This window comes from Glycine soja, chromosome 5 (assembly GCF_004193775.1).
Source record: "Glycine soja cultivar W05 chromosome 5, ASM419377v2, whole genome shotgun sequence".
NCBI lineage: Eukaryota > Viridiplantae > Streptophyta > Magnoliopsida > Fabales > Fabaceae > Glycine > Glycine soja.
The window spans coordinates 8,757,394-8,829,482 of record NC_041006.1 but is presented as its reverse complement, the minus strand read 5'-3'; the positions used below and the strand labels follow the sequence as shown (position 1 = coordinate 8,829,482).

At 35.6% G+C, this 72,089-nt stretch overlaps 1 protein-coding gene across 2 annotated transcripts; it reads left to right on the top strand.

The window, feature by feature from the left end:
- Positions 1–47,666: 47,666 nt before the first annotated feature.
- LOC114412283 (cytochrome c1-2, heme protein, mitochondrial) lies at positions 47,667–61,264 on the top strand. Of its 2 annotated transcripts, none has more exons than XM_028376111.1 (8): positions 47,667–47,821; positions 49,001–49,068; positions 53,398–53,615; positions 59,464–59,743; positions 59,826–59,897; positions 60,402–60,518; positions 60,626–60,691; positions 60,774–61,264. In XM_028376111.1, exons 2-8 carry the CDS (start codon positions 49,012–49,014, stop codon positions 60,888–60,890), a joined length of 927 nt encoding a protein of 308 aa, XP_028231912.1. In that variant the 5' UTR covers positions 47,667–47,821; positions 49,001–49,011; the 3' UTR covers positions 60,891–61,264. The 2 variants fall into 2 exon arrangements, with proteins under 2 accessions (XP_028231912.1, XP_028231913.1); XM_028376112.1 differs by having other exon boundaries at positions 47,668–47,821; positions 53,401–53,615.
- Positions 61,265–72,089: the final 10,825 nt, after the last annotated feature.

The window sequence follows — 72,089 nt, the reverse complement described above, 5'->3', positions numbered from 1 at the left end:
ATAAAAGCAGGAAGTTTCACCCTTCAACACTTCCTCATCTCAAGCTTGTAGGATTATGGGGTACCCATCACATGTGGTACTAGGTGGCGGTCGGGCGATGGTGCACAACAAGTTTTTCCACATCCACAATGCGCGCATAAACCCACCATCCCCTGTAGCCCACCTCCAACTGAGCTCACGTACTCCCACGTAGCCCATATCCTCGTTTCTCTCAACACCGGGTCCCCATCAATCCTCCCAAGCTTCCCCAACATCAAAGTAATACAACATTCAAACAGCACAAACTATCACAGCCAAGAAAACAGAGCAAAGGCAGAAAACTCTGCCAAAACACCAACCAAAATCACAGCTTTTCTCACTTAAAGACCCCAGTAACAATTCCTTCGATCCAATTCGTTAACCGTTGGATCGACTCCAAAATTTTACTGGAAGTCTATAGTGTATAAGCCTGCATTTTGACCGTTGGGATATACTAGCAAACATCCAGAACTCGTTCTGCACTAGACTTTCCACAGCCAACCACACACAAGCATTTTCTGCACCAAGCTAAAATCCTGCTGCACCTATTTTGACAGCAAAAATCTGCATAAGTGCAGATTTCGAAAATCACACTTCCCCTCATCCAATCTTGCTCAAATCAAATCCTACAAGTCCCAAATCATGTATCAAACATGTCTAAACCAAAGCCAAGCTTCAAACCACAGCAACACAAAATCTAGGTGTCCAAAACCCCTCAATTCAATGGGTTTTCTAGGTTTGAAAAGTGAAATTTAGAATGAGGTTAATTTGGAGCAAACTCTCACCTCACACAAGTCTATAACATCAATCTAAACTTGTTCAAACTGGATTTACACCTAAATTTCCACCGAATCAAAATTTGACTCCTCAACACCCAATTTTGCCCTAGAAATGGCTCTTGGTTCACTTTGGTCATTTGTTTTTTTTTTTTTTTTTCTAGCTCAGCCTAACCTTTCTCACATGTCCTAAATGACATTTCAAGCTATTATTAACTCACTTTAACCTCCATTTACCACAGAATTCAGACTTAGCCTTCCAACTCTCAAAGTCTCACTCTTTTTCCACTCATAACATCACATTCTCACTTTCTAACCTTGGGTTAGTTCTACCCTTTGTCTCTAACAGATTTCCATCAGCAATTTCAGCATATAAACATCACAAACATCATCACCAAAAACCCTAAAACAGAATGGGTATGTCTAACTCATCCAAACATGGCGATTTTAACAAGCTTTCAGCAAATGCCTTCACAAATAATCATCACACAGCAGAAAACTAACAAAACCACCCATCATATCTCCCAAAACCCCATACCCACGAAATTTAAGAGAGAAAGAAGTCCACCCAAACCTGGATTTTCGAAGTTCCACTCGTAGCCACGCACTTCACGACTCCAAAAATGCTCTCCTTTCACGATTTGGGGCAGAAACGGGCACTAAAGGTTGAAGCTTTGTATGGAGTTTTAATGGAGAATGAGGGAGGAAGAAAAGCAACGTGAGGGAGAGAGAAAGCTGTCTGAAAAAAAAATGAGGGCTGAGTGAAGAGAGAGAAAGGCTTTTTGGTTTTAAATAAAAAGGTTTTCCTCTTTTTCTATTATTTTATTCAAGCTCTGCCACATGTCCCTATTTGATTGGAGCAAAAAGGGCCCACTTTCTCTTTTTGACTGTGACCCATACTCAGTCACAAAAGTGAGAAAAATCTGACCTTTGAAACGCTAAAAATCCTGCCTCGGTTTGCGTGTCATTTCTCTGGTTCCAGTTTCTCGCGTTTCTCTGCGTCCGTCGGGGCCAGTTTTCGAAAGCAAGCAATATATATATCAAAACGCTCAGAATAAAACCCCGAGCGTGGTTCAGAGGTTGGTTTCGTTAAATTCTAAGTCGCACGCAAAACGATGATTTTTAACTAATTAATTAAGAATTAACCCATAACCTCTCAGTTATGGATTTCTCTTCCTTAATTAGTCTAACCCGCGTATCTTGCCCCCCCGCTATTCCTACTTCTACCAAGAACATATAGGCATAGACACTGAATAATATATATATATATAATCATTCAAAATACATCGTTTCCAAAAATTCCGGATAGAAATTTCCAGGATGTTACATGAGGAGCCAGGGGCAATTCATATTAGCATTGATACTATTCAGATTCATCCAAAGAGATCTTCTTACCATAATGGAGTGAAGACCATAGATGAAAGAAACCTGAAGGCGCTTGGTAGTGGTTTTACAATCAATAGCACAATGAATCAATTGGACATTTGACTCCAAAACAGAAAGATGAATCTTATCCTGCTTCCAGAGGATAAGAATTCTGCCAGCATTATGAGAAGCGAAGTTATGGGTGAAGTGCCAGTCACTAAACTTTCTTCTCATGATTTCCTCAACTGAAGCCTTATTCAACTTTGTTTCCAACACAGCCATGACGTTAATTTCCTTGCAGCGAAGGAAGTTCTGCATCGCATGATGCTTCAGAGGCAAATTAAAGCCTCTGATGTTCCAAGAGGCAATGATCATGGATTCGGACGGGAGGAAGCCTCCTCGACCCTAGTTACAGCTTTATGATTTCTTCCTCTTTGGACATCAGCTTGCATATCCTCAATACGGGTTGTCTTTATGAGTGACACTTTTTTACCTTTTTTCTGGTGTTTTGTTTTCACCTGAACAAACCCCTCTTCTATAGGATCATCCAACTCAGTGTTCCCTGTTTCTTTGAGGTCAGAAGAATTCTGAAGGACAGGAACATGATTTGCAACCAGAACATGTTTTCTGTGAGGAGGGACAAACAGATTAGTCTGGATATTCTTTGGATTATCAGAGGGGCCTGCTGTATTGGTATGTGGGGGCATTGCTGAATCACCCACTTGTGGCTGATCCAAGGTGGGGCAGGCTGTGATGAGAACAGACTTATTTGTAGTGAAAGTTTTACAATTAGTGAGGCGGTGCCCAATCATCTTGCAGTGAGTGCAAAAAGAAGGTCTATTTTCATACTCAATCTTTTGCACAAAAGTCTTCCCTGTAGGAAGTCTAAATCGCACTTCATCGATGAGCTCCAAAGAAGCATCAACCTCAACTAAAGCTCTAGCAAAAGAAATAGACCCCTTAGAAGCAGTAAGATGGTCAGATCGAATGGGCGAACCAATCTTGGACAGGATTTTCCCTAAGGCTTGAGGGTTCCAAAGCTCCAGAGGTAGATTTCTGAGTTTAACCCAGACAGGGATCTTGATGAGCTCTTCATTGCCAAAGTTAAAGAATGCTGGCATAACCTTCAGCAGTAGGGGTCTTTGAAATATGAAGTAAGGGCCTGCAGAGAGGACTTGGTTCAGATCGTCCTCAGACTCAAATTTAAACACCAGCCAACCACTTTCATGAGTTGAGTATGAAAACTTGACTCCCCATTTTTGGCAACAATCCAGCAGAGCTTTCTTTCCTGGGAATCGACCAGCCACATAGCCAATAAGGCTATGTCCCCAAGCCTCTTCCAGGGGTTGCAAATCCGTTTCTTCCAACAGCACTTCATCATCAGAGGGTGGAGGGGAGAACTTCATTCCAAAACCTTTGGAAGGACTTCTGTTATCTTTGAATAGATTAACCCAAGGAGTGGGAGCCTTATTGTCATCTAACTGCGGTGATGACTTAGAGCCACAGGAGTGAGATGAATCATCATCAGTGGTTAAATCATTGTCCCCTAAGGTGCAAGAAATCTCTGGGGAAGATTCAGATTCAGCACTGCATTGCGACAAATTATCAAACACTTGGTGTGCGACATCATCAGTTTTTGCAGAACTTGTCCCTGTCTTTTTTACGAGCACCTTGCCTACAAGATTATCCTGTGAAGCAGTATAAGCATTCTGATTTGCTTGGACAACATCCAAGCAACCAGCCAGACCAGAAGTAGCAGATGTTTGGGATTTACCTGAACCTGAGGTAGTACCCTTCACCATAATTTGCTTTGCAGTTGAGTGCGATTGACGACCCTTGTTCTTCCCATCAAGAGCAGTTCAAACTAGCAACTATTTCATAGCCCAAGATGAGAAAAAGTGATAAGGCACGCGATTGGAAAACACAAGGAAAAACTTTAGAGACCGAGGCAGTTAAAACTTCCTAGGATCAAAGAAGGAACCCCCAGCGTTTGTAGAGAGCAAAAACCCACTCCGTCGGTAGCCAAGCCATTGGGCAACACCCAATCCGATAAAATTGGAGTTTGTTTTTTTTTTTATTTCCTGTTAATATGATTTGTGGTGTTGTTTAATGGTCTAGGGTTAATGGCATGAAATAAAACACGATACTCTTTCTCAACTCAAGTGTGTATTGCAAATTTTTTTTTGGAAGACCAATTATTTTGTTTTGATAAAAGTTTTCCTAGTCTCATAACTAAGGATGACTAGCAAACATAACTCTATCAAGGACAAAATGACTCACGAGAAACATGAAAATCAGCTGTCAGAATTGTTAATATTTGGAGTATTGAGAAAACTTCAAAGCCAAGAATTGAAATGCTTTTTATGGATAAAGATGTAAGTTTTTGTTAGGGACTAAGTTCCTAGTATTCGAGGTACCAGAGCCTCCAGCACAAGAGAAAAGGGAATAAGAAGCAGATAAGGAAAATGATTTCAATTCATTGCATACTCTACTTGTTATTTACATTCATATCTATAATCTCCTCCATAACAGAAAATGATTCTAGAATATTAGGCCTAACGAATTTTATTCTTCTTGTCCCCTTGATCAGACAAGTCCAAGTAAGGAATTTCCTCAAACATAGTTATTGAGGTAAGTGGGCTTTCTAATTTGTCTCTTGGTCTTGGTTGCTGCTATCCACACCTCTTTTTCATCTTTTTCACCTCCTGCATGTGTGTGTTTCTGTTTGAGCATTCGTATCATTCTCCGTCCCTTGAAAGACCACCTTGTCCTCAAGGTGGTAATTGTTGCAAAGCTCTTCCCAATTCTCCCACGTAGTGTCATCTGGAGAGAGACCATTCCATTGGACAAGCACCTCCCATGTGCCTTTATCGGGGGCCCGGCGAGTATCCAAAATTACCAGTGGAAAAACCAAAGGCTGATCATTGAGTAATTCAGTAGGCAGAGGTATGCCCTCTCTGTTTTCTGAGGTCCCCTAGAAAGGTTTCAGCTTAGAACAGTGAAACACGGGGTGGATTTGCGCTCTTTCAGGTAATTGCAATTTGTAAGCCACTGGTCCAATGCGTTCTAAGACCTGAAAGGGTCCGTAGAAACGCTTGGCCAATTTGTCGGTAATAGCCTGAGCTCCCTTGGTGGTTACCTCCCGGCGGGGCCGCAGTTTGAGGAGGACCCAATCCCCCACCTGATAGTTAACTTCACGCCTCTTATCATCAGCTCGAGACTTCATTGCATTCTGAGCCTTAAGGAGCTTACTACGAATGGCTTGAAAGGTGGTGTCTCTGTCAATCATCATTTCTTCCACAGCATCGACCCTGGATGACCCCGAGATGTACTCAGCGAAGTTAAAAGGTTTGCGACCAAAGGTTACTTCGAAGGGAGTAGTTCCTGTACTCGCGTTCCACGAAGTGTTGTGAGACCACTCTACCCACGGCAGCAGTTTTCCCCATATACTTGGCCGGCGATGGACAAAAGCTCTCAGATATTGCTCGATCACATGGTTTAAGACCTCTGTTTGACCATCCTTCTAGGGATGGTATGATGAACTCATGCGTAGAAGAGTTCCACTTGCATGAAATAAGTCTAGTCAAACTTTGCTGATAAAAAGAGGGTCACGATCAGAAACTAGGCTCCGAGGGATGCTATGGATTTTCACCACGATGTTGATGAAAATGAAGCAGTCATATGTGCGGTGTGGGAACTCGGGAGCATACCAAGGTGGATCCCTTTTGAAAATTGATCAACAACCACCAAGATCGTGGTGTTACCCTGATATGGAGGTAGTCCGGCAATAAAGTCCAGGGAGAGATCCTCCCAGGGACGACTTGGTACCGGCAATGGACATAAGAGGCCTGCTGCCTTACGTGCTTTGTACTTCGTTACTTGACAATCAACACACTTGGTTACAAACTACTTAACGTCCTCCCTGAGTCCCTGCCATTTGAAGTTCTCCGAGATTCGAGCTAATGTCTTAGTTACCCCAGCGTGACCACCTATTGGCGTTGCATGATATTCCATAAGCAAAGTCGTAATGAGTGGAATTCCCTTAGGCAACCAGATGCGTCCTGCTTTTAGCACCAAATTTTATGAAAGAGAAAATTGAGGATGATCCTGAGGTGCATCTCGAATAGCTTGTCTGAGCGTGGTGTACTCAGAGTTTGCCTCTAATTGTTTGTGAAGCTCCTCCATAAAAGTCAATGTGGGTACAGATAGAATCAGAGACAAAGAAGAATTTGTCTCTGGTAGTCGTGACAGGGCATCCGCGGCTTGGTTATGGCTGTCGGAGCGATAATGAACTTCATAGTCGTACCCCATTAATCTCGCCATATATATATGCTGCTCCGGCGTCTGAATTGTCTGAGTAAGAATCTCCTTTAGACTCCGATGATCTGTGATTATAATGAAATGCTGGCTTAGGAGGTATTGCCTCCATTTCTTCACTGTCGTCGTTATGGCACACAACTCCCTGACATAAGTGGACAACCTGAGCAATTTCGGGCTGAATGACTTACTAAAGAAGGCGATGGGCCTAACGTTTTAAGCCATTGAACCCCCAATATGATATTGGCGCCGGAAATGGGTAGGATGTAAAGATCAAGAGTGAAGGTATGGTCTTGAATGCTCACCAAGACGTCTTCACAGATGCTAACACACTCCAAGTACTGGCCATTTCCTACCATAACACGAAGTGGGGTCGAAATTGTCTGGCATGGTAAGCGCAGGGAGGTGACCACCTGGGGCTGGACGAAATTATGAGTGCTACCGCCGTCCACCAGGACGATAACACGGTGGTCGGAAATAAGGCCCATTAAACGGAGCGCCTCGGGTCCTAAATGGCCCGAAAGGGAATTTAAACTTATTTGGGCCTGGAGCAGGTTTGGGCTATCGGGCGGGCCGCTATTTGGGGTTGGGTCACCCGTGTCTATATTAGACCATGAAGGGTCTTCTTCTTCTGCTATCATGAGAAGAACTCTAGAGGCGCACCTACGGCCTCGATGATACTTCTCATCACAGGTAAAGCAGAGGCCGCGCTCGCGGCGGGAGGAGATTTCCTCCGGAGTGAGGTGTCGCAGTGGAGGTGGAGGGGGCCGAGGGGGTGACGGCAACAGTGGTGGCAAGGGTGCGGCGCGCGCAGGAGCTGGGAGCAATTGCGGTGGAGGTTGTCGAGGAATCGCACGGGAGGAAGAAAGCTTTTCCTCCTGAAGACTTGCAAGGCCAGCAGCTTGCACTAACGTGAGTGGCTGATGAGCCTACATTTCCCTTCGAATCTCGGGTGCGAGGCCAGAGATGAAGCACGCAAGGAGAAACGTAGGGGGCAACCCTATGATTCGATTTGCCAGAGTCTCGAACTCCGACAGGTAATCTGCTACCGTACTTGTCTGTGTTAGTTTAAAAAGCATACCGATTGGATCGTCGTATTGGGACGGCGCAAACCGCGTTTGTAAGGCCTGCAAGAACGCGGCCCATGACGTGAACTGAGCATTGGTTGTCATGTACTGGAACCAAGCCAATGCGCGTCCTTCCATGTAGAAGGATGCAATGGTAAGGCGATCCTTGTCGGGCGTATTGTGGTATTCGAAGTACTGGTTGATCTTAAAGATCCAACCCAGTGGCTCCGTACCATCAAACCGGGGAACTTCTAATTTCATCTTATGTGTGGTTGCAGGGACAGGGGTCTGTGGTGGTGGATTTGGAGAGGTCGAGGAAGGGGATGAAGGTGAAAGGCGATGGAGGATTTCGTCGAGCTTCAGAGACATAGTATGCATGGTCTCGCCTAGTTGAGCAAGGACCTTGGTGAGTTATGGAGAATTGTCAGCCATGGATGAAACGAGAGCACGAATTGTTTGGGACTAAGTTCCTGGTATTCGAGGTACCAGGGCCTCCAGCACAAGAGAAAAGGGAATAAGAAGCAGATAAGGAAAATGATTTCAATTCACTGCATACCCTGCTTGTTATTTACATTCATATTTATAATCTCTTTCATAACAGAAAAGGATTCTAGAATATTAGGCCTAACGAATTTTATTCTTCTTGTCCCCTAGGATCAGACAAGTCCAAGCAAGGAATTTCCTAAAGGATTTCTAGAAGTTGAATTCACACACTCTGCCTCAAACATAGTCATTGAGGTAAGTGGGCTTTCTAATTTGTCTCTTGGTCTTGGTTGTTGCTATTCACACCTCTTTTTCATCTTTTTCACCTCCAGCATGTGTTTCTGTTTGAGCATTCGTATCAGTTTTCTTATTTCAATTGTAAATACATTTTCAATTTGGTGTAGATTTCATTGATAATGTATTTTCTTTGATCCTTTCATGGCCTAGGGGAACTCAAAGAGGGTGACTCTTTGATTGTCCAGAATTTTGAAGTTGAAGGTAATGGTGGCCAATATAGAGCAACAAACCATGCATACTAGTTGGTTTTTGTGAAAGGAACCAAAGTCATGAATTAAAATCTCCCGTATATCCCCAAAAATGTGTATCATTTCACATAGTTTGAGGATATAAAGAATATGAATGCTTGTACTGATATATTAATAGGTAATCGTGATTGAATTACATTTTGTACAGTCTATTTTGTACTATTTTATTTATATTATCATGTTTGTATGATGCAGATGTTATTGGTGAATCAGGTGAAGTTGTCCAATAGACTCTTCAGAGTAATCCAAAGAAAGTTGATTTCAACCTTAAGGATAAAGAATAAATCAATATTCACGTGGTCTGTTATTTTTGTAAATAAATATTTTAAGATGAATCTTTATCATGTATTTGTCTTTATTTTCTTGGCAGGGGCCAGTGGTGGATCTTGGTCCCTTCCCCCTCCCCCATTTTTTTTCAATTACTTGTATACCAATACTTGTTCATAAAAGATTGGCACCCCCAAATTTTTTCAACATAATAACATATAGGGTTTTAAATCCTGCACTCCTATATTTGTATCCTACACCCCAAGCTTCTTTGAAATTACTAAACTACCTTTAATGAGATAACACCTCATTTCTCAACCCTTAACACATCCCTCCTTCAGAAATCATTCTACCCTAACATTGAACTTCGCGAGAGTTCCACAAGCTTCTTGTCTTTCTCTCTGTCGTACTCAGTAATTCTCTTCCACGAGGGAGCAACAAAAGCCTCAACATTTCAGATCATGTACTTTGAAATTTTAATAGCATTTTCCAGCATAGCTATTCCAGAAGCATATTTTATATACTCTGGAATGCCTATTTTGGAAGACAACTTGTGTTCCAGAATGACTATTTCATAAGCAAAAAATGTCTTCAATAATACATGTTCCGGAGTACTAAAAAAATGCTTCCGGATTGCTTGTTTTGGAAACACATATGTTAATCTAGATTGCTTAATCCAGAATGTTAATAGCTTTTACGGAAGAATATTTTATATACTCCGGAATACCCATTACGGGACTCGTTTTATGTTCTGGAATATCCATTTCGTAAGCTTAATTTGTGCTTCCAAAGTGCCTTTTCTGGAATGATGGTTGAATATGTTTTTAAAAGAAAAGGCAGATTGGATAATTATAACTGATTGTTTTGGTCACTTTACAATTTTAGTTTGTATGGATGATGATTACTTCAACAAGATGTCTAATGAAGATGACATGGATATGGATAAGAATGTGGATGATATAGTTAAAAATGAAGATTGTAGCAAATTTTTTACAACTATGGAGGTAATTTTATTGTGTTATTATTATGTAATTTATTTAATTATTGATGTATTTAATGCTTAAAAGGTGAACTTTGACTAAAATATGTTGTATGTTGTTTATGTAGGTTTTTCATATTTGAAATGAGTTATTGAAATGGGCTTGGGAAGTTGCAGTTGAGTTGGGTTTTGTTATTGTCATTTTGAGGTTAGACACAACAAATGGACAACTTGAAAGGAAGCCATTTGTTGTCTTGAGTTGTGAGAAGGGTAGCAAATATAGACAATACAAAAATGATACAAAGACAATCACAGGACTAGAAAATGTGATTCTCCAGGAGGACCACTGAAGAATGGTGAATGATGGGTAGTTAGGGTGTTATATGTGTCTCATAATCAATGATGTTGTTGAGACATTGGTCGACCATTCATATGTTGGTCGACTAACGACTAATGAGAAGATAATGATTGTTGATATGACAAAGAGTATGATGAAGTTTAAAAATATTCTTGACATTGAAAGAGCATAGTGAAAAAAATGTCACAATCATAAGCAAATGTATACTGTCAGAACTACATATCAGAGATCTCAAAAAGGCCCCAAAATAGAAATGCAACATTTAATGAATTTGTTAGAGCATGATATTTATATTCATTGATATGTGATAAATGATGAAGTTGTGTGTGACATTTTTTATGTGGAAGCAATGCCTTCCTAGGTTATTTTGATGATGTCAAAGAATCAAGAGATAATCAAGATTCAAGATTCAAGAATCAAGTTTCAAGAATCAAGATTCAAGAATAATCAAGATCAAGATTCAAGACTCAAGATTCAAGAATCAAGAGAAGACTCAATCAAGATAAGTACTAAAAAACGTTTTCCAAAACATTGAGTAGCACAAGAAGTTTTCACAAAATCATTACCAAAGAGTTTTACTCTCTGATAATCGATTACCAGAAGGTAGTAATCGATTACCAGTGTTTTAAAACGTTAGATATCAAATTTCAAGAGTCACAACTTGTGTTTAAACAGATTTAAATCATTTTAAACTTGTGTAATCGATTGCATAATACTTGTAATCGATTACCAGAGCTTCTAAACGTTTTGATTTTCAAAATTTAAACTGAGGAGTCACATCTGTTGATGTGTAATCGATTACCAGTGACTGATTTCAAAAAATAAATTTCTAAAAGTCACAATTCTTCAAGTGACTTATTTCTGAAGATTTTCTCAAAAGTCACAACTTTTTAAGTGACTAGTTTTTAAAAAAGTCACAATTTTTAAGGTGACTAGTTTTAAAGAAATTGTCAGGAGTCACAAACTTTAACTTGAGTCATTAAGAGATTATAAATATGTGACCATGGCATCAATCTTTAAAATATGAATCTTTCAACATCTTTCAATCAATCTTTCAACAATCTTTCAATATCTTCTTTCATCTCTTTCAACACTTTCAACAGAACTTTCTAATTCATTTCTTTTCATCTTTCTAAAAGTTTTTGTTCAATCCTTTCTCTTTCAAGAAAAGTTCTTTGATCAAAAACTTGTGATATTCATCTTATTCATTCACTTCTCTCTTTGCCAAAAGAATAGAAGGACTAACCGCCTAAATTCTTTTGTGTCTCTCTTCTCCCATACAAAAGATTCAAAGGACTAACCGCCTGAGAATTCTTTTGATTCTTCTCTTTTCCTTAAGCAAAAGATTTCAAAGGACTAATTGCTTGAGATATCTTTTGTTTCCCCTTACAAAGATTCAAAGGACTAACCGCCTGAAAATTCTTTGTCCCAACACATTGGAGGATACATCCTTTGTGGTACAAGTAAAGGATACATTTACTTGGGGATTGTTATACTGAGAACAAGAGATGATACATCTCTTGTGGATCAGTGCAAGTGGAGGGTACATCCACTTGGTTATTTAAAGAGAACAAGGGAGGGTACATCCCTTGTGAATCTCTTGCTTGGGGACTGGATGTAGGCACGGTTTGTGGTCGAACCAGTATAAATCTTGTGTTTGTCTTCTTCTTCCCTACACTCTTTAATTTCTGCTGTGTACTTTTAATTATCGCTTTTACTTTTGGTTAAGTTTCTATTTCTGTTTTTTACTTTATTAACTTAGTAGTAAAAGCCTAATTGAATCTAGTAACATTAAGAAGGATATATTTTTAATCAGGCAAGACACATTAATAATTAATTCAACCCCCCCCCCCTTCTTAATTATTCCGAGGTCACTTGATCCAACATTTTAGACACATCTTGGTGCAGTAAAATTGATGAATGCATTTATCATAGTATTCTTTATGGATAGTACGTATAAAACCAACAGGCATAGGTTACCTTTGCTTGACATTGTTGGTGTTACGTGTATTGGAATGACATTTTCTGCTGCTTTTGTTTACTTGAAAGCTGAACATGAAAATAACTTTGTGTGGGAACTTGAAAGGTGTAGAGGCCTTTTTCACATATTTGATGGATTGCGAAAATTGGTTGTCATAGATAGAGATCTAGCTTTGTTGAATGCAATGAAAATTGTGTTTCCTAAGTCAGATAATTTGTTGTTCCAGTTTCATATTAATGAGAATGTGAAAGCAAGTGCAAACAACATGTAATGCCCATAGAAGCATGGGATCAAGTGATGAAGGCTTGGGTACTGTTATGTATTGTTCTATAGAGTGTGACTATGAAGACAGTTTGACAAAGTTTAAAGTTTTCTATCAACCATGGCATGAGTTTGTTGCGTATGTGAAAGATTTGGTTGATCCTTCTCAAGGAAATATTTGTAAAGGTATGGACAAATAAAGTCATGCACTTAGGGAATACAACAACCAACAAGTTTTTAACTTATTACCCATGATCTATTAAAGTAATGTTTGTTTACAATTTTTATTTTATTGAGATATTTCTAACAAAATTTATCTGTAGGGTTGAGTCTATCCATTTGGCCTTGAAGAGGTTGCTCTAGTCTAGCATGAGAGACTTATGTAAATGTTGGGATACAATGAACAACAAGATTATTATCCAACATAATGAAATTAGATCCTCATTTGAGCATAGCATTCATGTTATCGGTATGGGTGGGTAAGCGGGTCGGCCCGTTCCGCGTAAGGTTCATCTGCGTAAGCCCGCATTGGCAACGGACCGGGCCATCCCACCCTGCATTCTTATACGGACCTAATAAATTGGTCTGTCCCTGCCCCGCGGACCCCGCGGGTCAAATGGGCCTATCTGCGGGCCTAGTTTTAAAAGAATTTAAATTTCAATAAAAATGCAACACAATCAAATTAAGTTCAGCACAAATGTAAATAAAATATCAATAATTAGTCAATTACATCAATAAAATAAATAATGTCTTAACAAAAGAAAATCCAAACAATAAATCTAAAATATGAAACTTAAACATCTCCAACAACAAATGATTCCATATTTGAAGTAGCTTGAGCCTTCTCCATCTCCACATCTTCATATTTTTTTCCTAAACTCAAAACGATAATAAATATTAGAATCAACTCAAGTTAAGTTATTAAAAGACAACAATTATTCCACATTATTTACCTTGTTCATCAAATTCTAGTAACCAATTTTTAGTACATATCAAGGCTTGTGTTCGACGGTCAACAAGTGCACCGGATAGCGCAAGTAGTATAAAACGGTAAGTGAATATCGAGTATCGAACTCTCGAGGAACTTGTTTTACTTGGTAAAGTTGTGGTTCAGTAAATGAGTGTCTTGGGATGAAAGTTTGGTGTGTAGTAAGGAAAAATATGTAAACTAAACTATTCAAAAGAAAATCACGTTAGTAGTGGTGTGTGTAGACTGATAGACAACGTGTTGGTCTTTGTACTGGGTGACTGATGTTATTAAGGATGTTCACTACCGAACAATGTTCATGTGTTCTATGTTGTCTCCTGGACTACTAAACCCCGATGTCTCGTGCATGTTTAGCCTAATCCTAATTAAGCGTCATCCTCAGATGTTTCTTGTTGGACTAAACTTAACCAAAACCGCATTAAGACATAACATAAAAAAAACTAGGTTATCATACCCCGATGTCTAGTTAAAATACGATAAGCTAGCCTTGTCCTATCAGGTTCTAAGGATCAAACCATTTCCCAATGTTGAGTGACCCTAACTAAGCATGCAATTGCATGATCAAGGCAAAGACACACTAGAATTAAGTATTGATAGCACAGTGAACACATAAAACATCATTAGATAGATATACAAATAGTTACATCAAGTACCCCATAGGAAGAACCAACTGAAGATTTAGCTCTCCATAGCAGGGAAACTTCTATTACAACAATGAGAAGGGAAGATGAAAGATAGAAGAAATACAAGTAGTGGGGATGTCTCCTCCACCTCTAGAAACCTCACAATCTCTCAAAATCTCATCCAAAGCTTCGCAAGATGGCTTCCTCGTCAAGCTCAGCTCTCTCTTAGTCTCTCCACAGCTAAAAACTCTCAAAAAACTCAACAACCTCTCCAAAATCGAGATTTCAGCTTTAAATAGGCATTCCTGTCGGTAGGTGCGCGCTTAGCGGAAGATGAGCTCGCTTAGCACACGTAAGTGACTTCTGGCTTAGCGCCAGTCTTCTCTCGCTTAGCCTAAGGGTTAAAGGCGGTGCCCTTAGCGAGTTCACACTCGCTCAGCGCCTCTACACATCTCATCCTTCTTCCAGATTCTTCTGTGTGCTTAGCTGGAGGATGGTGTGCTTAGCGGATGACTCGCCCAGCGAGTTCATAAATTCTCCACTTCACCAATCTTGCCCATTTTGCCTGAAATAATAAGGAATGATCATTAAATACACAAAATTGAGATACTAAGTACCTATTACTTAAATTAACAAAAAGTAATTACAATACTACAAAAAAAAACTATAAATGGGAGAAGTCATATACAATTTACAACATTTTCTTACACAAAAGTTAGTCGTATTTATCGACTAACAAACTCTCCCAAATTTACAGTTTTGCTTGTCCTCAAGCAAATACAGAATAACTCACTGGTCCTCAAGTGACAAACATGCAGTGATTATGTACACAGGTTTGAGATTCACAAAATTTTAATTACATGATAACAAATGAAACAAAAATGCTTTTATCAATTGCTTTTCACAAGGCATGCGGTTTTTTAGAGAAAAGAACATGTTAGTCAACAACACAACTAAATGAAGCTAGGCAGGAGACAGATTTCATGGAAAGATACTTAACCAAATTCTCATGGCCACTATATCACTCACGCACAAGTGTTTAAGCTATTTAGCAATAACAACTAACAAGAGGTCCAATCTTTGTATTTTATCTCATGCCCTAAAGTTAGAAATGCACAAATTGAATCAGAAGAACTTTTATTAGCTTGTAGTGAGGCTGGGCTACAAAAATATTGGTTTTTCTAGGATGCAAACACTTGAGTTCTAAGAGAGCACAAATTCTAGACTAACCCAGTTTGTCTTTTCAAACCACTTAGTCCATTCATTAGCCTTTCACTTGACTTTGTTTTAACAACACACACTTATTTGAATTTCTCTCTTTTTTTTATTTTTTTAACACATAAAACATTTTATTAATTTGCTGTGTGTGCTGATGTTTCTTACCTTTTTAAATTATCCATCAAACAAACTCTCCCAAATTTGGGGAAAAATTGTCTTAACCCAATGTGCTCTCCTAAAACCTAAGCAAGGTAAATGGAGATGACAATTTCAAAGCTTAAGGTTCAATTTGATAATTCCAAATCAGTTCAGAGATGGGTGCAAATGATATTATCATTGATCAACAAGTAAGTTTATTGGTCCAATGGCTTTCAAAACAATAACGACCTTCATCATATCCACATTTATGCAGTTCATTCTAAAATTTAGAGATTGATACAAAAATCATTGCTCTATGCTAGTCGTTCTCTCAACAATTAAGTTCACATTCTCACCAGGTTATGGTTCAAGCTTTTCTTTCTCAATCAATCTGTCCACTGACTAACATTTCTAATTTGTGATCCTACTCTCTTGTTCTTTCTCATCTACATACATGCTCATTCAAAACTTATGATTTCAACACATGCTTCACCCCTTCATACAATCAATTCACAACACCAATTTCACAAAGAAAATAATTATGTTTGCACTGCATACTCAGATAATCAAGTCAAATTGTTCAGTATGCTTCAAAACATGTATACTATTATCTACAATCAAAAGTAAACCAATATCACCACAAAAAAGTGTACTAAAGACATAAGTATAATAATTATAATATTTATCCAAAAAAAAAGAACAGGAATTTAAAAATCCTGTGACTTGTCATCCTGCTGGGTATCCTGATCCTGAGTGCCCTCCTCATCTGTAAAATGTAGCACAGGAGTGGCTGGAGGAGTGGTAGTCAGTCCCAGGACTGGTGTGGCAGGGTCCTCTAGAATCTTCAGTAATGGAGTAGAAGGGTCTACTACCATCTCATGTACTGGTGAAGGGGGGTCTGCTAGCTGTTGAGGAGAAGATTGATCCACCACTGGCGATGGTGGATCTGGTGAAATCTATGGTGACCTCTCTGGAGTAGCAGCCTCCTGCCTTACCTGTGTCCCTTCTGCCTCAAAAACAAATGGCTTAAGGATGTTGGCCTCTGAAGATGCATCTTCTACCTGTTGAGGTACCTGAGCACTGAGAGCTCCACCTTCCCTCATAAAAGAAGGCTGAGTTCCTGGCTAGGCTACCTTCTCCATGAACTGCTCAACTGTCAAGATAGTTCCTGGTGGAGCCACAACTTGCATGCTCTCATTAATAATATATATCCTTGGTAAAGACTCTGAAGCATGGACTCAAAGTGCTAAAAGTCCTGGGTAGATGGGCCTGGAGTAGCTGGTGTAGGAGTAACAGAAATGGAAGGAGCTGGTGGAGTAGAAGAAGAAGGAACATTAGTTGGCCGAGCCCTTGCCTTCCTTGCCCCTCAGAAGTTAACTGTCAGATCATCCACATTCCAATAGTTTTTCTTAATGTAGGTCAAGTTAATGGCCGAGCTCAGGCTCTCATAAGTCAGACTGTCAGAGGTAACTCCTCTAGCTCTGTAGAGGGCAGTGATCAAGGCTGGAAATTCGAGCCTAGAGGAGTTACTCTAAGCAATAAAAGAGATTTGACCTGAGATCAGGGCGCCAATGTTCTTATCCATGTGGGTTACCAAGCCATAAACCAACCTGGCTCTATCCATGTTCAAATCTGAGGTGTGGGATATGGGAGCTAAGTTGGAGTAAGAGAAGACACTCCATTTCTGGTATCATACTGAGCTACAGGCCTAGAAGTAGTGCTCTTCCTCTTCCTGGATGCCATCTACAATAATAAAAACCAGAAGTTATCAAAATTGAAACAGAAAAAAATAAAACTGAAATTGGCAACGTGCGCTTAGCGAGACCCAGCTCGCTTAGAGCGCTTTAGGAAAAACAACACACTGGCTTAGCACAATAGGGGTGCGCTTAGCCAGTCATGACAAAAAAAATTTCTCTGCATAATTGGCTTAGCGAGATAGGCACTGGCTTAGCCTAGAGTACTTTTACTTCAACCAATGGCTTAGCGAGCAGCACTGGCTTAGCCTTATGCATGCCGCAAGTAATAGCGCTTAGCCCACGGGGGGCGGCGCTTAGCGCGAGCAACACTTCAAAAATCTAACTAAGTTACGTAGGCTTAGCGATGAGACTCACTTAGCCCAATGACTACCGCAACGAATAGCACTTAGCTCAGACAAGCTGGGCTTAGCGCGAGTAGTCAACAACAAAAAATTGTCTAAGGTACCTAGGCTTAGCGAGACAGCACTCGCTTAGCCAATGGTTTGTCATTAATGATGTGTTCAGGGGCTTAGCGCACATAGATGCCGCTTAGCCGCAATGTTCATAAAAAAGATGAACATTCAACAACATGGATGAACTCGCTTAGCGCAGGCATGCTTGCTAAATGAGTTTGTTTGGAAATGCATATATTCAAGGCTTAATTGTTGAACTCGCTTAGCGCATCAGACGTGCTTAGCAAGATCATCGCATTTTCCAGAAAAACGTAGACGAAGAAGTCTTTCGACTTCCTTTTTTAGGCCTCTACCAAGCCCTTATCAGACATGCAACATTGCCTACACTATCTACACATCGAACTCCTAAAAAAGTCCTAACTTTTATTTATTCTACTTACAATCTAAACTTAAAAAATCAAATTGCTAAACTAATGTCTTCTATCCTAAGGTATTAACAAAAGAAGAAGCATAAATGAAGTTGTGAACTTACTTGGATTAAAGATGCTTCGTGAAGATTCAGTGAAAGATGCAAGATGAACGCACAAATGCAATGCAAAAATTTCAAAAGAGAGAGGTTGCTGGAAATCTTTTGAAATATGGGGTAAGTGTAACTATTGTTACACTTTACTTATCCATTTTTTGACCAACTCGCTTAGCAAGTCAACCCACTAAGCGAGAGAGAGAGACGTTTGGCTTCTCGCCTTCTCTCTTGGCTGGCCAATATGCTAGCCCAATTTCAAATTCAAACATTTTTTTTTTGAATTGCGCTTAGCGCAAAGAAGCACGCTAAGTGAGTTGTGTAGATAAGGAAACATGCAACTCTCGCTAAGCCAGGCTCAAGGCCGACTTAGCGAATATACTGCATCCTGCATACAGAGGGAGTATGCGCTTAGCGAATGCTTGCTAGATTAGCACAACATCAGGCCGCAAGCAATTGGGCTTAACATGAATGGGTCACGCTTAGCTCAATTAACCCAGTAATTTAACTGCAAGGAATAGGGCCTAGTGTGGATACATCGCGCGTAGCCAACAAACACAACGCGCTTAGCGAGTGAACTCTCGCTTAGCCCAATTCAGATCGAATTGAATTGGGCTAAGCTCACCCATGGCCAGCTTAGTGAGCCCAATCAGCTTGAGATGCAGGGGTTTGAGCGCTTAGCGCAGGCTAACCTCGCTTAGCGCATGGAGGAGATGCACTCAGTGCGTGATATGCGCTTAGCAAGTGGACTGTTTTTAAGAAAATGTTTTTAAGTTATTTTCAGTCCATTTTCTCAAAAAATATAGATCAAACCCCAATATCTGTAACTTAGTATAAGCTGATATACCCCTTTTTCAATGATCATAAAGCAAATTCCAACTTATGCAATGCATGAAAAAAAAATAAAAGAAATCAAAGCTGGGTTGCCTCCCAGGAAGCGCTCTTTTAACGTCATTAGCTTGACGCATATACCTCAACGGTGATATCAAATTTAAGATGGTGTTTTCCTTTCCAAACTCTCCACCATGGTACAGTTTCAATCTTTGGCCATTCACCACCCATGTTCTGTCAGGGTCCTAAGATTGTGGATCATACAACTCTATTGCACCATAAGGCTGAACTTTCTTGATGACGAAAGGTCCAAACCATTTGGATTTCAGCTTACTAGGAAATAATTTCAATCTTGAATTAAAAAGTAATACATGTTGTCCTGGTTTGAAGTCTCTCTTCAACAGCTTTTTATCATGATAGGCTATAACTCTTTCTTTGTAGAGTTTTGAACATTCATAAGTTGTCAGTCGCAATTCTTCTAATTCCAAAAGTTGAATCTTCCTTTGCTCCTTGGATGCCTTCTCATCAAAATTTAGGAATTTCAGAGCCCAATATGCTTTGTGTTCCATTTCAACTAGTAAATGACATGATTTTCCATACACCAGTTGAAAAGGAGATAAGCCAATTGGGGTCTTGTATGCAGTTCTGTAAGCCCATAGTGCATCTTCCAATTTGATTGACCAATCTTTTATGGTTGACGCCACTGTTTTCTCAAATATCTTCTTTAATTCCCTATTGGATACTTAGGCTTGCCCATTAGTTTGAGGGTGATAGGGGGATGCCACCTTATGATTCACATGATATTGACTCAACACCTTTTGAAGCTGAGCATTACAAAAATGCAAACCACCATCACTAATCAAAATCCGAAGGACCCCAAATCGAGCAAAAATATTCTTCTTTATAAACTTTACCACAGCCTTAGCATCATTTCTTGGAGTGGCCACAACTTCCACCCATTTAGACATGTAATCAACAACCACCAAAATGTACTCATTACCTGCAGATGAAGGGAAAGGACCCATGAAGTCAATACCCCAGCAATCAAAAACTTCAACTTCTATAATGTTTAGAAGAGGCATTTCATTTGTTTGGGAAATCCCCCCCCCCCATTCTTTAGCATTGATCACACTTCAAGACACGATGATGGGCATCTTTGAAGAGTGTTGGCCAGAAAATTCCTAACTGTAAGACCTTAGTCGTTGTTTTGTCTCCACCATAATGCCCTCCACATGGTGAATTATGACAGTGCCACAATATACCCTTAGCCTCTTCACTTGTCACACATCTTCTTAGGAGATTATCTGCACCTACCTTGAACAAGTGTGGATCATCCCATATATAAAATCGAGCATCATGGAAAAATTTCTTCCGCTGCTGCCAAGTGAGGTCTTTGGGGATGATACCAATTGCTTTGAAATTGGCCATGTCAGCAAACCAGGGTTTCTCTACAATCAAAAACAAAGATTCATCAGGAAATTCATCTTTTATTTCAGCTTCCTTTAAAGTGACCTCTTCATTGACTAGTCTGGATAGGTGGTCTGCTACCACATTTTCAGATCCTTTCTTGTCCTTGATGACTAAATCAAATTCTTGGAGTAACAATATCCATCTGATCTGCCGTGGTTTGGAATCCGCTTTGCACAACAAATATTTAATTGTTGCATGATCAGTGTAAATTACTATCTTTGACCCCACCAAGTAAGATCGGAATTTCTCAAGTGCATAAACGATTGCCAGCAATTCTTTCTCAGTAGTGGCATAATTGATTTGAGCATCATTCAACACTTTACTAGCATAGTAAATGGTATAAAAAAATTTTCCCTTTCGCTGTCCCAGCACAACACCTACTGCATAATCACTTGCATCAGACATTAACTCAAACTCTTGTCCCCAGTCTGGTGTTGTAATCGCAGGAGCAGAGACTAACTTGGCTTTGAGGGTATTAAAGGCTTCTAAACATTCATCATTAAACACAAACACAACATCCTTGTTAAGCAGATTACTCAGTGGTTTGGTGATTTTGGAAAAGTCCTTGATGAATCGCCGATAGAGTCCAACATGACCCAAAAAACCTTGTATGCCTTTAACATTAACTGGAGGGGGAAGTTTGTCAATGACATCAATCTTTGCTTTATCCACCTCAATTCCTCTTCTAGAAATCTTATGTCCCAGCATAATGCCTTCTTGAACCATGAAGTGGCATTTCTCCCAATTGAGCACCAAATTAGATTCCTTACACCGTTGCAACACTTTCTCTAGATTTGCTAGGCAATTGTCAAAAGATGCGCCAAAGATAGAGAAATCATCCATAAAGACTTCAATACATTTCTCTACCATGTTAGCAAAAATTGCCATCATACATCTTTGGAAAGTAGCTGGGGCATTACATAAACCAAAAGGCATGCGGCGATAAGCAAATACATCAAAGGGGCATGTGAAAGTTATCTTTTCTTGGTCCTAAGGATCCAGTGCAATTTGATTGTAGCCCGAATATCCATCTAAGAAATAGTAGAAAGATTGCCCTGCAAGTCTCTCAAGAATTTGGTCCATGAAGGGAAGCGGGTAATGGTCTTTCCTAGTGGCTTCATTCAGCTTTCTGTAATCAATACACATCCTCCACCCAATAACTATTCTTGTAGGAATTAGCTCTTCTTTATCACTGTCATACCTCCCTTTTTCGGAATAACTTGAGCAGGACTAACCCATGAACTGTTTGAGATGAGGTAGATAAGCCCTACTTCCAGCAACTTGAGCACTTCCTTCCTTACTTCTTCATTCATTATTGGATTCAGCCTTCTTTGAGGTTGTCTCACGGGCTTGTAATCAACTGCCATATTAATTTTATGCATACAATATGATGGACTGATCCCTTTTAAATCGAAGATGTGCCAACCAATAACGGCTTTGCGACTTTTCAGAATCTGTACCAATTGATCCTTTTCTTTCTTCTGCAAGGAGCTGCTAATTATTACAGATTTAGTCTCATTGTCCCCCAAGAATACATACTTTAGATGCGTTGGAAGGGTCTTCAATTCTACTTTGGGCTTTTCCATTGGTCTACTATTTTCTAATGCTTCAAACATCACAGGACCAACAGACTTATCTTCTGGACCATCTAGCTCTTCAATACAAGCTAGCTCTTCTCCTTCATTTTCACTGACTAGACATTCTATCACATTGTCGAATTCTTACTCCAAAGGAGACTGTGATACTATGGCTGAGGCTGTTAATTCTATCTCCTGCTCCAACATTTCTTCTTTAAAATAGGCCTCACTATCATCTGGGTGTTTCATTGCTTCAAATAAGATAAAGGAGATCTTCTGATCCTCTACACTTAGTTCCAATTTACCTTTACCCATGTCTAATGCACAACTAGCATTTGACAGACATGGTTGTCCCAGAATGATTGGAACCTCATGGTCTTCATGCCTTTCTTCTTTGACAATCAGTTGATGAGGAAATGTGTTAACTTGGAGATTATTTTCTTGTTGAGTGTGTACTTGCGAGCACTGCTCCCGTTGTTGCACTTTCTCCTCATCTTCTTCTTTTAAATCATGCTAATTTACAGGGCTTTCCTCTTGAGCTTCAACCTCTACAAATTCTTCTTCTCTTCTGCCCACAGCTTGAGTCACTTCTTCTACCAGCTTACCAACCTGAATTTCTGTACTTTTAAATGCTCGTTGAATTGATTCAATTGTATCCTTGAATTGCATTAACAAATTGTCCATATTGAAACCTCTTTCTGCCTCCTTTTGATGGTAGGTTTGTAACTCTGGTTCCCTTTGATGATCTTCTAAAGAATAGCTCTTGCCAAAATGAATCTCATGATTTTGCATTGAATTTTGATTAGCTTTAGAGCTAGCATGATATGCCATGAATTCTTTAAACACACTTTCAAGATCAGGAGCTCTTTCTTCTTCATAATGATTGTAAGGATTAAACTCCTGTCTCCACCCAGAATTATTCGTGGAATAGAGATAACAATTTTCCTTGTAATGCTCTCTTCGACAAAAATCACAATTTATTTGTGGAATAGAAATAATAATCTCCATGATGCTAAATCAGAAGATTGAACTTCCTCTTCTAGAATGGAAGCTACCGTCCTGTCTTGCAACAATTTCCTTCTCCTTTCAGCTCGGTTCCTTCTTAAAGTGACTTCAATTTCCAAGTCCAGAGGAACTAAATTACCTGTAGGAGATCTATGCATACAAAACAATGACAGAAACAACGGTTATCCAATTCAAGAAGAAAACAAATATAACAAAAACAAATATTCACAAGTAATAAAAGAATAACAAAAAGACACTTAAAACTGAACAAAACTTTTCCAAATAGAAAGAAGTTCCTCGGCAACGGTGCCATAAACTTTTTCGATGGCCGACAAGTGCACCGGATCACGCAAGTAGTATAAAACGGTAAGTGAATACCAAGTATCGAACTCTCGGGGAACTTGATTTACTTGGTAAAGTTGTGGTTCAGTAAATGAGTGTCTTAGGATGAAAGTTTTGTGTGTGGTAGGGACAAATATGTAAACTAAACTATTCAAAAGCAAATCACGTGAGTAGTGGTGTGTGAAGACAGATAGACAACGTGTTGGTCTTCCTATTGGGTGACTGATGTTATTAAGGATGTTCTCTATCGAACAATGTTCATGTGTTCTATGTTGTCTCCTGGACTACTAAACCCCGATGTCTCATGCATGTTTAGCCTAATCCTAATCAAGTGTCGTCCTCAGATGTCTCTTGTTGGACTAAACTTAACCAAAACCACATTAAGACATAACATAACAAAAACTAGGTTACCGTACCCCGATGTCTCGTGAAAATATGATAAGCTAGCCCTATCTCATCAGGTTCTAAGGATCAAACCATTTCCCAATATTGAGTGACCCTAACTAAGCATGCAATTGCATGATTAAGGCAAAGACACACTAGAATTAAGTACTAATAGCACAGTGAACACATAAAACATCATTAGATAGATATACAAATAGTTACATCAAGTACCCCATAGGAAGAACCAACTGAAGATTTAGCTCTCCATAGCAGGGAAACTTCTATTACAACAATGAGAAGGGAAGATGAAAGATAGAAGAAATACAAGTAGTGGGGATGTCTCCTCCACCTCTAGAAACCTCACAATCTCTCAAAATCTCATCCAAAGCTTCGCAAGATGGCTTCCTCGTCAAGCTCATCTCTCTCAGTCTCTCCACAACCAAAAACTCTCAAAAAACTCAACAACCTCTCCAAAATCGAGATTTTAGCTTTAAATAGGCATTCCTATCGGTGGGCGCGCGCTTAGTGGAAGATGAGCTCGCTTAGCGCGCGTAAGTGACTTCTGGCTTAGCGCCAGTCTTTTCTCGCTTAGCCTATGGTTTAAAGGTGGTGCGCTTAGAGAGTTCACACTCGCCCAGCGCCTCTGCACAGCTCATTCTTCTTCCAGATTCTTCTTTGTGCTTAGTTGGAGGATGGTGCACTTAGCGGATGGCTCGCCCTACGAGTTCATAAATTTTGCACTTCACCAATCTTGCCCATTTTGCCTGAAATTGAAAGGAATGATCATTAAATACACAAAATTGGGATACTGAGTACCTATTACTTAAATTAACAAAAAGTAATTACAATACTACCAAAACAAACTATAAATGAGAGAAGTCATATACAATTTACAACAGTTTCTTACACAAAAGTTAGTTGTATTTACCGACTAACAGCTTGCACATTATCACCAAGAAGCCTAGTTCGATATTTGTTAAGCACCCGTGAGTCTATACTAAATGCCGATTTGGAAGCCATAGTTGTAATTTAGATGCTCAAAATATCACAAGCCAACAATGAAATATCTGGATTAAGCATGATTCTTAAGGTACTGTAGTTGGTGGGATTCTCAAATCATGGATTAAGCGGGCTTACGGGCAACCCATGGGCCAAACCCGCACAATCCACGGGTTAAGCGGGGCGTGCCCAAAAATATTGCATAACCTGCACAGACCGCGGGTCTTGTGGGCCAGTCCATGGACCTGGGCCCATTTACCCACCCCTAGTTATCAGTCATACATTTAATGTACAAATGTACAAGAGACTGCGTGGAAGTGTTTCAAGGTATGCATTGAATCATATTGTAGAAGAGCTTCAAAGAATGAAGTTTTTTGGCGTAGACACGTCTTATTGTCGATGCATTGTAAGATCTACCATGGTTTTTCCTTTGCCTATGAACTAGCTAGGTATGCTTTAGGTAGCATACCACTTGAAACAGTTCATTTGTATTGGACTAGGCTAAGTTTCAATGACATGGGATTTATTGATCAAAATGAAGAGTTTTGTTTGCAACAAGAATTTGATGCTATTAGTCAACGTCTCAAAGAGGTTGACATAGTTGGCAAGATTACCATCAAAAGTAAATTTCGTGAAATTGCATTTCTTGATGACTTCTGTGTGTCCACCTGTTGACAAGGTCAAAACTAAAGGTTCCCAAAAGGTCAAAACTTGTTTTTTTTTAAGATTAATTAAAAGGGTTTTTAATTAAAATAAATGAGTTTTTCATTAAATAAAAATAAAGGTTTTGAATAAAAAAAATTAGAAAATAAGAAAGGTTTATTTATCCTTTTATTTATTTATTTAATAGAGAGAAAATAGTGTTTTTATAATTAATACAATAAACTAGAAAAATAGGAATAAGAATTAAGTCATTAGATTTCTCACTATATGAAAGAGCTTTTAACCCCAGAGCAGTTTTACAAAGAATTTTCTATGTTCTCTGTTTCTTTTTCTTTGACGCTCAAGAACCCTAACAGAGCAACCGGAGGATGAGCTCTAAATAGCACTGGAAACACAACCATTGCTAACGGAGAACGCTTGGGCGACTACATCAAGGTAAGGGATGAGTTACTCATGCTTGGGGATTAGAATAAACATGTGTAGGGATCCCTGGAGGATCAACTTTTTGGGTTATTTTGGGTTGTTTTATGAAATTCCATTATTTTCTTATGCTTTTAATCATGAATTGATTGTGTTTGACGGACCAATTGATGCCCCAATGCTGAATTGTTATGAAATTAATGAGTTATTGTGTTGAATGTGAACCCTAGAAATTATGTTGCAAACCCTCAAGGACAACAAGTTGTATGCCAAGTTGTCCAAGTGTGAGTTTTGGCTAGAGGAAGTGAGCTTCCTAAGGCATGTTATATCCAAGGGAAGGATAGTAGTAGATCCTTCCAAGGTAAAGGCATTGATGAGTTGGAAGAGTCCCAAGTCAGTGTAGTTTCCTTGGTTTAGCTAGTTACTACTGTAGGTTCATAGAGGGTTTTTCTAAGCTAACTTTAGCTTTGACTAAGCTAACTCGTAACGGTCAAGCTTTTGTGTGGGATGCCCAGTGTCAGAGTAGTTTCCGTACCCTTAAGGAGAGGTAGACTACCACACCAATTTTAGTGTTAGCTGATACATGCGAACCCTTTGTCGTGTATTGTGATGCATCCAAAATGGGTTTGGGTGGAGTGGTTATGCAGTGGGGCCAGGTAGTGGCCTATGCTTCCCGACAACTTAAGATTCATGAGAGGAATTATCCTACGCATGATCTCGAGTTAGCAGCCATAGTGTTTGCTCTTAAGCTTTGAAGGCATTATCTTTATGGATCTAAATTTGAGGTGTTTAGTGACCATAAGAGCCTTAGATACCTATTTTATTAGAGAGAGCTTAACATGAGGCAGGGGAGATGGTTAGAGTTCCTTAAGGATTACATGTCTTCGCTGGTGATCGCTTAGAGCCCCTCTTCCATCAATAGGTACTCCCAACGCGTCGACCACACGCCCTAGCATAGCCTTTTCCCGCAAGAACATCCACAGATCTTGAGCTTAACTATCACCCAAGTAAAACCAATGTAGTGGCTGATGCCTTAAGTAGGAAATGTGGAAGCAAAGCTTCATGATGAATCAACAATGATTCAAAGGTGTTTTGATGATAACAATGATGACAACAAAAGATGATGACAAAAGTGATGAACAAAAAGCTCAAGAGAATCAAAGAACATCCATCTCAAGAAAATATAGAACAAGTCAAAGAGTTCAAGAATCAAGAAGAATTCAAGACTCAAGAAGAAAGCCTACAAACAAGAATCAAGATTCAAGATCTCAAGAATCAAGATCAAGATTCAAGACTCAAGAGATTCAAGATCTCAAGAATCAAGATCAAGATTCAAGACTCAAGATTCAAGAATGAAGAAAAGACTCAATCAAGATAAGTATTAAAAAGTTTTTCAAAACTTTGAATAGCACATGAGTTTTTGACAAAACCTTTACCAAAGAGTTTTTACTCTCTGGTAATCGATTACCATATTGTTGTAATCGATTACCAGTAGCAAAATGAGTTTGAAAATGTTTTCAAACTGAATTTACAACGTTCCAAATATTTTCAAAAGGCTGTAATCGATTACAATGTTTTGGTAATCGATTACCAGTGCCCTTGAACGTTGAAATTCAAATTTAAATGTGAAGAGTCACATTGTTTCATTCAAAAGCTTTGTGTAATCGATTACACATATTTGGTAATCGATTACCAGTGTTTGTTTCTGAAAAATCTAAAGATGTAACTCTTCAAAAAGGTTTTGACTCTTTCAAATGGGTTTTAAGCTTTTCTAAAAGATATAACTCTTCTGAATGGCTTTCTTGACCAGACATGAAGAGTCTATAAAAGCAAGGCTTTGTTTTGCATTTTGAATCAATTAATTCCAAGTCTTTCTAACAATATCTTACAATCCTTTACAAGCCTTGAATCTCTTTGAACTTCTTCTTCTTCTTTGTACCAAAAGTTTTCTGAAGTTTTCTGGTTTTCTAAACCTTGAAAACTTGTGCTATTCATCCTTTTTCATTCTCTTCCCCCTTTGCCAAAAAGAATTCACCAAGGACTAATCGCCTGAGTTCTTTTTGTGTCTTTCTTCTCCCATTTCCAAAAAGAAGGAAGGACTAACCGCCTGAATTCTTTTGTGTCTCCCTTCTCCCTTGTCAAAGAATTCAAAATGACACAGTCTGAGAATTCTTTTGATTCTTCCCATTCCCTAATACAAAAGCGTTCAAAGGTTTAACCGCCTGAGAATTCTTTTGTATCCCCATTCATAAAGTATCAAAGGTGTAATAGCCTGAGATCTTTGTCTTAACACATTGGAGGGTACATCCTTTGTGGCACAAGTAGAGGGTACATCTACTTGGGTTTGACTAAGAACAAGAGAGGGTACATCTCTTGTGGATCAGTTCTAGTGGAGGGTACATCCACTAGGTTCAAAGAGAACAAGGGAAGGTACATCCCTTGTGGATCTTTGCTTGTAAAAGGTTTTTTACAAGGTTGAAAGAAATCCCAAGGACCGCAGGTTGCTTGGGGACTGGAGGTAGGCACGGGTTTATGCTGAACCAGTATAAAAATCCTTGTGTGTTTGTTTCCTTCTTCCCTACTCTTTTACTTTCCGCTGTGCATTTAATTTCCGCTTTTACTTTCTGTTAAGTTTCTCTTCTACTCCTCTTTCTCTTAACAATTTAGTAAAAGCCTTAAAAGAGTAATTTTTAATTAGTAAAGGTTTAGGAATAATTAATTCAACCCCCCCCCCTTCTTAATTATTCTGAGGCCACTCAATCCAACTAGAATTCCCTTCAGGTGTCTATGTTGATGGTAAGAGAGTGAGACCTCCTAGAGCAGTTTAGAGACTTGAGCCTAGTCTGTGAGATCACCTCTAGCAGCATTAGATTGGGTATATTAAGAGTCACTAGTGAGCTCTTGTGCGAGATTCGTGAGGGTTAAAAGTTTAACCCATTCTTGTCAGCCCAGTTAGAGTCCATAGCTGCAGGGAGGTTCTTGTTAAGTTGAAATCGAAAGGCATATAGAAAGTTGCCATGTATTCTAAGAGTATTGTAATATTAGCTATATTTTACATGATTTTAATAGTTAGTTTTGGGTGTAGGTAGTTTTCTTATAACACAAACAAATTACTTTAGCTGATTAAAACTTGTTATTAGTAAGATATTCTTTGGTTTGGCACAAGTGGAGGATTCAAATATTTATTTTGGGACAAAAAATAGTTTAATATTTTCTCAAACCAAAAATTATATAAGCTTTATTAAAAATTAAAAATAGTAAAATTTAAAAGGATCAATAGGTAAAATTAATATCAATTTATTATTTTTTTATCTTTTACAGTTATTCATATTCATCTTATTAAAAAAATTATTCTATGGGGAAAATATCTATTTTTTTTAGCTTCCAAAGGAGCTTCTTTTGGGATAAACTGTTTGCAGAAAATTGTCCAACTACTTGTTCTTACATTGTTTTCCCGTCTTTTTTTGTGTTGTTTAATGTAAGTTACATGGTTTGAATTGATTCTTTGTTCATTAAAATACTTGGCTAACCAACTTTGGTAGTGCACTACGTAGTGTATCTATATCTATCCATAATACAGCTTTTACTTATTTATTACTATCATCTTTCCTTATCATTAACACCTTAATTACTTTTGATATCAAGGGAAAACTGATTTTCTTTTCTAATGAAAGGGATGTATGAGCATTTCTTGAATGAAGATTTGCTAGCTTAACTGCAGTGGAAATTTAGTGCAGTGAAGAGTCTTACAATGTAGATGTTGTGAATGTATGAATACATGAATTTTGATGATGCCAAAGAAGAATCAAACAAGGCCGCTTCAAAGGATAAGCATTTGCTTCAAGATTAATTCAAGAATGTTTCAACAAACAAAGCCTTGTTTCAAGATTCACCAAAGATCATGCTTTGCCTCAAAACAAAGGGTTTCAAAGTCATGCAAGGCTCTGGTAATCGATTACAAGAAAGTGTAATCGATTACCAGAAGGAAAGAATGAAAAAAAAGCTGTTGAAAAGGGTTTTGAATTTAAATTTTGAACATGTAATCGATTACCATATGTTTGTAATCGATTGCCAGCAACGGAACTTTGGAAATTCAAATTCAAAAGTCATAACCCTTCAAATTATAACTGTGTAATCGATTACACAAACATTGTATTCGATTACCAGTGGATAGTTTTTAGAAAATCTACCAACAGTCACATCTTTTCATTGGATTTGTGAATGGTCATCAAAGGCCTATAAATAGGTAACTTGGGCACGAATTAAAGAGAGAGTTTTGCTGGTCCAAAATGTCTTATCCTCTCAAAAGGAAATGAGAGAGATTTCAAAAGAATTTCATTGCCATATGCTCTCTCAAAAGAAACTCTTAGACAAACACTTGTAAATCCATTAAGAGTTTCTCCATGGACTTCAATTGTAATATCCTTCTCTTCAAGAGAAAATTCTTCTTTCTTTTCTTCTTAATCAATGAGATTGATTAAGGGACTGAGGGTCTCTTGAGTTGTAAGGATTCTTGAACACAAGGGATGGGTTGTCCCTGTGTGGTTCAGAAGTTGTAAAGGATTTTACAAAGATAGTGAAAATCTCAAGTGGGTTGCTTGAGTATTGGATGTAGGCACGAAATTTGCCGAACTAGTACAAAACTGTGTTTGCATTCTCTCTTCCTTTATCTTATTTATTTTGTTGCAATCAATTTGTGTCTTGCATGTTTAAAGAACATTATTAAATTGATTGCTGCTTCTTCTGCATTCTAAGCCTATTCCTCTTAAGTTATTGAGACCACAAGGTCTAACAAGTGGTATCAGAGCAGGATTCTTGTATAAAGTTTAAAAACTTCAAGAATAGATATGGCCTCATCCAAATTTCCATTTCCTGAGGGAAATTCTATCAATAGGCTCTTATGTTCAATGGTGAGGGTTATCATTATTGGAAAACTTGAATGCAGATCTTTATAGAAGCCATAGATCTAAAGATATGGGAAGCCATTGAATTTGATTCCTTTATTCCTACAATGGTAGAGAGAAATACAACTACATAAAAAAAACTAGAGAAGAAAGAAGATGATGATGAAAGAAGAAAGAAGAAGATTCCTCTTTAGCCCCAAAATGCTGAGTGTGACCAACTTGGGCACATGAGATTCAATTGTCTTGTGTTTAAAAGAAGAATGGAAAAATCCGACAAGATGAATTTCAAAGAGAAGAAAGAAAAGAAAGGATACATCACTTGGGAAGATAATGTCATAAATTATTCAAGTGAGTCAGAGCAGAAAATCATAAGTCTGGGTATCATGATGAAAGACTATGAAAACAGAGAAGAGCAAAGTCGATACATTGATAGCAATTTCTCCAAACACATGGCATGCATCAAATTTTATTCACATTTCTCCCCAAGATAAAGTGAATATGTGATTTATGAAGACAACAAACAAAGGCCACATTTCTCCCCAAGAAAAGTGAATATGTGATTTAAGGAGACAACAAAGGCCACTTGATCAACAAGTCCAACAAGTGATATCAAATGATACCAACAGGTCACTTGTCTTTGATTAATTACTTTTGATGCTTGTTTGCTACTTGAGTTTAGATTTTCCTTGATGATTGTGATTGAATTTGATTGGTTGTGTTTGATGATTGATTGATTGTGTTTTTTGATTAATGTGTTTGTTTTTGCTTGTTTGATATTCAATGTTTGTTAGTTTGATTGATTGATTATATTTTATAATTGATTAATTGTGGTTGTTGATTATTTTTATTGAGTTTTGATTGTCTTTGATAATTGTTTTTGATTGTGCTTTGTTGATTTTTTTTATTGTATATTTGATTGATTGTGTTTGATTGTGTTTTTGATTGATGTGTTACTATACTTGTTTTTGCTTGATCAATATTGAATGATTGGTTTAATGCCTTTTGGTATCACTTGATTCTCATACATTACAACAAGTGGTAATATTTTTCTCCTCTCTATTCATGATTTGTTTTTGATGTTGACAAATGGGGAGAGAAAGATAAAAGATAAAATAGTAAGAAAAATTATCTATTTTTTATGAGACAACTTTTTATATATGAAAAATATGAAATCTTCAATTGTCTCATATAAGCAAACATTGCAAAACCAAGGGGGAGTAAACTATATGCAAATAGATATTTTTTCTTTGTTGTTGCTCCTAACCTACAGGTGGTTGTCATCATCAAAAGGGGGGAGAATGTAAATCACGAAGATTTTGATGATGTCAAGAAGAATTTGCTTGAGAAAGGGGGAGAATGTAAATCATGCAAGATTTTATGGTGTCGAGAAGAAATCACATGTTTGTCATCATCAAAAATGGGGAGAATGTGAATGTATGAATACATGAATTTTGATGATGCCAAAGAAGAATCAAACAAGGCCGCTTCAAAGGATAAGCATTTGCTTCAAGATTAATTCAAGAATGCTTCAAAAAACAAAGCCTTGTTTCAAGATTCACTAAAGATCAAGCTTTGCCTCAAAACAAAGGGTTTCAAAGTCATGCAAGGCTCTGGTAATCGATTACCATAAAGTGTAATCGATTACCAGAAGGAAAGAATGAAAAAGAGTTGTTGAAAAGGGTTTTGAATTTGAATTTTGAACATGTAATCGATTACCAGCAACGGAACTTTGGAAATTCAAATTCAAAAGTCATAACCCTTCAAATTATAACTGTGTAATCGATTACATAAACATTGTAATCGATTACCAGTGGAGAGTTTTTAGAAAATCTGCCAACAGTCACATCTTTTCATTGGATTTGTGAATGGTCATCAAAGGCCTATAAATACGTGACTTGAGCACGAATTAAAGAGAAAGTTTTGCTGATCTAAAATGTCTTATCCTCTCAAAAGGAAATGAGAGAGATTTCAAAAGAGAAAATTCTCCATGGACTTCAATTGTAATATCCTTCTCTTCAAGAGAAAATTCTTCTTTCTTTTCTTCTTAATCAATGAGATTGATTAAGGGACCGAGGGTCTCTTGAGTTGTAAGGATTCCTTAACACAAGGGATGGGTTGTTCCTGTGTGGTTCAGAAGTTGTAAAGGATTTTACAAAGATAGTGGAAATCTCAAGTGGGTTGCTTGAGTATTGGACGTAGGCACGAAATTTGCCGAACCAGTATAAAATTGTGTTTGCATTCTCTCTTCCTTTATCTTATTTATTTTGTTGCAATCAATTTGTGTCTTGCATGTTTAAAGAACATTATTAAATTGATTGTTGCTTCTTCTGCATTCTAAGTCTATTCCCCTTAAGTTATTGAGACCACAAGGTCTAACAGATGTGGGAACTTATGTGTTTATTTTTTAGGTAACTGCTTGTTAAGTTTAGTGAATATTTTTCCATTTAGTTGCATCAAGGTGTATTTGTATCAGCCTGTCAACTATTTTAAGCCCATTTTGTAGATTGAACTTAACAATTCTGCTGGTGAAAAAGTTTACGCTACTGGAGGCCATATTCATTTACCAAACCAGTTTTCTATTTCAGCAAGGTTTGATTCATGTAACAAATTTATTTTATTGAAAGCATTTCATAGTAAATTTGGTGATGTTTAATGTTACTTGTTCATTCGATATATACCTTTTCTTTACACATTCGATATATATACCTTTGAAATTATAGTAAAATTTATGTAGATGAATTACTTCTTAATGGTGTTAAATTTTAGAATATTGAAAGCAATGCATATTGGCAAAGCTCTAAGACATTATTTTCATTATTTTAATTTTTTATTTTAAAAAAAATCTAAGACTGTTGTTTGAAAAACCGTCTTAGAAGGATATCATTCTAAGATGGTTCTTAGCTGAGAACCGTCTTAAAATGATACTCTTCTAATACGGTTTTTCAAAAAACTATCTTTAAAGGACCCTTTTCTAAGATAATTTTTGTTGGAAGCGTCGTTAAAAGTCTTTTGACGACAATTGACTACAAAGAGAGTTCATAATCGTCTTTGAATGTCTTATACAACCGTAGTTGTATGTGTCTTTTGTAGTAGTGTTAATTATATTTGTCATCAAATTTATATTTTACAAAATATTATTCATTGTTAGAGAGATTGATTAATAGAGTTCGATGGTTTGAAATCTTCACACCCACAAAAATTTGTGGAGGTATCAAGAGAATATATTTTCAAAAATTCTTTTAATTATATTTGTCATCAAATTTGAAAAAAAAAATGGATTGACACGCATTAAAAGCTTTGCAATAATTTCAATAGTTCTATCGAACATATCAATAGACACGCGTTTTCTTCAAATATTTTTTGTAGGTAACTTTTAGACGTCAATTTTTGTCCCCAAAGATTATGGATTAGAGATTTTAATTAAGGATTTCTATAAATAATATTATAAAGTTAGAAACATTAAAACAATTGATTTCAGAAATTAATGTGAAAGAGATTATGCAAAAATTTTGTTTTGGTAACCTGGATAAGATTGCTTATATTTTAAAGTAAATTATATTTTAAAATAATATCATATAAAGTTAATTTTTTATTTGGTAACATGAAAACTTTATATGCAAGTCAAAATCCAAATTTAAACATTTGTTTTCTCAAATAATAATAAATTATATTCCAATTTTATTAAGGGTATACCCTTTTGTAATATATATATATATATATATATATATCCTTGAATCATATAAAGATTAAATTGATATTCGTTATCTTTGAATATCGTATAATAGGTACTCACAAAATCTTAAATCTAATTTAATACTAGACATGTTACCTTTAACATAAAGATTATAAATTTGCAAAAACATGTATCTTTTTTTTTACGGGAAAAAATATGTATCTTAAAATATAGCATATAGGATAGGGGTAACTTTATATATATATATATATATATATATATATATATATATATATATATATATATATATATATATATTAGGAATGAAAGAAATGGAAGATAGATGAAAAGTAGTTTTAGGATACATTCAATTTATTCATTCATCAAAGTATTACAAAGTTGATGTATTTATACAAAAATAGAAAAATAAGTAACTTGAGTAACCAACACTAACTTACTCAAATAACTTCTAGTAACTATAACTTGAGTAACCAACTAACTTACTCAAATAACATCTAATAACTAACTAAATGAATTTTATCTCTAATACCCCCCGCAAGCTGGAATGTGTTGAAAACACTTCTAGCTTGGAGAATACAATACATCAACATTAAAGAAGAAAGAGAAAAGGAAAAGAAAAAAAAAATCTGAAAACATGAAATATAGCGAAACATGTCAGAAATACATCGGTCAAAACAAAAACTTCGAGAAATCTTTGACCAACTTCGTCTGCTTCCAAGAGGCCAAAGCAAGCATCAAAGCTTGTTGGCAAAAACTTTGGTGACGAAGGACAAGAAATTGTAACCGACACGCTCGAAGAGGTACCACAATGCGGTGGCATAAACGAGCACCGCAACCGCTCCACGCCAATTCATCCACAACACCACATCATATTAGCAACTAAGCCTTTGCCGAGAACACGATGAAAGGATGAGAAACTAAGGTAATGCCAAGATTGTCAGAAGAATGATGAAGGAGTTAGAATCATCAATGGCAGCCATGGCCATGAGAGAGAAAAAAAGAATCAACCAGACATCCGAAAGGTCCCCTTAAAAAATGATTCATAAGGGGGTGGTCTATCCAATTATATAAGAACTTAAGCATCAATGACATCCATGGCCATGAGAGAAAAAAAAGAACCAATCAGGCATTCGAAAGGTTCCCTTAAAAAAACCGATGTATAAGGGTGTGGCCTACCCAGTTATACAAGAACTTAATCATCAATGACATCCATGGCCATAAGAGAAAAAAAAGAACCAACCAGGCATCCGAAAGGTCCCCTTAAAAAAAACGATGCATAAGGGGGTGACCTACCCAGTTATATAAAAACTTAATCATCAATGGCATCCATGGCCATGAGAGAAAAAAAAAACCAATCAGGCATCCGAAAGGTCCCCTTAAAAAATGATTCATAAGGGGGTGGTCTACCTAGTTATATAAGAATTGAATCATCCTCATGAACCACCCGATATGGGACTCGCTACATGCCCCCTCGATTCAGGGCTCGGCGCCACAAAGCGAAGGCTAACAACACTATCCACACCACCGGACAGAACCATAAATAGCTTCAATAGGAAGCAAGAGACACAGAAGCAAAAACTTCTGATACCATATTAGGAATGAAAGAAATGGAAGATAGATGAAAAGTAGTTTTAGGATTCATTCAATTCATTCATTCATCAAAGTATTACAAAGTTGATGTATTTATACAAAAATAGAAAAATAAGTAACTTGAGTAACCAATACTAACTTACTCAAATAACTTCTAGTAACTATAACTTGAGTAACCAACTAATTTACTCAAATAACTTCTAATAACTAACTAAATGAATTTTATCTCTAATAATATATATATATATATATATATATATATATATATATATATATAAAAGTAAAAAGTTTACTTAATTGAACAATTTATTAGAAATCAAATTTAATATTTTAATTATATAATTTTAATTTAAATATTTTTTTATGTTTGTCTCTTTCACTACTTAAAATATTTATAGAATATATTATTTAAAAACATAGGAAATATTGAAAAAATATGAACTTAACCTACAGAAAAAAAACATATATATTATATAACACACGAGAACGAACGATTTTAATAATAATAATTAGAAAATTTTACATTGTATTTATGAGGATAAACATTTTATGAAAGATTTTAGTTCAATTAAAATTAAAATTTATTTTAAATAATTGATATATATTTAATTACATAAGAAAATCAAATTAAATCAACATATATATATTTTTTTATTTTCCTTATTTGAAAGTATAATATTTTCTTACTACAAAATTTATTATTTTAAGCTGTTATATATTATATTTATGTTGTGATAATTCATATTTATATTTGTCTGTTGCATGGGCATTCACTAGGACAAATTCATTTGGGTATGATTTTTTCTATAATAATTGGTTTTTTGATGTCAAAAGACTCTTAAATATTTATATTTAAATTTAATGTATATAAAATTTTATATAAATGATGTTTATATTTCTTTTTATATGAAATTATCCTTTGTTTTTTTAGTTTAAAATTAGAAAATGTATATTTTTGTTAAATTATTATATATTCTATTTATGTTGTGTTAATCCTTATTTATATTCATCTATCACTTGGCTAAACATACACTAGGACAAATACATTGAAACAATTAATTTTTTCCATATCACGGGTTTTTTTTTATGTTTAGAGACTTTTGGATATTTCTATTTAAATTTAATTTACATAACTTTTATATGAATCATGCTTAATTTTTTTTAAATAAAATATTTTTTATTTTTTAATTCAAAAATAAAAAATTATATTTTTGAACTATTAAATTTCTATTTATGTTACGCTAATCATATCTTATAAAAACATTTAAGATAAAATTGTGACATTAGTAGGATATAAAAAATAAGGTAAATTTCTCAAACTACACCTTCTCTCTCCTATCTTTTTTCAAATTACACAAGTTTGTCAAAATTTTTGCAATGTACACCACATTTTTATGTTCACTGGGAAGTCGGATTTGGCCACCCCAACTTCCATACGGGCCTCATTTTTTTTAAATTAATTTATATGTTTAAATTTTTTTATTTAAATTATTAAAATAATACAAATATTATATTATATAAATATATTTTTAATTGATTTTAAAAATATTTTTTTTATTAAAATATTTTTTTAATAAGAAAATAATGTTATTAAATGTAATTACTTATTTTTGTGAAAGCAAAGCTTTCCAAGTTTATTTTGATGATGCCAAAGACTCAAGTCAAGAATCAAGAGTCAAACAAGTTTCAAGAATCAAAGAGTCATTCAATCAAGAATCAAGATTCAAGAGAAGACTCAAGATATGCAAGAATTTCAAGAAAAACATCAAGATAAGTATAAAAAGATTTTTTCAAAAGAAAAGATTGAATAACACAATATGTCCAAAATAATTTTTCAAAGAAAAATCTTTTACCAGAGTTTTTACTCTTTGGTAATCGATTACCATAAGACAGTAATCGATTACCAGAAGCCCAAACAGTTTTATAACTGTTTTACAAAGTAGTAATCAATTACCATGGGCATGTAATCGATTACCAATGTTTTTAAACGTTGGATTTCAAATTTCAAGAGTCACAACTTGTGATAAAACATTTTCAAACTTGTGTAATCGATTACACAATATTTGTAATCGATTACTAGTGTTTCTAAACGTTTTGATTTTTAAATTTAAACATGAAGAGTCACATCTGTTGATGTGTAATCGATTACACTATGATGGTAATCGATTACCAGTGACTTATTTTGAAAAATAAATTACCAAAAGTCACAATTCTTAAAGTGACTAGTTTCTGAAGATTTTTTAAGAGTCACAACTTTTAAAGTGACTAGTTTTCAAAAAGAGTCACAACTTTCAAAGTCACTAGTTTTCAAAAGAGTCACAACTTTTAAAGTCACTAGTTTTAAAGAAATTGCCAAGAGTCACAAACTTTAACTTAAGTCATCAAATGACTATAAATATGTGACTATGACACAAATTTCAAATACAAATTCATTTCATTCAAAAAGAGAACTTTATGATTCATTTCTCAACATCTTTCTAAGAGTTTTTTTTCCAATACTTTCTTTATCAAGAAAAGTTCATTGGCCAAAAACTTGCGTTATTCTTCTTCTTCATTCCTTCTCCCTCTTGCCAAAAGAATTCAAAGAACTAACCGTCTGAGAATTCTTTGTCCAAACACTAAATTCAAAGAACTAACCGTCTGAGAATTCTGTGTAAGAAGCGGGTAGCTTCTTGGTTGTAATAGTGAACACAAGGGAGGGTACATCCTTTATGGTTTGCTTTAAGTAGAGGGTACATCTATTTGGTTGTTCAAAGAGAACAAGGGAGGATACATCCTTTGTGGCTCTTTGCTTGTAAAAGATTTTACAAGGTTATTGGAAATCTCAAGAACCATGGGTTGCTTGGGGACTGGACGTAGGCACGGGTTGTGGCCGAACCAGTATAAATCTTGTGTTTGCTTTCTTCTTCCCTACACTCTTTACTTTTCCGCTGTGGACTTTTTATTTCCGCTTTACTTTTGTCTAAGTTATTGTTTCTGTTCTTTACCTTCTCATAACTTAGTAGTAAAGCCTAATTGAATTTAGTAATATTAAGAATGATAAATTTTAATTAGTCAAGACACATTAATAATTAATTCAACCTCCCCTTCTTAATTATTCCAAGGCCACTTGATCCAACAATCTTGTATTATTTAATTTATATAAGACATTTTGTAGGTGAACATATTTTTTAAATATGAATTTTGTCTAATAATACATTTGCTTTAGTAAAAAAATTAAAACTTTTAATATTATTATATCACTAAATATAATTTTTTTGTTTATGTCATTAGATTTTTAAAAAAATGATAATACTTTTTGTTTAACAATTTATTTATAGAAGAACATTACACTACATTATAAATAAAACACTTAAACAATTACATTTGGCTAAGAAAAAACTTAAGATGAAGGAATGCTGGGACAATTGTTTTTGTTATAGCCATGTTGTTGGCATATTCCACATTTTTTTTTCTACTTTCCCGTTCATTTTCGTCTTCGTCCATCCTAGTAGGAATGCGAGTTGAAACCGGATGATCCTTTGCGGTCCTCTTTCTCCTTGGATCAGGACCCAACTAATCTCCTTCATATTCTTGCCACATTAATTCGTGTGGCAGTAAACCAAAGGAGTTGTCGTAGACGTGCAAAACGTGTTGTAAAGTGAATAGAGGTGGCACATAGCTCATGGGATCAACATTGACAGATTTACAAGCAGCCATGACGTGAGAACACTGTAAGTATTTAGCCTGATATTCACCACAATCATACTTTTGGGATTGTAACATTACTTTAAACCTTCCAGGTGGTCTGGGTGTTTGAAGTGGGGATTGGATCTCTATTACAATAAATGTGTGGTTGTATCTGTCGAATTCGCCGTTTACAATGTGTGTATTTGATTCTTGTTGACCTCTATTCATTGCCTCAGAGATGACTTCAAAATACTGTGAGTCGGAGTTGATCATTGCCTAAGTTTGTTGGCCTCTAATAGCAAAGAGTTATGTGGTCTTGAAGTACGTCTCCTCAACCAACAATGACACCGACAAACGTTTTCTGTTTTTTTAACATGGAATTAATAGACTCAGACAAATTTGTAGTCATATGTCCTTAACATTTTCCCTTATCGAAGCATTGTACCCAATTTTGTTTGGGTAGTTGATCAAGCCATTTAGCTGCACTTGGCTTATTGGCACGGATACCCCAAGATGTCACAAGTGCATCTTCTCCGTTTATGCGAAACCTGTAAATATTCAATCAATCTATTATGTTATGAAATTTGATTGAAAGTAAAGTTTAACGAAGAAATAAAATAGATTCTCACCAGCCAGCAAGAGTGGTTTCTTTAAATGTTTGTCTTTTGAGTTACCGCGAAGAAAATTTTGTGTAATATGGCGCAGGCAGAAGAAATGGGATGTGTCCTAAACCCATAAGTTACTTGGGTTGTTGTAGGCACAATCGAGGGGTGTTTATTTGAAATGAGAGAAATGTTAATTTACGGAATAACATGTCTTCTCAAATTCTTTACGAGAAACCCCCAAGCTGAAGTTGTCTCCCCTTCTACAATGGCGTAGGCAATCGGGAATATATTGTTGGACAAGTGGCCTCAATAACTTAAGAGGGGGTGAATTAAGTCTTACAAATTTTCCCACTAACAAATTTTAACCCCCTTTTAAATGATATATGATAGGCTCAGAATGCATAAAAAAACAATCAATTTAATAATGTTCTTTTAAATGCGCAAGACATAGTAAATTGCAATAAAATAATTGAGATAAGGGAAAAGAGAATTGCATACTCAATTTATACTGGTTCAGCCACTTCCTGTGCCTACGTCCAGTCCTCAAGCAACCCACTTGAGATTTTTCACTATCTTTGTAAATCCTTTACAAACTTTGAACACACCTTGGGATCCCTCTCCCTTGTGTTCAGGATTCTCACAAGTCAAGAGACAAACAATCTCTTGATCACAACAATGTTTTAGAATGTACAGAAGAATTTCTCTCTTTTAGAAATGATAATACAAATTGAAGATCTTAGAAGAATACTCAATTGATTTGCAAGTATTTGGCCAATAGTTGTTTAGAGAGCATTTGACAATTAAGTTTTTTTAGAACATCGCTCTCTTACTTTTTGAAGTCAGACACACATATATAGGCCCATTGTGCCTTTTCAAAATGGTTTGAAGAGATGTGTCTTTTCAAAAAGTTTTTATGAAGTTTTCTCACTGGTAATCGATTACAGGATTCTGGTAATTGATTACACAGTTATATTTCTGAAGAGTCATGACTTTTCAAAGGTTTTTTGAAATCTCTTCACTGGTAATCGATTATAGGAATTTGGTAATCGATTACACAGATCAAAATTCAAACAATTTTGTGTCGTTAGTAAAAAATATCTTCACAAACTCTCTGGTAATTGATTACATAGTCTGATAATCAATTACCAATTCAAAAATATCTTTTTGAACTGATTTAGCCTTTGATAAAAGAGTGTATGATACTAAAGATGTTGAGGCCAAACTAAAGCAATCAAATTGAGATTCTTTAAACAAATTTACTAAGTTTTTATCTTAGATTTACTTGATCTTGTTCTTTTGACTTGATTCAATCCATGCTCATCAAGTAACCTTTTTGGCATCACCAAAACCTGTATGATATTCATTCATATTCTCCCCCTTTTTGATGATGACAACCATCTTTGGGTAATACTTTGGCATCATCGAAACCTGCATGATATACATTCACAAATATGGTTAACTCCATCTTGTGTTGTAGCTATCGATAATGTGGCAGTATACTTCCCGTAAGGCCATGTACCATCTACTTGTACTGTGGGTTTGCGATATGCAAACCCATTAATGCAAGGACCAAATGACCAAAAGACACGTTTAAGCATTCTTTTGCCCGGTATGGTTTTTCCTCCCTCAAACACGGATTCTGTTTGAGCAACGACCACAGTCTTGGGAACACAAAATTGCAAAGCTCTCAAAAGTTTTGACAGCTTGGCATATGATTCTTTCCAATTTCCATGAATCATCTCCAACACTCTTTGCTTTGCTAACCATGTCTTTTTGTAGGATGGGGTATAATTCATGAATTTTTTTATGAAGACTGTTGGGTTTGTTTTGACAATTGGTTGGATGATCTGTGTTACGACGTGTTTGTAGATTTTCTGAAGATCTTGTCTAAGCATTGGCATAAGACAAGTGTGATGACCTCTGATACTCTTGATAATCCATTTCTTATGCCTCTTTGAATTGCATGCGCCGAAACTCCATGTACTACCATTTTCATGTGATCTACACACAAAGTTTAGCCTTCTCTGGTTAGAATAAATTGTTCTGCAATCAAAATAATTTCTAATGTTGTATTCTTTGACTGCTCAAATGCATTGTGTTTTTTCATCAAAGGTCATGCCAACCTCGAGTGAACTGGTTGGTGGTTGTACATTATGTTGTTGCTGAACGAAATGGTGTCGATCAATATAGTGTGATAGGTGGTCAAAGTTTAAGTTGACTGGACACCTAGGTTGGTGATATTGCAACGGAGGTGACAGAGGTGTCGTTGGTCTGCCAACACCCTCGTCATCGCTTTGGTGATTGATGTGATCAAAGAACTGTTGATCTTCATCCTCACTAAAATCATCCATGTTTTCCTCATGAAATCGTATAATGGGATCTTCGTTAGTGATGAGATGTTCATTTCGGTTTGATGTTTGTGTTTGTGGTTGTTGTGAGGGTGACATAAAGGGGGATGAATGATGGTTTTGTTGGTCAAAGTAGGTTTGTTGGGCATAAAAAAAAATCATTTTCGGATAATAGTTGTGTGTATGAAGTATAAATGTCAAAGGCATCTTGTGTTTCAAGGTTGTTGTATGAATAGATTGGATCATTGAGGTCCAGGTTTTTGTACGGTAATTGTTGTGAAGGCGGTAATTGTAGTTGTGGACATGATGGTTGTGGAGATGATGGTTGTGGTTGAGGAATAAGGTCAGTAACAACATAGAATTTGGCAGAATTCAATTATGGATTCTGGAGAATTGTTTCCATCGCGCCTCTGAGATCGTCATTGTCGAGTAGTTGTGCTGAAATATAACATGTTTGACCCTGATAAAATGAAACAGGGACACAAAATAACAATTAAGTAACTTTTTCAGTTGCTCGAGTAGGGAGAAGATTGTTAATTTTTCAAATCAATTGTGTTAACGTAATAGAACGACTAATGTAAATAAATATTGGGTTTGCACATGTGTACACCGATCCCAGAACTGGGTCGTCTACTATGTGACCATAGTAATCAATGACAGTCACAATTTCTTTAGGTGGAGCCATGGTGGTGCTTGTGGGATATGAGTGGAAATACTGTGAGAGTTACAAATCGAGTTTTGTTTTCTGAGAATGTTATTGTGTGTGATATGTTGTCAAATGGTGAGATTATATATAGGCTGAGAAAGTTTAGTAGAGAGTTAGGTGGCAAAGTTAGGTAGGAGGGTTAGATTGGAAGGTTAGGTGGCAAAGTTAGTTATGAGGGTTAGGTAGGAAGGTTAGGTGGGAGGAGTAGGTGGAAAAGTTAGGTAGGAGAGTTAGGTGGAAGGGATAGGTGGCAAATTTAGGTAGGAGAGTTAGATGAGAGACATAGGTAGGATATTCAGTTCATGTGAGTGAATACTGTGTAGCTGCAGAACAGTGTACGCATGTGAGTGAATAGTGTGCAACATCGTTGCATCATGAGTGTTGACCGTAGTGTTCCACATCGCGCGCCGAACTCACTCGGATTGTTGAGAACCACGTTAATGGGGTAATCGTACGCACGTGAGTGAACAGTGTTCAACACCACACATTAATGGGGTTGTTGGTGCATGTGAGAGTTAGGTACGACATTGCTCTGCATCTCTGAAATCATGCATGTGTAGGCTATTATTACTGAAGTAAATTGAAAATAACAACTTCAAATCATGCAACAACTACAACTACATAATAAAGACTGAGAAAAACTTAAACATAATACAATAACAAAATATGTTAAATTATTCATTCTAATTTTAGGGAATTGTCCAACTTCTGCTCCATGTCAGTCCAACTTAGGTCATTAACTTGAGTAGGTACCGCATGCCTTTTATTGCACCAAGAGCCCCACGACTTGAAACAACTTATCAACTGGCTAAAAGGTTATTTACATATAGCGAAATCTAAATTTTAATTTCAATGACGCGTATTATAACATTACAATGAATACTTGTTTTGTATGTTTTACATTTCAAATGGAGTGGTGGTAGATTAGAATATAGGGCCACACCTCATGGTGATTTGGTCGGATATAGATCTCGTATAAAGCATATGGAGAACCATGAGGTATAATACTATCATGAACTGCACCATCAATATGTACATATTAACATTTACTAATGTTGCATTGTTAGCATATATTTCAGTTTTCATGGGTCTCATATAGAAGATTTGAAGAACTCCTACCAAGACATGCATACAGATACATGGAGATTTGGTTTGCATGTACTGCAATTATTTGTTTTCCGATTGTGGAATGACATCAAACAAACTGGGTCAAGCTACAATTTGGACTACAACAAGACATTCCTGTTGATCCCATGAATCTTGATCGACTTCACCAAATTGACATGCAAGGCAATCATTATAATGATTGGATGAAATATCATGCGGAGTGGATTAATATCTGGAAAAACAAACGCATTAATGTTTTGACTGGGCAATGGGTTGAAGGAATAGTGACACATACACCAGCGTACATGGAATGGTATAGGAAAAATACTATTTTGTTCTTGTTTGTTGCACAACAACTAAATGATCCACGCACAACAATTACCCATAATGTTGCAAGGATAAGTGTTGAACAAACACAGTTTGCATCCTCAATCAATGTATTGTACTCCTTCACATGTTTATCAAACTTTTGGCCAGACTGGCGAGTCAATCAGCGCAACCAGCCATGAATGGATGGTCAATTTATTTGGTGTCGATTTGAATACACCAAATTCTACAACATCATATTTAGCTTCTTTCCAATAGTTCGATGCACCACATTTGTTTGGAGAACAGGAACAAAGTTCTTCAACTGCAACAACCCACATTGAGTATATTGACATAGAACAACAACATCATCATGACGTGGGAGAACCAGTCATACAGGAAATAAGAAATTTGTGACATAATCGACGTCCACCGCCCTGTGGGACTAGTCATCATCTTGGTCATTGAAATATAAAATGTTGTGATAATGAGATCAAATATGTTTAAGTACCCTTGTAACGGTTTCATCAAGTAAGACCTCAAATTAAGAGTAAAAAATAAAAAAAGAAAGTATGCTTGTCACCCTTAAAACAATGTTTAAGTGGTCATCTTATGAAATTTTTTAATATCAAAGAATTAAAAATATATATATATATATATATCGTATACCAGTTCTATGAACAACCACCTCAAAATAGAAGCACAAAATAAAAAAAAACTATGATTTAGACCCTTCAACTATGCTTAAGTGCCCATGTTCTGCATTTTTTAAAAATTATGTCCAACACATTAATGATCTTTGTGACACACTTTTTCCATAGCTTGAACATCAAAGAATCCAAGAAAAAAAATATCATGTACCAGTTCCATGGACAACCACCTCAAAATAGAAGTACAAAATAAAAAAAAACTATGATTTGGACCCTTGCAACTATGCTTAAGTGCTCATGTTCTGCATTTTTTTAAAATTATGTCCAACACATTAATGATATTCGTGACACACTTTTTCCATATTTTGAACGTCAAAGAATCCAAAAAAAATATATCGTGCGCCAATTCCATGAACAACCACCTCAAAATAGGAGCACAAAATCGAAAAAATTATGCTTTAGATCCTTGGAACTATGCTTAAGTGCCCATGTTTTGCATATTTTTAAAATTATGTTCAACACATTAATGATATTCATGACACACTTTTTCCATAGTTTGAAAGTCAAAGAATCCAAAAAAAAAAAAATATTCGTGACACACTCTACAATTTGCACACTCTCTAAAAAACTTAAATGTCTCACCAACAATTGGATTTCAGAGAAGCCTTTAGCAAGAATACAATTCTAACCTTATCAGATTCCAATACACATCAACGGCGCAAAATGCATACAACTATACATAACACAAAACATCCTCAATACAAACGCACAATTTCACACAACATACCTTCATAAACCAAATTCAATCTTATTACTATGTCATTTTTGGGAGAAACAAGCAGCCAAACCTTTGCTAACTCGAGATTAGCCTTCATTTTTTCAAATGGATCAATAACTTATAACCAAACTTGTGTTTATTTTCAAAGTCTCACTCCAACAACAATGCGATTTCCTAATGATTGTTCTTTTGATACACTCAAGAGTAGAATGCACAACACCCTTCAGCTAACCAACGATCAATTAATGGATGAAATCTACTACCGACAACCATTCATGGATGCAAGTCAACAATATTTTTTTCAATCTCTACAATTGAAAAATGATGATGATGTTTACACAATGTTAATGTGCAATGAGCAATACTCGTGTGTTGGCCATATAAAATTATTATGTACCATCCATAGAACACTGGATGATATACTCAACCTGCTTCAGTCCAATATCACTCCTACTCATGATACAACCGGAAGTGGAACATACCACGCCATAGTGGGTTTTTGGGTTACTCCTTCACTAGAATAAATCCAATAAGATTTGATATTCCTTCAGGATGTAGCATGAACAAACTCAAGGATTTAATCAAGCAAGTTGCACCTATGAGGTTCCTCCCTTATGGAATTCAGGAATCACAATTGGTCATACGATTGTTCTTTCGACAACCAAGTCATGCTAAGTATTCAGAAAATTTAATCGAATATGAAATAACAAAATTGAAAAATGACGAAGACGTGCTAAATGTGTTAGTACAATCCAACTACTGGAAACGATTCTGCCCAATAGAAATTTTAGCTATTTTTAGCAAAACCAATAATCCAACTGCAACAAGACATGTCTCTTGCACAACATCTTTTAGACTATCATTAGTTTCGTCATATTTATGTTGCAATTGTATTTTTAGTATGTTTCATTATTCTCGTTTATCATCTCAGTCACAACTGTTTAATTTTATGTGTATTAATTATTTATTCCTTGTGTTTTTCAATTTGTTTCAATACTACTAACTAATTTTCTCATTCTTTAATTAATGTACATAAGAAAACAAAAATTTTAACAACACATAAATTTAACTTAAAATATATATACATGTAACTAAAAAGTTATACTATAATTTTTTCAATTTTTTTGATTTTTCTTTATCTATATATATCTCTTAAAAAATTATAAAAATTATTTTAATAAAAAATTGGAGAAAATAATAATTTAAAAAAAAATTAATTTTTTTAATAAAGCAAATATATTATTAGACAATTTTAATAATTTTTATTATTACAATTTTTAATTTTTATTTATATTATTTCAATAATTTAAATTAAAAAAATTTAATCATATAAATTGAAAAAAGAAAGAGGCCCATACAGAAGTCGGGGGTGGTCAAACCCGACTTCTCAATGAACATAGAAATGTGACGTATATTGGGAAATTTTTACAAACTAGTGTAATTTGAAAAAAGATATAAGAATGAGAAATCTATCTAAAAAATTAAAATTGTCAAAGAGATTGGAGAGGCTGTGTAATAGCATGTTCCAAAAAAATTGTCAAATAAAAACGTAAGAAGGCCCATCAGTAAGGCCCAAGAGCCCAGAGCAATTCTCGTGGCTGCAACAATTAGAAGCGTTTGTCTCCCAAATCTTCGGCTTGTTTCTGCAGCTTCTCTCTCTTACCTTCACTTTCTCCTTATTCTTCATTAGATCCTCAGTTCCCAATCGACCCTCCATTTCGTAAGTCCTTTTTTCCCCTTTCTCTTCATTTTTTCGTTATTAATTTTTAGATGTTTAGCTATCACTGCGTCTCAGATTATTGATCCACTTCTTAATTACGGGTTTTTCAATCTTCATCTCTGTGTACCTATTTGCACGTTTACCAATTTCTCATATATTTTCTGTCTGCTACTTCCCATTTGGGCGCACGAAGCTTCATTTTCTGGATTCTACTGAGGTTCTTTACTTTATGTTGTTGCAGAAAAAAGTTATCTGCCCTATTCAGATTTCATTTGAATGTGTTGCTGATGCGGGTTTTTGAGATGCTGCATTTTCTGTTTATGCCACTGTCTTTCTTTCTTTCCTTTTTTTTTGAGTGTGTAGTAGTTGGTGCTGAAAACGCCTGCAAATACACAATTTATTACATTTTTTGTATTTTGGATGTAATACATGTTTTCTCTCCCAATAAAAGCCTTCCACTTTTAGTTGTTTAAAATCAGCACTAAGAAGTTATGTCCTCAAAACCGTTGAACTTATTGTGTGTTAATTATGCCAGAGGTTTTAAGATTATTCTCTCTGACTTTGTTTGCATACTTGTGCATTTGTCTATTGGTTCCAAGTTCTTGTTGTCAACGTGTTACATCAAGAATTAGACTCTGGCTATTTATAGATTGTGTGAAGCCTTGCTTGGATAGACTTCTCCATAAATGCTATTAGGAGAAGAGAAAAAAAAGGTAAAATGAATTAAGATTCTATAATGAATTAAAATCAACTTATTTACTTCAACTTTTATAGAAGTTCTCTTATCTAACTTCTCCAAAAGTTGATATGCATGAGTTGATTTTGACTTATGGGAGAAACTTAATTCATTTACCTTATTATTTTTTTTCGCCTACAAGTGCTTATGGAGAAGTTTATTCAATCAGGGGCAAAAGTATTTTCTTGATAGATCATCTTACCATAATCTAAATTCTAAAATATAAAACTTACTAGCATTTTTCTTGGCAATTTTCATTTTTGGGTTCATTTTCATGTTTTGTCATTGTAGAAACCGTTGGTAAATTTTTACTTATCTCTATTCACACTTATTTGATGATGCTGTCTTTCTTATTGTTGTGCATATTTGTAGAATGATATCTATGATACTTGGTTGGAGGTATTTATTTACTTTTGTAATCTATTTTATATGAATGATTGTAGTGTGAACTGAGATGGCTGGAGGTGTTATTCGGCAGTTATTTAGGAGGAAACTCCAATCTCATTCTCCTGTAAGCTTTAGCCCCTCTCTTCATGACAAGTTTATATGTTTTGAAATATTTGCTTTTCTGGTCCTTGGTGCATGAAACTTAAAATGGAGACCCTTAGACCAAAAGTTGGGGGTTGAGAAAAAGAAAAATTGTAATACAAATTTGAGGCTTAGGGAACACTAGTTTTTCTGGAAGATTTTAGCTAGATTAATGTGAGAATAATATTGAAAAAGATTATCTATATCATCATATAATTGCTGCTAATTTGTAAAAGATTTATCAATTTCTTTTAAGAGTAATTGAATAGACTGTACCATAGCTTGATTATGCATAGTTGAATACAAAGTTTTCGAACATGCCAATCTTTAGTTGATAACATGCCAATCTTTGGAATATTTACTTTTCTGGTCCTTGCAGCAAGGGACTTAAATGGAGATCGTTAGACTGAAAGTTGATGGTTGGGAAAATAAAAAAGAAATTGTTATATGAATATGAAGCATATGGAGCATTAGTTTTTCTATGTTAGAGCTGATCATTTATCTTTACTTATAATTGTTTATTTGAGCAATACTGTTTGATGTTAGATTAATGTGGTGATTCTGTTAAATTTTTTTTTTTATCTAGATCATCAAATCGTTGCTGCTAATGTGTAAAAGATTTATCAATTTCATTTAAGTCATAGATAGATTGGACTGCACCATATTTATTACATTGAACATGCCAATCTGTAGTTGAACCTAAAATGTTTGTAGTTGACAAACTTGCAGATCTTTCTAAGTCTTAAATGAGCATTTGAAGATGGACAAAGATAAATTTTAAAAAGAGAAAAAAAACTCTTGCAATGTGCTAGCTGATGATATGCAGCACCAATAATGATTAAGCCAACCATTAGGTGGGTTTGGTTGGCTGCATGGGTCGTTAGGTTCTATCAAAACCTAATTTAATGTTAATTCATTTGTAGTAAAGTGAGGTGGAGCCCTAACGCAACAGGAAAGTTGCCCTTTGTGACCAGTTGGTCACTGGCTTGAATCTGGAAATTGCCTCTTTGCATATGCAAGAGGAAGGCTATGTACAGTGATCCTTCCCCATACTTTCGCAAAGTGAGGAGCCTTTTGGTACTAGGGTATGCTAGTTTTTTTCATTTGTAGTAAAGTTTTTTTTATTTAAAATAATCTGACTATGATCCATTTGATCTGTTTTTCTAAAAAAGCCTCTATTGGTCTTCTCTTGTGACCAAACCACCTTATGTGAGTTTTTGTCACCTCTCAATAAGTGTTACATGATCTTTTAATTAGTTATATTTGTTCAAATCCTATATTTTCTTGTATCTTCCATCATCTTCCTGAGCATTCTCATATTCACTAACAAGGTTTTCTAACTCGAGAGTTTACATAATCCCACAGAGCATTTGTAATGTGACTCATAAATGGTAAGTGTTTACCTCATAAAAATAAGGTAAAACAGTTATCCATAATGTTTATCAAAACTCCATCAACTATAGTTGTATTATGTTTTGCAACATAGAATACTTCCTAGAAGGAAATAATGGTGCTCATCCAAAAAATATTGCTTGTCAAAGCACAATACCTTAGTCCATATCCTCTCACCTCCAATATCTTACTCAGTTTATGTATGTAGTATGTACTCCTTTTAAGTTTTAATAACAAGTGAAAAGAACAGAGGAACAGCCCTGCAGCTGATTAAAATAACAGAACACAAACAGAACTCGAGTTTGAACAGAACTTAACTTTGATTTCTCTCCGTCATGTCGTGCAAAACCAAAATCCTCTATTTTACAAATGTTGTCACTCCTTCATGATGAATGTTGGGTTTACAGACATCGTTGCAGCATGATGGACAGTGGGTTTATGTCTTGATATGCTGGTTTCATAATTCTGGACTTAACGGAAACAAAACTCTATGCAGTGTCTGAGCTTTGAATGATTTGCAGAAAACAGATGAGGATGAGAGCCTTTTGATCAATTTGTGTGATTGAGCTCTCAAATTATGTTTTACATTATTTTTAGCTACAATAGTGCATGTAATGTGTAATGAATGAGCACTCAAATCAGCGTTGTTTTGGGTCAATTGGGGCCATAGATAACTTTTTTTTTACTTGAATCGCTGTCTCACTTCTCAACTTGCAAGTTTATGTAAATTTACATTAATCTATATTTCCTTTTGTCCTCAAAAAACGAATTTGTGAAAATCCTTTTGTTTCCTTTTGAATCTCCAATGAAATCAAGCAATAGATATATAGCCTCCCTTTTCTTTTCTTTGAAGACTGATATATAGCCTCCTTGATTGATCTCTTTGGCATAAAAATAAAATTGGTCCTCTAGTATACTCTCTTGGCCTAGTTTACTCATTCTCTACCAAGGGAGGGTGAGCCTTGGGCAGTGTAAAGTTGTGCCTTGATAACCAGTTGGTCATGGGTTCAAAAGTAAAAACAGTCTCTTTGCATATGAAAGGGTAAGACTGAGTACAATGATCCTCACCCATACCTTCTCATAGTGAGGAGCCTTTTGGTGTCAAGTACATTGTTTTTTTTTTTAATATTCAAAACATCTCAGTTGCGATGGTCACCACCACAACCACGTCACCCTTGATTCTCAGTTTTTATACATTCTTTACCAAAGTCTTACAGTGTGGCTTGTGAGCTCAATCCTTGTGTAGTTTGCACAATTTTTTGTACATCCCCTTTTATTCTTATAAATAGGTATCAAATTGTTCCTGTTCTGCTCATCTAGTGGTTTCTTGATCTCTGTCTCATTGAACAAGTTACTAAGCTATGTTATACCCTTCCCCCTTAAAAATTCAAGTTTGAATAAGAATATTATCTGGTTCAATTGTTTTACCATTGTTTATCTTTCTCTAGCCTGTTCTTTTCTTGAAATTCTTGAATTCTGTGTAAAATGTATAATTATGACTATGTTCTTTAGTGAATAGTGATTAACTCTCAATATTTGTTATTGTCGCATCCCCTTCATTGAGTAGCTTGTAGAAATAAGTCATCCATTTTTTCATGATATCTTGCATAATTACCAAAGCTTTTTACACCTTCTCTTCTTTTTTAATGAGTTTCACTTGACCTACTTTTGCCTTTGCTGTGCTTCTTATCCTTCCAAACCTTACATAGCTGATCACCTGACCCCAGGTCCTTGCAAAAGAGAATTATTTTGTTATGCTGATAGCGTCAAACATATAACTTCATCGAATTTTTTATGTCATGGGTCAAGAATGAGATTGTGCTAAAACTGATGTTTCTGAAATTTAGACTGGTTTTTTTCTACTTTTACATATCTCCCTAGCATTAGTGTTGCATTGCATGTCTTTACCATGTCACCAGTTTATATCCTGGTGTAGCTTTTTTACCAGCATATCATACTTTTGCAATTTCATTTTGCTTACTATTTTATACCTTAATCTTTAAAGGCTCTTGAATTTAAATTGTTTTCTACTCACTGTTAAACAACTACTGAATTCAAAATTATATTATGAGTTTATACTTCATCCGTATGTTAATGCAAAACTTTTTACACTACTGGTAAACAAGAAAAGTGCATTTATTGTAGCAATTGAGATTTTTCATTTACAGGAAAATCTTTTAACTGTTAGGTGGCATCATATGACATTGGCACTATCAGTCAATCAAAATTAAATCCCAATTGCATGCAATATGACATTCAATTATGCTGGTTCTCATCAATTATATTTTATGATGCTACCTCCTTTCCTATTTATAAGACCCGACTTTTTAAACTTGCTTGTTCCTTTAAATAAGACCCAATCCATATTGTCTCATGCATTAATTATTTTTAGACTGAAAATACCCCTAATTAAATAATAGAGATGTTATATTAACATGCATTTAGAAGAGAGAGCAGCATTAATGACAATGGTGTTTTTGGAAAAGTATATAAATTTAGGACAAATTTATTGCTATCACCTAAACTAATTACTTTTCTTAATCTTGATGAATTAGGTAATTGGGTCTTATAAATAGGAACAAAGGTAGTGTAAAGAATACTTATCTTAGAAGTACTTTGGATGGACTTGTCCATGTCTTAGGTTTAATTCCTCCCTCTTAATAGGACTGCTGAGGACTTGGGTCCAAATAAGTAATAATCAATTTGTATGCACGGTTATACAAATATTGGTTATCAATTTAAATCTCTCGATCTTTTGTTATGTTGCTTAAATTTCAATTCATTTGAGTTTCTCTCTCTCTCTCTCTCTCTCACACACACACACACACACACACAATGTACATGATGTTTTCGACTTCATAACATTGTGCCTTCCATGGTACAATTGTGTTGTTTACTAATAGCTACTTTATACTTATAGCAGAATTCTTCTTTTAAGTCATTCATTATCACAAAGAAAGATGGTGCTGACTCTATTGGCAACAACTCCTTAAGAGTGCTTGCATTAGTTGGAGCTGGTGTCTCAGGGTTTCTAGGTTTTGCAACAACAGCATTTGCTGATGAAGCTGAGCATGGCCTGGCATGTCCTAGCTATCCATGGCCTCATAAGGGCATCCTTAGTTCATATGATCATGCTTCGTGAGTTTGACCTGAAATTTCTCTACATTTTCCTTTCTATTTTTCTTGCTCAACAATATGATTTGCGAAGTTAGCAACTATGTTCAGTCAAACTAGTCCCTGTTGAATTTTAAAGGTGAATTATGATGGGTCTTAATGCACAAAAATAGTGATAAAATGGATATAACAGTGTAATATGAGTAATGAAACAGCAATGGTATTGCTGTGAGATCCACAATTACAGGAAGATAAAAGAAAAATAACAAACTGGTAATAGCAACCAATTCCTAAGCACGCAGTGCTCCCAAATCACCTAGAGGCGACCCCACCAAATCCTAACTGAATTCCTTCCTGATTATTCCCTTCCAGCAATAGCTATCTATAGCCACTCTCATGCGTTCACAGCCACGTCATCATCTTTCATTCCTTTTGTCTTTTTCCTAGTATAAACTCTCCACACCCTTGGCCTAGGCCCCACTTCACTAATCACATTTCTATCAACTCCCACCTCCTTAGACAATGCCTTGTCCTCAAGGCAAAATTCTGCAAACTGACAATGCAAGACTTCATTATCCTCCCATGTCACATCCTCTAAAGCTTTATTTTTCCATTGTATCAAGGTCTGCTGAACCTCATTACCCCCCTGTATTATGACTCTTGAACCCAACACCTTGTCTGGGTACGCATTAGTCTCCTCAGTCACTTCCAAATCTTTAGGTAACTCTCCCTGTACCTGATAGTTCCCAACAGCTCGCTTAAGTAATGACACATGAAAAACTGGATGAATTCTAGATGCTGATGGAAGTTTCAACCTGTAAGCTACTTCGCCAATCTTATCCGCCACCTGGAAAGGTCCATAGAATCTTGCAGCGAGTTTCTGATGAATTCTTTTTACCACTGATTGTTGTCTATGGGATCTAAGTTTCAGAAAGACCCATTCTCCAACTTCAAAACACAAGTCCCTCCTCTTCTTGTTAGCATACCTTGTCATTTGTTCCTGAGCTTTGAGCAAGTGGAGTTTGAGTTGATTCAAAGCCTCATCTCTTTCACTCAACTCCAATGCCACAGCAGCAACCTTAGTCTCATTAGACAAAAATCTCAACAATGCAGGAGGTTGCCTCCCATATACCACCTCGAACGGAGTCTTCCCAATAGACACATGAAAGGTAGTGTTGTACCAAAACTCAGCCCAAGGGACCCACAATGACCAAGTCTTTGGATGATCAGAAGCAAAGCACCATAGATAACTTTCCAGACACCTGTTAACCACCTCCGTTTGACCATCTGTTTCCGGATGATATGCTGAACTCATTTTCAGCTTAGTACCTTGTAACTTGAACAGCTCCATCCAGAAATGACTCACAAATAAAGGATCACTGATTATAGAACTTGGAATTCCATGAAGTCTCACCACTTCTTTAACAAAGAGCTCAGCAATTGACTTAGCAGTATATGGATGTTTGAGTAAAACAAAATGACTATACTTAGATAGTCTATCCACAACCACTAACACAGCCGCATAACCCTTAGCCTTAGGCAACCCAGTGATAATGTCTAAGGACAAGTCCTCCCACACACCATTAGGAATAGGTAGAGGCTGTAACAAACCACCAGGAGTAGTAACACTATATTTTTGTCTCTGACAAACATCACAAGATCTAACATAATCCCTTACACTCCTCTGCATCCCCACCCAATATAAGGAATCTGCCAGTCTTCGGTATGTTCTCAGAAAACCTGAGTGCCCTCCAGCAGGAGTACTATGAAATTCTTCCAATAGCCAAGGAATAGAGGGTGATTCGGGGGAAATCACCAGCCTGCCATGATAAAGTAAAACTCCATGTTTCACCTGAAACTCAGGTCTAACATCAGGAGACTCCTGCACTTCTTTCAGTAACTTTTGAATGTACGGGTCATTAGTTATTTCATCCAAAAGTTTCTGTCTATCAGCCCACAAGGGAAAAGAAATAATAGAATTCATTTCTACCTCACCATGACATCTGGACAGAGCATTAGCGGCTCTATTCTCTAAGCCAGGTTTGTACTTAACTTCAAATTGATAGCCTAGCAGTTTGGCCAATCAACACCTGATCTGGAGATGAAACTCTCTGTTGTAAAAAATGCTTCAAGCTTTGATGATCTGTGTGCACAATAAATTCTCTGCCCAATAAATAATGTCTTCAGTGCTGAATACAAAGCACAAGGGCCATCAATTCCTTCTCATAGACAGATTTTGCCAGATTCCCATCAGATAAAGCTTTACTGAAGAAAGCAATAGGTCGTCTCTGCTGCATTAAAACAACACCTATACCTCTGCCAGCCGCATCACACTCAACTTCAAAAGGTAAATAAAAATTTGGAAGAATTAGCACAGGGGGAGAAGTCATGATCCTCTTCATCTCCTCAAAGGCCTTGACAGCTTCTATTCCCCAAGAAAAATTGTCTTAGTCAATTCGGTGAGAGGTTTTGCTATTTTACCATAATCCTGGATAAACTTTCTATAATACCCTGTGAGACCCAAAAAACCACGTACCCCCTTCACATTCTTTGGTGTGGGCCATGCAAGAATACACTTCACCTTTTCAGGGTCCACTGCCACACCTTCTCCAGAAATGATATGGTCAAGATAATCAATTTGAGCACAACCAAACCTACACTTTGCTTGATTTGCCACAAAACAATGCTCAACTAAAACAGACAAAACCATCCTCAAATGCATTTGGTGTTCCTCGATATCTTTATTGTAAATCAGAATATCATCAAAGAATACCGAGACAAACTTTCTCAAATAAGGCCGAAAAATGTCATTCATGGTGGCTTGGAAGGTAGTTGGGGCATTCATTAGTCCAAAAGGCATTACTAAATATTCATAGTGGCTGTTATGTGTTCTAAACGCCGTTTTAGGGATGTCATCCTCATGCACTCTAATTTGATGATATCCTGATTTTAGATCAATTTTAGAGAACATAGTAGCTCCATATAATTCATCTAACAACTCATCAAGTATAGGGATTGGGTACTTATCTGGTATTGTAGCTTTATTTAAGGCCTTGTAGTCTACACACATTCTCCGGCTCTTGTCTTTCTTTTTGACTAATAACACAGGACTTGAAAATGAACTCATACTCGGCCGAATGACTCCAGCTTTCAACAGTTCTGACACTTGCTTTTCAATTTCTTCTTTTTGGTAATGAGGGTACCTGTAGGGTCTGACATTAATGGCACCATGATCAGGATAAAAGCTTAATCCGATGCACCTGACTCCTCTCAGGAGGTAGCTGAATGTTGTTTCCAAACACTTCCTGGAATTCTTCTAGTATAGGTTTTAAGCCTTTGGGAACCACTGACTTGGTTGCTTCCATTGACTGTAGATGAACCCACCACCAACCCAGCTCAGTTCTGCTATGAGTATCCTCAAGATAGGAGTTCAAATAACATTGTCTGACCACCTTACTGCCTTGACCTTGCAATTTCACCAACTCATTTTCATAAGAAAATTGCATAGTCATGGCCTTCCAATCCATAATCACCTTCCCAAGAGTGCTTAACCAGGCAACTCCTAACTCCATATCCATTCCCCCTAGCTCCAACACCAACGCATCCACAATCACTTCAATCCCCCCCCATCTTCATATTGACCCCTTTACACACTCCATTTGTTATCACCTTATGACCATCACCAAGCTTGATACTCTTAGCTGCTGTAGGTGTGATGACAAGACCCAAAGCAGTAGTCACTTTGGGAGAAATGAAATTGTGGCTCGCACCACTATCAATCAACACCAATAAATCCACATTCTGTATCTTCCCTTCAACCTTCATGGTGTGAGACTCGCCCATGCTTCCCAATACCCCCATCAGTTTACATTCCACCTCCACTTTTTCTTCACTTTCCACCGTCACATCCTCCATACTTACAATTTCCCCTTCCTTTGTCATGGTTTCACCTTCTCCTAGGATTAGAACCCTAAGAGCTCATTCTGGACATTTATGCAATGTAGGGTGGTATTTTCCCCCACATTTGAAACAAAGACCCTTTGCTCTCCTCTCTTCGAATTCATCATTGTGGATACTTCGTATTCCCTTCCACCTCTCCATCGTGCCAGAACGCGGACCCCCATCGTTTTTGCGAGCTGAGGAAACCAAAGACGAAGTTGAATTTGTGTTGGATCCACTTGGACCCGTTTTCTGACTCGGGTTTGACCCACCCGACTGAAACGAACGAGTTGCATCCCTGGGTTGAGATCCCCCTTTCCTCATTAATAACCTGGCCCAATCCTTCTGGCCCACACGCTCGTACCCCCCTTTTTTCACCTCACGACGCTCACCATCGTCATCTTCCTCCAATTCCTCTTCAACATCTTTCGCAATTCTCATCATCTCCATCCTATTTCGAGGATTCAGAGTACGCACCCTCCTCCGAATTTGAGGTTTCAATCCACTCATAAAATATCCCAGGTATTGTTCTTCAGGAAGCCTTCCAACTTGTGATGACAACAGCTCAAAAGCTTCGACGAATTCCTCCACACTTCCTTTCTGCCTCAACGTCGAAAGTTCCTCGAACGAATTCTCCAGACGACGTCCTCCATAACGTGCAATTAACGCTCGCTTCAGCTTCTCCCATGACAACTCATCTTCAGTCTCCATCAACAGGTTGAACCGGTGAATAGTTGAACCTTCCATGCTCAGGAGAGCCAACTTCACACGCATATCATCCGATGTATTCTGAACATCGAAATAAATTTCGGCCCGTGTAATCCAAGCCACAGGATCATCACCATCAAACAGAGGCAACTTCACCTTCTTCCCGACGAGGCGAGATTCACTCTGTGCAGAGTCACCAGCAGAGGCTTCCTCCTCTTGAGTCTCCCTTCTCTTTCCGATCTGTTTGCTTAATTCTACGAGAATCAAGCTTTGTTGCTGCACTTGGAGAGCGAGCTCTTGCAGCGTTGTTGTCACATTCCCCATTTGTGTCTCCAAAGCGTCAACTCGGTCACTCATCTTAGGCTTCCTTGACATCTACAATCTTCTTCATTGTGTGAGATTGATCCGGCAGGTCGGACCAATTGATGGGTCTTAATGCACAAAAATAGTGATAAAATGGATATAACAGTGTAATATGAGTAATGAAACTGCAATGGTATTGCTGTGAGATCCACAATTACAGGAAGATAAAAGAAAAATAACAAACTGGTAATAGCAACCAATTCCTAAGCACGCAGTGCTCCCAAATCACCCAGAGGCGACCCCACCAAATCCTAAATGAATTCCTTCCTGATTATTCCCTTCCAACAATAGCTATCTATAGCCACTCTCATGCGTTCACAGCCACGTCATCATCTTTCATTCCTTGTCTTTTTCCTAGTATAAACTCTCCACACCCTTGGCCTAGGCCCCACTTCACTAATCACATTTCTATCAAATTACAAGTAGTTATTAATTAGGTACATGCTTATTTTCCTTTGCTTTTGTCATATTGTCCTTGTTTTCATTTTTCTGACCCTTGAATCAGTCATTCAATCTTCCCTTCGCTTTGTCATTTCATGTGATCTCACATGCTTTAAAATAAATCTTGTACGGGTATGTTTAGTAATATTTATCATAAATTATTTCATCTAAAAAATATCATACAATGATTTTTAGAATGTACTTTTCTAAAAGAAATAGTTGCAATTCCAAATTCTGTAATAAAGTATCCCTCCCTTTTTCTTTTAGGGCATTTTTCTGGGCCAGGATTCATAATATTGTGAATCTTCATTCTGCTCTATGCCACCCTCATATTTCAAATTAATTGTTTTTTTTTACATGAATGCTATATAACTATTTATACTAATTGAGGTCTTACAGTTAACCAATTTTGAATAAGCAGGATTCGTCGTGGTCATCAAGTTTATCAAGAAGTCTGTGCTTCTTGTCATTCTATGTCTTTGATATCATACCGTGATTTGGTTGGTGTTGCTTATACAGAAGAAGAGGTAAAGGCTATGGCAGCTGAGATTGAGGTGGTTGATGGCCCTAATGATGAGGGTGAGATGTTTACACGCCCTGGTAAACTCAGTGATCGCTTTCCCCAGCCATATGCAAATGAAGCAGCAGCTAGGTTTGCTAATGGAGGAGCCTATCCTCCAGATCTAAGTCTTGTTACCAAAGTAATGAGTGTAGTCTGCTAGTAACGTCTTTAGATTTTCTTTTGCTTTTATATCATAAATAATTTTACCCTTAATGTTTCAGGCTCGTCACAATGGTCAGAACTATGTGTTTGCACTTCTAACTGGTTATCGTGACCCTCCTGCTGGTGTTTCGGTAAATTGTTGTCTATTAACATTTTTAATTATTATGCTTATTGCTGTAACTTTTGCACATTCTACCAAAGTTGTCTTATATGTCAATTGCTAGACTACGTGATGGGTGGTGGTTCAGAACCAAAACTAGCCATGTTGTAAAATCTGTTGTGTGGCTTTGAAATTTGTACAAGCACAGTCAATAACTGTCAAATAATAATATCTCAAACATGGTGGGTTGGGGATTGTTAAGAGCCTTAAATAATGCATGAATTTTTTGCACATAATTTTCTTACTAAATATGAGGTAAGGTCATTCCTAGGTGAAACAGAGTTCCTCAATGTTTTAACATCATTGTTGCTTTGTACCTATATGTGACTCCAGTTGTCAGTCAAGCTTCTATATAGATATTAACAAAGGGTGATGAACTTAATTATACTTTCTCAACTTTCTAGTTCTCAACAAATCTAAATATATTGCACTTAAAGTGAAAATTTTGATTATGGTTCTCTAAATAATAATGTAGATTAGAGAAGGACTGCACTATAATCCTTATTTTCCTGGCGGGGCTATTGCTATGCCTAAAATGCTTAATGATGGTGCTGTTGAATATGAAGATGGTACCCCTGCTACAGAATCTCAGGTACTTTTGTTTGTTGAGGAATGGTTTCAGTAAATCTCATCACATGGATTATCTATGAACTTTGGAAGAATTATACGAAATAATTTTTTGGTTATATTTTGCTACAGATGGGTAAAGACATTGTATCATTCCTGACTTGGGCTGCGGAACCTGAGATGGAAGAGAGAAAACTGGTTTGTTTCCTTTATTATCCTTTTTCCACCAGATCAATAAAGAAAATACTTTATTTTCTAAGGACATTGCTGCCATATGCAGATGGGATTCAAATGGATATTTGTTCTATCACTGGCATTACTTCAAGCTGCCTATTACCGTCGGCTTAGGTGGTCCGTTCTAAAGTCTCGCAAGCTGGTTCTTGATGTTGTCAACTAGCTGCCTTCCAGTTTCATTTCATTTTTTACATCAGGAAAGATTATTGTTGACAATAATTTTGTCAGATGCTAAAGTTGTCTCTTCATGTCAAATTCATTGAAGGAGTAACTGAAGCTTGTTCTATTTTTGTTTGAGATAGAAATAAAGCTGCTCCGTGTATGTGAGATATAATTATTTTCACTTTTTCTTCCTTCTCAGACCTACGTATTGTTACATTCTCCAGGACCCCTGTACTCTTATTTTTTTTCCCCCTCAATCTGGATTATTCGGTAATTGACCTGTGATTTGGGTTTATTTTGGTTACCTTATTATAAGAAAGAGACTAGGCCAAAAGGGTCTTTTTGGAAATTGGAAACAAGGTTCATTTTACATCATTGCTATGTTATGATACTCGTGGCTCAATATTTAAGGATACCTTTACATAAGGTGGTTTATATTTATGGTTATAGTCGTTCACTCGTTTTCTGATTTACAACGAATGCTCGTAGATACTAACTTTAATGAACCATGGCGTATGAAACAAGAATGCAAGAAATTCAAAGGTATATTATGAAACAGAAGAATGTTCGGAGTCTTGTGATTACATATTATCTTGACAATTGTGTACATCACATTTTATAGATGATTTAGACATTTAGAAATATATAGGACTTAAATATCTTTTTGTTCTTGGAAGTTAACATCTTATTTATTTTTGGTTTCTGTAAATTTATTTTTTTAATTTTAATCCTTGTAAGATATTTTTCTTTAGTTCGATATGTTTGTGTTTTTTCAATGTTGGATCTAGTATACGTAAATTTATAGAAACTATAAATAAAAAGATTAGAATCTTATAGGGATTAAAATTAAAAGAAAATACAAATTTACAAAGACTAAAATTAAAAAAAAAATAAAGTTACAAGGAATTTAAAATGAAAAGTTTTAATTTACAGGAACCGCAAATATATATAAGCCAATATATAATCTAATAGTACCAGGGCAGTTTGCATGGACCACCTGAGTGTCAATGCTTTAGCTATGTGTTTCATAACAGTTAAGGACTAAAAAGAGATATGCAACTGCAAAAACTGCTCCATCTTGGTCTCTATAAATCACACCAAAATCGGATCCCACATTAAAACAGTTTTAACTTTTAAAATTAATTTTAATTAGGGCAAGCAACATCCCAATTTTTGGGTCTATGGGTTTATGTTGTATGTGTGCATGTTTATACGTATTGATTGTTTTATTTGTTTATATTGCTGCTTGACTAATTATATTGTTTGTTAATAATAATAAATGTCTTAGATAAATATTAGATAATTATAGTTGTTATTCATGATTTTTGGTTTGTGAAATAAAGAGTATTAGTGATGCATATAATAAGTGATCCTATAATCACTAATTGCTTGGGAGATGTGTCACACACATTACTTCAATTAGAACTGTGTGATCATCAACGTTTGGTTAACTAATTAGTTAACATATTTAAGACTTTTTGAACCACTATTATAGGAGATGTATAATAAGTTTATCCTATAATAATTAATTTATCAGAACTAAAAACATCTTTTTGAATCAAATTAAAATTATTTCTTGCTCCCCACTAATAAATATGTTTGCATCCGTCACTGGATGCTGAGGTTGCTGTGGAATTTAGTATTGGACCAAGTGAACTTGCAGATGATGAGTGAAAGCATGGTTGAGTAATTGTAGTTGGCCAGTGATGTGTCATCATTTTCTTCTATTTCTTAAACCCTTTTTTGCACCATTTTAATTACTGATTAGTCTTAATTGTCAAATTAATTAGACAGTTCTATTATTTGGGCTCATTTAGCTAATTTGATGTTTTTAATCTAATTTCAGAAATTAATGAAACATTGGGCTTAATCTGGATTTTGGTTGTGGACTTGAAGAGGGCAAATAAAGCAGTGCTTACCTTAGTTAATTTCTAATTAGGAGATTGTAATTTTATTTTATGTGGTTCAATGTTTATTTTGTTTTGGGCCAGAATATTGTAATAGGGCCCAGTGACTTTGAGTGACTCTTTTTAAATAGCAGTCTTGAGATTTGTGGAAGGCTATTCTGTTAGACTATTATTCAGAGCATAGGGTTTATGGTTTCTACGTTTTTTTGGTTCTAATGCTACTATTCACGTAATGCAATTTTCCATTTTCTGCTTCTAATTACAATTTTGTTCTTGTTTCTTCTTATACCTTCATTTACGTTTCTACTTCATTTACGTTTCTGCTTCGTTTATGTTTCTGCTTTTAGTTTCATTTACGCTTTCTGTTTGAATCTATGAAAGGCTAAATATTCTGGTGTTGTTTCCTTTTGAGGACGAAGCTCAACTCTCTTTGAGGTTTCGTTTATAATGTGGTTTCCTGGCAGTTTTCCCTTCACCAGTTAACCCAAATTTGTTAACATTAATCTGTGCACGCTTCGTGTTCGATTAATTGTCTCTGAGCCTAACTTGCGTTCATGCTTAATGGACGAAGGGCTGACTGGTGTATGTGTTTCCTAATCATGTATTGACAACCCTAAGTTGATTTTCGCTTAGTAAATTGAAATAGGGTTGGATTAAGTGGTTAACTGTTAGGAACGAATTCGCCATAACCCAGGACAAGAGAATGACTTCTGAATCAGAGGAAACAACCCGTTTTTAATATTATTAGTTTCGTATTCCAGTTTACTTGTTATGTTCTTTAAATCACAAAACAAACAAACCCCCCCCCAATCGTTACTGTTACTGCAAGTATATTATGAACATTTGGTTTATCATTGCTCGTTGGGAAACGACCTAGGATCACTTCCTAGTTACTGCATTTTCATGTTTATTTGATTCGGGTACGACCTCGATCAGTCAGATACTTGTTGTGTAATCTCTTGCTTTTGTTGTTCAGATTGAACTTCAATTGATGAATCAATCATAGCTTAGACTTGTTCAACTGTTAAGGCAGGAGCAGTAGGTTGAGAGGGTCATCAAATTGAGCCCAAAAAATAAATTAAATAACCAAAATAGTAATTAAACTAAAAAAATTAAAAGAATAAACTAGTAAATTTAGTATCAATTTATTCTCTTTTTTTATTATTTTATTTTTTACATTCTTTTTTGTTAAAAAAAGATATCATACAGGTGCAATAAATTTTTTAAGGGGACAAAAAAATATTTATTATACATATACAAATAAAAAAAGAGAATAATGATATATGAATTACCTTTTATTTTAAATATCCCATTAACACCTCTCATTTTTTTATAACATTATAAACCTTATCATACCTATATTTCTCTCTTTTTTCTTTTTCTCTCTAGCTGTTAGATAGCATTTAGAGTAGTTATGAAACTTTTCCTAGACAAAAAAGTTAATGATTTCTTGTGGGGGCAATTGCCCCACACTCTCACATGTGCATTTGTTAGTGTCAGCATCCACCATCACAACCAGAAGATCAATCTCAACCACCTCAATAGCCACCCAAACAGGAACTATGATGTGCCCCTCAAAATCTTTATGGATTTGATGATAACCAATAAATTAAAATTGGATAGACTAATGGACTTCATTAAGCTTTAATAGGAATACTATTGTTCAAGACAATTTGTTATTGAAATCATTTACCCAATTATTACTCTGATCATATTTATCTGGCGTCCAATACACCTCTTACCTTGTTTTCATAAAAAACTTGATTTCATTAAGTTTTCTATCGTGCAATGCTTAGTACACATGTGCACTCCACGAGGATGATTCGTGCTCAAAAAGCTATGTACCTTTGTTCCCTCGTATTTTTGAATTGTCTAATCATTTAAATTTTAGTTTTGTATTGAGACCTGACAAAATGGAGCACATTCTTTGCAAGACCGTTAGTTTACAAATAATGTAATGCTACTAAAAAAAGAACAATATTATTGTTCCCTTTCTCTCTCCACCCTAAGTTGCCACGTGCATATACAACAAGCTCTGTGAGAGAACATATATTTTCACAAAGGCTTTGAATTCCACAACAGTAATTTTTTGAAGCCTATAAATTAAGAAGAAGGCACAATATAGAGAGTACTACTGAATCTTTAAGAATTCACATAATATCAAAAAGCTCTGTTATGCTCTAATACAAGTCTTTTGGGTGATGATACACAAGTGTTCAATGTGCAATCCTTTGCTTAGTAAAGTTTCCTTATAATATATTTTTATAATATATTCTCTTTTTTAGAGTGAATTGTAATTCTTTCAAACTATTGTTTGAAAAGTCATGTGCAATTTAGTAATAAAATAATACTAGGTTGTTTATTAATCTGATCAGAAGATTGAGAGGGGTGTGTTAGAGATGGTATAGAAAATACTTGTGTAAGCTAGAAGTGCTAGGGTATAATACTTGTTTTATCATAAAATTTTGATTTATGGAACCTTACAAGGAGTTGAAGGAAAACTAGATATAACTAAAAAGTTTGATGAAATGATATAAATCAAGTGGTTATACTCTCTTCTTAAAGCTTTAACTTGTTTTCTGTTGTATTATTTCAAATACAACTTGAACACACAAGTTCTTAACAAAAACATTTTTGAGTAAACTAATTTTAAAAAGTGTTGGACGATCTTTTAACCAACTTATTTTTCAAGTTTTCTATTATATTTTCTTTGGAAAAGATTTTTATCTTTGAGAAAAAAGTTTTAATTTTTACTAATACACTATTCACCCTCTTCTAATGTGTACCATTTATTTCTAAAGGGGGGCTTAATTTTTTTTACACAATTATTTAAATATTAAATTTCTAGTAACTAATTATTTAATAAATAACAAATTTCATAAAAATATTTACTATTAATTTTATGTATAAAGCTAGAGATAAGATCTATTACCAGTAAAAAAAATTATCAAATCAACAACTATTTTATATACTTATTATTTTCTCCTATTAATTTTTTTTAATTTAATTTTTCCTTACATAAATAAAGAAAGTGTTAAGGGAGGGTTGGGTTAGGGTGCCTCCTTGCCCCTCTAATTCATCCATGTTCGTATGTCATGGTACCAAACTAACTCACGAGTTATCCTCTTGCATATGTAATTTAATGAGGAGTGTTAGCAACATACTATTTAACATATTCCTTAAACACATTCTATAATTGATCAAAATTTGTGAAAAATTATAAAATTAAGAGAGTTATTAAATGTGTTTTAAAACCTGGCAAATTCTGTCATTTGTAATAATTTTTATCCAATGGGAGAAAGTGTTTTTAAAAATATATGTTAGAGAATGTGTTCCTAACATTTCTCATATTAAATTACTAATTGATTTATACTTCTCTTTTGTTATACTAACTTAATATATTTATAAGTGATAAATTCCTTGTATAATCTAATAACTGAAATTTGTCTTAAACTATTTTTTCTTATATTATAGACATTATTATATATTTTGTTAAAAATTGTTTATAAATAATTTACATTATTATTAAAATAATTACTAATATATAGTAAATTAGTGATGACTCTAGTTTTTATTTAATTCTAGAAAATTGCTATATCCACTTCTCTTAATTGCTTAGTGCGCTTCCATTTTCATATTTTGTTTTCATAATGCGTTTTGCTTGTAGAAAACTGAGACAAAAACTTGTGGAATGTTTCTACTTTTCACTAACTGTGAATTTTATCATCAAGAAACCCCACCCTCCAATTTATCATTAAATATACATTCCAGAGCAACATATCAGCTCAACACCCATCATCTGCATACCATTGTTGCTGAATTGGTTGGCACCACCACGTCCACCATAACGACCTGTGCCACCACGACTAGATGTGTTGTCTGTCCCACTCCCACGAGACCTGGAATCTATTGGGTCCTTAATCTGAACCAACAAGGGCAAGAACAGGTAAAGAAAGATAGACAAAGTCAAACGAAATATAAAAAACAACTATAAAGATAGGAACACTTATTTGCAAAAACAAATGCTAAAGTCAAAGTGTCAAACCAACTCTTCATATCCACCTACAAAATTAGCACATAGATTCACCTACTATCAATTTATAAACCTATGCACATGCCACATAGTAGTAGAACATCACCCAGGGAAGAAGAAGCAAAACTGATTATTTGATAACATTATCAAAGTATCAAACATAAAATCAACTTTTTATTTATTTAAGGTAACCTAAAACCAATTTTGAATAGTTGAAACAAACAAAAACAAAAAGGTGTGCACCTCTTTTTTTTTTTTCTTTTTTCGGTTGCTCTTCACCTCATGAAAAGGATCTACACAATTAACAAACTTAACATTAGAAAACACGCGCGTATCCGATAACATCTCTAATAGCATCCTACGCCACAAAGTTACTCTCCACATCCAACAAACAAAAACATGCAGATTATGCTCACTCATTTATTTCTCACTTTCATGCAATGCGTGAGCGAGCAAAGCAATAACCTCAAAACATAGAACAAAGGTGTGTGCGTTTCGTTCTAGGTGAAAAAAACATCTAAAGCCTCAAAACAGAAAACGTAGAGATTATATATATATATATATATATATATAGAGAGAGAGAGAGAGAGAGAGGGGGGGGGGGGGGGGGGTTGGTACGATGGGAAATAAATATGAAAACGAAAGTGTACTAAGTAATTAGGAAAAGTGGATATAAAAATTGCTTAATTCTAATTTTAATTGGGCCTTGAGTTCATTAAATTTTAATCCAAAGTCTTAAAAAACAAAAATTAACTCTTTGTGAAATGGGCTGAGTCCAACATTTACAAAAAAAACCAAGGGCTCTTGCTATATACACCATACATGTTTCTAAGTGCATCCCTCACTTATTATCATTTACACCCTTTAAAACCTTGTTTTTTCACCTCCATGTTTGAGATTTTTTCAATACTTCTAAACCCTATTTTATGATTTAAACCCTAATTTTGAACCTCCATATTTATTATTATTTAAACCGTTTTCTTAATACCATGTTTACCACCAAATTTATGACTTTGATTTTGTTTTTTTGGTAAATCACTTTCTAGAACAATATAAATCAATGATGGAAAGTAGTTTCCATAATTTGTCCTGGAAAGTAATTTTTGAAACTACACCCTTAATAGAGTATTCATAATTCTGAAAACTATTTTCCAAAATTGATATATGTTGTTTTGGAAAGTAGTTTCCAAAATTAAGTGTATTTTGTCAAACATAGTTTCAAAAATTATCTTTTGAAATTGATACAATTGGCAATTAAAATATAAAGAAGAAGGAGGGTGTAATAGTAAACATTAAGTGTAAATAGAAAGTTCCAAAACTAAGTTTATTTCTTTTTTTTTCTTCTATAAAACCTATTGGGCTAAGCCCAACATCTAAATCTTCCACTAAAAAAAATTCTTCTTCTACCACTACTTTTTCAAGCAAAAGAGGTGGCACAAAGGACAGCGGGTGGGGGCATTCCAATAAGGTTACCCCATCCACGAGGCCCTAGCCAAAGCTACACCACCATATAAAAACAATTTTAATAAGTAAAAAAAAAATTCCTTTCACTTTGTTATATCTATTTTACCGAAAGCCATTAATCTTTAGTGACCCAAAATCCAATTATATTTTATTCATCTTTGTTTTTTTTTAATAAAGACCTATTTTTGTTTAGTGGGCCAAATGCCTATTTTTAACTAAACCCAATATCTTGAGTTTTTTTCTTTCTAAAAATTAATCTAATAATAGTATTTTTTTGATAGATTTTTTTTTTAAAAAGAATTTCATCATCTTTTATTTATTATTAATAGTGAACCAAAATCAAATTTTCTTCAACCTAGAATTCTCAAAATGGGTTTAGTTTGATGGCTAGACTTGAATAACTCATAAAATAAGGGGGTTGGGCAATAAAAAAAAATTACTTGAATATAATTGGGTTTATTTGGCCTTGTCTGTTTAGCCCATCAGGTCAATTGGGCTCAAATCAGGCTAGGCTGATGATAGCTATAAAAAAACAAATAAAAAATATAATACATCTCCATTGCTACAATTAAGAGTACGACAAAGAGTGACGGTAAAAAAATTGACATGGTGGCAAAAGCATTGGTCTTCTAATTTGATAATACTTTCCAATGGTTGCAGTTTTCTTTAATGAAAGTATTATTTATTTATTTATTTGCTTTTTTTTTTATCGTTTGCTCATTCTTGTAAGAAGCAAGATGGCCAAATGATCCTGATTGTATCTTTTTAATCGGTTGCAACATTAGAGTTTATTTTCTTTAATTATTGTAGTCGTGAAGTCATATTAAATGTATTATTGATTAGGACTTGATTTTTTTTCATCATCTTTAAATCTAGATGGCCTTGATTGTATATAAATCTATATGTGTATTTTTATTTTATTTTATTTTATCTGGAATCATTTTTTAATTTTTTATTCATTTTTAAATAAGGCTAATTTAACCAAGTGATTAGGCAGAAGTAGCTAACGTGTTGAAATTAAGATTGAATTGTTTGGGTAATACCCAAGTTCGATCCTTGGTGGAAATAATTATTGGCCGGCTTTATTTATCTCCTGGCTAAATTTCATATTAGTCAAGGTCGTTTTTCCCTGATAAACTAGAGAGTTAAGACAAAAAAAAAGAGGCTAATTTGGCTTGATGGTTTGAAATAGGCCCAGGTTGGGCCTAAGAAATCATAGCACACAAGAATGTGATCAAGCTAAGTTGTCTCGTTTTGACTATTTGGTCTGACAAGTCAATCTAGTCTAGGCCAAGCAACCTATTTGGACAACTTTACTTGCACCAAATATATGCAAAGCCTAGTTTCTCTAAATCGTGTCTCCTAACTTTTTTCTACTAAAATATAATAATAATTTCTATAATATATGCATTTCTTTTTTGAAAAAGGTTTGATTCTCCTTCACATTTTGTTCATGTCTGAGAGCTTTATAACCATTAAACATCAAATTTTATAACCCCAAAATCAGTTGAGAACTTTATAACCCTAAAATCTTATACCAGATAGGTATTCAAACATAAGTTAGCAAGGTATTCAGCTAAGATCCCCAACCGGCCTTTGTAAACAAGCAGTTGGGTCCCATAATAGGGCAAGTTGACATGATTAAGGAAAATTAGAGGTTTAGACCACCTAAAATCACTTAAGGGATGAATACCTAGATGATAATTCGAACACGAAGTGATACAATCCTACCCCCCAAGGGCATTGGATAGAAGACTCCAAGAAGATTGGGCCAGAGATGCAAGAGAAGGTCCTAGGGTTCTTATGAGTCTTAGGGTAGATTTCGGGCCCATGGGCTAAATGTGAGCCTACAAAATTTTGTAAATATTAGATTAAGGTTTCATTATTTTTGAGCCTTGTATTTAGGACTCCATAATGTAGATAGGATACCCTAGAAATGTAGGATTTTCAGCCCTTGTATTTTGGGGCACCTAGACTAGTTTTTGTATTAGGGGTAGTTTTGTAATTTCACATGCATTAAGTGAATATTTGATGTGTGTGTTGGGAAATAAATTTAATTGAATTTGGAGAAGCCCAATCCAATTAAATTTTAGAGGGGGAGATGAGCATTTGCTTGCTACACCCCATTACCACATCATATAGTCACACTTTGTGCATGTCCTTCATGCTTTACATGCCTCATGACACCTAAGTACACTTAGTGGAGAATCTTGGACTTGATCTTGGATTAGTGGGCTGAACCATAGCTAAAATTCACTAATCATAATTAGTGAATTTTTGGCTCGAAAATTTGTCTCCACAAATTCAATTTCAAATTCAAGTGAAATTTGAATAGAAATTCAAATTTCCCTCCAATTTTGTGTGACACTTAAGCTTTAAATAGAGGTCATGTATGTGCATATTTTCAACTTTGATCATTTAAGAATTATACTTCAAAGTTCAGATCTCATTTGAGGCTCAAAATTTCGTGCCTCTCCTCTCCCTCCACTCATCTTCTCCTACCTTCAAGCTCTTATCCATGGCTTCCTATGGTGGTGAGTTTCTTCTTGATTCATCTTCTCCTTGAAGTGGCGTCTCCAATCATCTTTCTTCCTTCTCCATTACGCTGCCATTCATCTTAAAGAAGCAAAGGACTCCATTGATGAAGAAGATCCAAGGCCTACAAGCTTCACATGGAGCTAGATCATGTGGTATCAAGAGCATCTTCGTCTAGGTGATGTTCTTTTGCTTCCTCTATCTTTTGGTTTGGTCAATTCACTTTAGAGTAGATTCAAAAAAATAAACCGATTAAATCTTAGATCTACACTTGTTCTTGCATTTCAATGGTTCAAATTTTATAGATCTACTCTAAAATCATGTTTTTGTGGTGATTTTATGTTCTATCATTTTTCAGTCATAATGTTCTTGTGTTGAACCTTTAGATCTAAATTTTCTTCCAAAATATTGATTAGAAACTAAGTGTAAATCACTTAATCCATGTTGTCTTAGAGTCATGTTTAGTCATAATAATTGTCACATTATGTTCTAAGTTTGTGTTAAATTTTTTTATTTTGTTGATTGAATTCTAGATACATTTGTTCATGTATTCTTGTCATTCTTAGCCCATCTTTTGAATTTTGAGTCTAATTCATGCATGTTATTTAGTTCATAACATTTTCTAAATCAATTCCTAGAAGTAGTCTTGTTGTTGAACTTTTTTTTGTTTTCTAAGTTTCCTACATGATGCCTATGAAGAAGTTGAGTTGTGGTGCTGAGTTGTGGCTGAATTTGTGAATCAAAATAAGTCTTAAGCTCTCTTTAATTGTGTTATTCAAGATAATTGAGCATAAGCAAACACAAATTGTAACTATCCAAGCCTTAAGCAACATAAACACTACTCTTGATTTCTAGGTTGAAATCGCTGGTGCTGGCAGCTTGAACATATGAACGTGTATAAATTACTGGGAATTGGTCACTACAAATTTTGATATGAAATATTTAATTAACTTTCTAGACATCTAGACCAAAATTATTAAAAAAGAACCAAGTGATTTGGATAAAAATAAAAAATATGAAAAATCACACATGTTGGCAGAAAAATCAGTGTCTAGGAAAAAAAAAGTGAAAGGGAAGTGCGCTTGTTGTTTTGGCTCAAAATTTATTTTATAATTGGTGCCTATTTTATACCAATCTTAGTTTTGAAATTTCAATTGAAAATTAGTGTGAAAACAAGTGCCAAAACTAGAGTTTTCTTGAGTCTTTTTTTTTTTTTGTTTTTCTACTTTACTCTAGAGCCATTCTAGGTTTCTCTTTGAGT

Bases quoted from the DNA above. Each gene is read 5' to 3' on its own strand.
- LOC114412283 (XM_028376111.1), top strand. From the start codon at position 49,012: ATGGCTGGAGGTGTTATTCGGCAGTTATTTAGGAGGAAACTCCAATCT. The intron at 59,898-60,401 runs GTAAATTGTTGT...ATAATAATGTAG, and splicing joins ACCCTCCTGCTGGTGTTTCG to ATTAGAGAAGGACTGCACTA. The intron at 60,692-60,773 runs GTTTGTTTCCTT...TGCCATATGCAG, and splicing joins AGATGGAAGAGAGAAAACTG to ATGGGATTCAAATGGATATT.